At 46.4% G+C, this 70,271-nt stretch overlaps 6 protein-coding genes, 1 long non-coding RNA gene and 1 pseudogene across 12 annotated transcripts; 4 read left to right on the top strand and 4 right to left on the bottom strand.

Moving 5' to 3' along the window:
* The window catches only part of LOC109770693 (uncharacterized), a 10,416-nt pseudogene extending 9,121 nt beyond the window's left edge, over positions 1-1,295 (top strand).
* Positions 1,296-1,677: 382 nt separating this feature from the next.
* LOC120969950 (transposon Ty3-G Gag-Pol polyprotein) lies at positions 1,678-5,950 on the top strand. Its single transcript, XM_073504903.1, has 3 exons — positions 1,678-4,191; positions 4,284-5,452; positions 5,506-5,950. Exons 1-3 carry the CDS (start codon positions 1,678-1,680, stop codon positions 5,948-5,950), a joined length of 4,128 nt encoding a protein of 1,375 aa, XP_073361004.1.
* An 11,289-nt stretch (positions 5,951-17,239) lies between these two features.
* LOC109770692 (BTB/POZ and MATH domain-containing protein 1) lies at positions 17,240-18,838 on the bottom strand. The gene has a single exon (XM_020329408.4). It carries the CDS (start codon positions 18,518-18,520, stop codon positions 17,474-17,476), a length of 1,047 nt encoding a protein of 348 aa, XP_020184997.1. The 5' UTR covers positions 18,521-18,838; the 3' UTR covers positions 17,240-17,473.
* A 10,285-nt stretch (positions 18,839-29,123) lies between these two features.
* On the bottom strand, positions 29,124-38,418 carry LOC109770691 (pentatricopeptide repeat-containing protein CRR2, chloroplastic). 4 transcript variants are annotated; one of them, XM_040399126.3, is made up of 5 exons: positions 36,539-38,418; positions 36,096-36,398; positions 35,301-35,476; positions 35,078-35,196; positions 29,124-29,483 (listed from the first exon to the last, which is right to left on the bottom strand). In XM_040399126.3, the coding sequence occupies exon 1, from the start codon at positions 38,373-38,375 to the stop codon at positions 36,819-36,821; it is 1,557 nt and encodes a 518-aa protein (XP_040255060.1). In that variant the 5' UTR covers positions 38,376-38,418; the 3' UTR covers positions 29,124-29,483; positions 35,078-35,196; positions 35,301-35,476; positions 36,096-36,398; positions 36,539-36,818. The 4 variants fall into 4 exon arrangements, with proteins under 4 accessions (XP_040255060.1, XP_073364934.1, XP_073364937.1 ...); XM_073508833.1 differs by having other exon boundaries at positions 35,078-35,193; XM_073508836.1 differs by having other exon boundaries at positions 36,096-36,392.
* Positions 38,419-39,602: 1,184 nt separating this feature from the next.
* Positions 39,603-41,364, bottom strand: LOC109770690 (uncharacterized). The gene has a single exon (XM_020329403.4). It carries the CDS (start codon positions 41,249-41,251, stop codon positions 40,160-40,162), a length of 1,092 nt encoding a protein of 363 aa, XP_020184992.1. The 5' UTR covers positions 41,252-41,364; the 3' UTR covers positions 39,603-40,159.
* A 2,615-nt stretch (positions 41,365-43,979) lies between these two features.
* Positions 43,980-45,678, top strand: LOC109770689 (uncharacterized). Its single transcript, XM_020329402.4, has 2 exons — positions 43,980-45,221; positions 45,407-45,678. The coding sequence occupies exon 1, from the start codon at positions 44,081-44,083 to the stop codon at positions 45,215-45,217; it is 1,137 nt and encodes a 378-aa protein (XP_020184991.1). The 5' UTR covers positions 43,980-44,080; the 3' UTR covers positions 45,218-45,221; positions 45,407-45,678.
* A 1,245-nt stretch (positions 45,679-46,923) lies between these two features.
* On the bottom strand, positions 46,924-50,624 carry LOC120973468 (uncharacterized). Of its 3 annotated transcripts, none has more exons than XR_012203097.1 (5): positions 49,802-50,624; positions 49,592-49,718; positions 48,538-48,834; positions 47,715-47,815; positions 46,924-47,513 (listed from the first exon to the last, which is right to left on the bottom strand). It is a non-coding gene; the product is annotated as an uncharacterized lncRNA (long non-coding RNA). The 3 variants fall into 3 exon arrangements; XR_012203098.1 differs by having other exon boundaries at positions 49,813-50,624; XR_012203099.1 differs by having other exon boundaries at positions 49,806-50,601.
* A 3,179-nt stretch (positions 50,625-53,803) lies between these two features.
* LOC109770688 (uncharacterized) lies at positions 53,804-55,540 on the top strand. The gene is made up of 2 exons (XM_020329401.3): positions 53,804-55,079; positions 55,264-55,540. The coding sequence occupies exon 1, from the start codon at positions 53,918-53,920 to the stop codon at positions 55,073-55,075; it is 1,158 nt and encodes a 385-aa protein (XP_020184990.1). The 5' UTR covers positions 53,804-53,917; the 3' UTR covers positions 55,076-55,079; positions 55,264-55,540.
* The last annotated feature ends 14,731 nt before the right edge of the window (positions 55,541-70,271 follow it).

Here is a 70,271-nt window from a genome sequence, read left to right as displayed (position 1 = left end):
GAGAAAAAAGGACAAAGGAAAAAATAAAAAATAAAAGGGAAAAAAGAAAAGGAAAGAAAAAAAAAGAAGTTTTTTACCTAAAAAATCCAAACATTCAAAGTTAACACATATTGTTTTGTGGTATCTTTAAAATGGGTAGTTGTGTCACTGTATGACGTTCTTTCAAGAAAAAAAAGGTAGCGGCATTGTTCGATTTCGAGTTCCAAACTTTCTTACTCAGAAATAGGACCTGTTGCCTGATAGTTGTGTTCAAAATTAGGAAACTAACAAGGGAGTATTAGGTTCTTGTAAAAGAAAAGAAAAGAAAGGAAAAGAGGAAACAAGCGAACCAAAAGAAAGAAGAGTAAAACAGGGAAAATAGTAGCAGACTCCTTTGTGCTGGATTAATGAAGTATGCACCCTGCAGCGTGTTAGACTGGACCTGAATTAATAAGGTATGTGTTATTTGCAAATTACGAGGTATGTGTTAGACTGGACATGAGTAAAATCTATTAAAATTACACAATGATTTATTTTGTAGATCAGCCTCCTTGGAAGCAATAGTATATGCAGAAGTTGTGGTTAGTTCAGGTTGTCTTCTGCCACTGCAATGGCCATAAAAGTAATGGTACTGTCCGGTGAATGCAATCTGTTCCAAGCGCTTTTGTATCAAAGCCAGGATTATATGGTTCTTGAACTGCATGCGCACAATGGTGAGTACATTTAGATTTTAGTTTATCTTTGAAATTCTCGCCTTGTGTGACATCCTTTATGACTTGTTCTGTACTCTTGCTTTGTTGCAGTGAACTGAAACATCTTCAGCTTAGACTATCCAATCAATCGTGAAACACTGCCATGAATATCCGACCAGGCCAAAATGCTCCTTCAGATGAAAGTAACGGTATTGTTCAATGAATGCAATCTGTTCCAGGCACTTCTGTAACAAAGCCAGGATTATATAATTCTTGAACTCCATGGTGCACAATGGTGAGTACATTTAGACCTTAGTCTATTTCAGAAATTCCTTGCCTTGTGCATCCTTTATGACTTGTTATGTTCTGTTCCGTTGCTGCAGTGAACCGAATCATCTTCAGCTGTCATGTGGGGCGCTGCGTACAGGCGCGGGCCACGCGCCCAGGAGCAGCAGCCGACGGCCACAGCCGGCGAGGCGTGATCGGGGCAAGGAGTCCTGATCCGTATACATTGGTTCCTAGAGTCCAGGAGTAGTTTGTTACAGTTTGTTAGCAGCCCATGAGGCCTTTATATATCGTGTAATCTGCACCTTTTGACGGCAAGCAATAAATCATTATTTCCTACCTCTTCCTCTACTCCTAATCTCTTCTCCTGGGCCATTGAGCAGTTAGGCAAAAACCCTAGCGCTCCTATCAACCAAGACTACGAACTACGTAGTCGAGGTCCGGCTGTCTTGGGCACCGAGGTCCTTGACAACTTGGTATCGGGTTCCAGGCGTTCCTCTTCCTCGTCCACGCCTCCGCAGCCCGCCTCCACCCCTGCGTCCGCGCCAAGCCCACCTCCATCGCCAACATCCGGCGTCGCCTCGGTTACTTCCGCCATGGTAGAACCAACCACCGCTGATTTGGCCAAGATGATCGAGGCCTTGACTGCAACGGTGGCGTCCCTGCAGACGTCCGTCACCGCACTGCAGAAGGAGAAGTCACCACCGCTGATTTGGCCAAGATGATCGAGGCCTTGACTGCAACGGTGGCGTCCCTGCAGACGTCCGTCACCGCACTGCAGAAGGAGAAGTCCGCCTCCTCGTCGGGCGCTGATGGGGCCCACGATGGGCAGCACCACAACGATCGACCACCCCGGTTTCAGAAGATGGACTTCCCCAAGTTCGACGGCAAGTCCGACCCTCTCGCATTCATCAACAGATGCGAGTCCTTCTTCCATCAACAACGGATCGCCGAGGAGGAGAAAGTGTGGATGGCGTCATACAATCTCGAGGGTACTGCCCAACTGTGGTATATGCAGGTCCAGCGCGACGTGGGCACACCTCAGTGGCGCCGCTTCACCGAGCCGCTCAATCTCCGCTTCGGGCCACCTCTGCGCGCTAACCCACTGGGCGAACTGATGGCATGCAAGCGCACGACGTCCGTCGTCGACTTCCAGGAGCGGTTTGAGGCGCTCCTTCCCCGGGCAGGCTTCTTATCGGAGACACAGATGGTTCAGATCTTCACCGCGGGACTCCAGCCACCCCTCAGCCTCAACGTGGAGATCCACAACCCGCGGTCCCTCGCCGTCGCCATGAGTCTCGCCCGCAAGTTGGAGCTGCGCGACCAGTGCACGCTCGCCTCCGCGCCACCGGTTCGTTTTCAGCAGAAGGGCATCCTGCCGGCGCCCGTACCACGCCTCGCGCCCCCCGCACCGGCACCACCAGCCGCACCCCAGCCTGCCCCCGTTCTGCCGGAAGGGCGCCAAATCAAACGCCTGTCACAGGCGGAGATGGAGGAACGCCGTCGCCTGGGCCTCTGCTTCAATTGTAATGAGAAGTTTGGCAGGGGCCACAACCGCGTGTGTCAGCGCATCTTTCTCCTCGACCTGGCGCCAGACGACGACGACGACGCGGCCTCCGCCACCGCTGATGCCTCGCCGGCCGACCCTCAGATCTCGCTCCACGCAATCTCCGGCGTGCGCACGAGCGAGACCATGCAGATGCATATCACACTCGGGGGTGTCTCCCTCCTCGCCCTGATCGACTCCGGCTCCACCCACAACTTCATCGCCGAGGAGGCGGCCGCCCGTGCTACACTGCCATCCCCCACCCCTAAGAAGATGCGCGTAACGGTGGCCAACGGCGAGCGCGTTCCGTGCCAGGGCGCATACCGCGCCGTGTCCTTCCACATCGACCAAGAGGCGTTCTCGGAGGATTTCCTCGCCTTGCCGCTCGCGGGCTACGACGTCGTCCTGGGCACGCAGTGGCTTGCAACGCTTGGGCCGATCCTGTGGGATTTCCACACCCTCTCCATGACGTTCTGGCGGGAGGGCCATCGGGTGTGCTGGCGCGGCATTGCAGGACCGGCTGGACCAGCCCTGAAATCATACAGCGGCCGCGACTTCCTCGACGCCATCATCACCGAGTTCGACGGCATCTTCGCCGAACCCTCCGGCATGCCACCACCCCGCGGCCGCGACCACGGCATCACCCTGCTGCCCGGTTCCGCTCCGGTGGCCGTCTGTCCGTATCGCTACCCGGCCGCGCACAAGGACGAGTTGGAGCGTCAGTGCACCGCCATGCTCGCCCAGGGCATCATCCGAGCGAGTTGTTCCGCATTCTCCTCGCCGGTACTGCTGGTCCGCAAGCCCGACGGGTCCTGGCGCTTCTGCATCGACTACCGGGCCCTGAACGCCATCACCGTCAACGATGCATTTCCGATCCCGGTGGTGGACGAACTCCTCGACGAGCTCCGGCGCGCTCGTTTCTTCACCAAGCTCGACTTGCGCTCCGGCTACCACCAGGTGCGGATGCGCGCAGAGGACATCCCAAAGACCGCCTTCCGCACCCACGACGGCCTCTACGAGTTCCTGGTGATGCCGTTCGGCCTCTGCAACGCGCCGGCGACGTTCCAGGCACTCATGAATGATCTGTTGCGGCCGTACCTGCGCCGTTTCGTTCTCGTCTTCTTCGACGATATCCTCATTTTCAGTGAGACGTGGGCCGACCATCTCCGACATGTGCGCACCGTCTTCACCGTCCTGCACCAGCACCGGCTCTTCGTCAAGCGATCCAAATGCGCGTTCGCCGTCGAGTCGATCTCCTACCTGGGTCACACCATCTCCGCTGCAGGAGTGGTCATGGACCCGGAAAAGGTGCAGGCAGTGGCCGACTGGCCGCAGCCACGCTCGGCGCGCGCGGTCCGAGGGTTCCTCGGCCTTGCGGGGTACTACCGCAAGTTTGTCAAGGAGTTTGGCGTGGTCGCCGCGCCCCTAACGGCCCTCCTTCGCAAGGACGGCTTCTCCTGGTCGCCGGAGGCGGCAACAGCTTTTACCGCCCTCAAGACGGCGGTCACCACGGCTCCCGTCCTCGCGTTGCCGGACTTCACACGGCCGTTCATTGTCGAGTGTGACGCCTCTACGTACGGCTTCGGGGCCATCCTTCTCCAGGACCAGCACCCGGTGGCTTTCTTTAGCCGGCCGGCCGCGCCTCATCACCGTTCCCTGGCAGCATATGAACGGGAACTCATCGGCCTGGTGCTCGCTATTCGTCATTGGAGACCATACCTCTGGGCCGACAATTTGTGGTAAAAACTGATCACTACAGTCTCAAATTCCTCCTTGACCAGCGTTTGGCAACCATTCCGCAGCACCATTGGGTCGGCAAACTACTGGGGTTCGACTTCACCGTGGAGTACAAGGCAGGTAGTACAAACACGGTGGCGGACGCCCTTTCCCGCCGCGACACGGAGGAGACGACGGTCATGGCGATATCGGGTCCTCGCTTTGACTTCATCGATCGCCTACGGCAAGCTACGTCAACCGACCCGGCGCTCGTCGCGCTGCGCGAGGATATCACGGCGGGCACGCGGCAGCTGCCGTGGTCGCTCTCCGACGGCCTCGTCACTTTCAACGGCCGCCTCTACATTCCGCCGTCGTCCCCACTACTCCAGGAGCTCCTCACTGCAGTGCACGACGACGGGCACGAAGGCGTCCTGCGCATGTTGCATCGTCTCCGCCGTGACTTCCACGCGCCTAACCTTCGCAAGACGGTGCAAGAGTACGTCCGCGCCTGCGGTACTTGCCAGAGGTACAAGTCCGAGCACTTGCACCCCGCCAGTCTGCTGCTTCCGCTGCCGGTGCCCACGGGCGTGTGGACTGACGTCGGCATCGACTTCGTGGAAGCGCTCCCTCGCGTGGGCGGGAAGTCCGTCATCCTCACCGTGGTGGATCGCTTCAGCAAGTACTGCCACTTCGTGGCGTTGGCCCACCCGTACACGACGGAGTCGGTGGCACAGGTGTTCTTCGCCGAGATCGTGCGCCTCCATGGCGTTCCGCAGTCCATGGTCTCTGACCGCGACCCCGTCTTCACCTCGGTTTTTTGGCGAGAGCTCATGCGTCTCACCGGGACGAAGCTGCACATGACGTCGGTGTTTCATCCTCAAGCGGATGGCCAAACGGAGGCTGCTAACAAGATCATTGTTATGTACCTGCGTTGCCTCACAGGGGATCGTCCGCGGCAGTGGCTACGGTGGCTTCCCTGGGCCGAGTACATCTACAACACCGCCTACCAGACAGCGACCCAAGAAACTCCGTTCAAGCTCGTGTATGGCCGCGACCCTCCCACTATTCGCTCTTACGAGCCAGGCGACACGAGGGTGGCGACCGTGGCCAAGAGCATGGCGGAGCGCGACGAGCTACTCGCTGACGTCCGCTATCGTCTACAGCAGGCGCAGGCGGTCACAAGTCCTACTACGACAGACGCCATCGCGACGTTCGGCATGTCGTCGGCGATTGGGTGTGGCTTCGTCTTCGCTAGCGCGCCGCGTCTTCTCTCAACTTGCCAACCAGGGGCAAGCTCAAGCCACGCTTCTACGGACCGTACCGCATCTCGGAGGTCGTCAACGACGTCGCCTACCGCCTTGAGCTTCCGGTGCGCTCGCGCCTCCATGACGTGTTCCACGTGGGCCTCCTCAAGAAGTTCTTCGGTACGCCTCCAACTGCACCGCCGGGTTTGCCTCCGATCCACAACGGTGCGGCTGTCCCGGAACCAGAACGCGTGACTCGTTCACGCCTAGCACGTGGCGTTCGCCAGCTCCTTGTCCACTGGACGGGCGAGGCTGCATTATCGGCAACATGGGAGGATCTTGACAGTTTCATCGAGCGCTACCCCGCTTTTCAGCTCGAGGACGAGCTGCTCGTCGAGGGGGGGAGAGATGCCATGTGGGGCGCTGCGTACAGGCGCGGGCCACGCGCCCAGGAGCAGCAGCCGACGGCCACAGCTGGCGAGGCGTGATCGGGGCAAGGAGTCCTGATCCGTATACATTGGTTCCTAGAGTCCAGGAGTAGTTTGTTAGGCATAGTTTCCAGTTTGTTATCAGCCCATGAGGCCTTTATATATCGTGTAATCTGCACCCTTTGACGGCAAGCAATAAATCATTATTTCCTACCTCTTCCTCTACTCCTAATCTCATCTCCTGCGCCATTGAGCAGTTAGGCAAAAACCCTAGCGCTCCTATCAACCGAGACTACGAACTACGTAGTCGAGGTCCGGCTGTCTTGGGCACCGAGGTCCTTGACATCAGCTTGGACTAGTTTAATCATCAATCGGGAAATGCGGCCATGAATATGCGATCAAGCCAAAACCTTCCTTCATATGGTGTGTGATGTACTCCGATCTAGTGTTGTTCTCAGTTTGGTATCATAATGCAAAGTATTTACCCTAGCAAAATGGTGAGAAGTGCTTACAGTGTTTGTTGACCCCTTTATTAGCAGATAAAACATGCATGGAAGGTACTGGCGAAATGGTTGGCATTTTCTTCACAAAAGGAAAATGCTGCTCATGTGGTTTGCATGGCGTCTTCAGTGTCATGCTCTGGAAATCCTACTCTGATGGGCTCTCGTGAGAGAGGGAAATGAAGGGAAAATATGAAAAAACCTAAAAAGGGAAGAAAGAAAAGGGGGAAATATAACATATAAAAGCAACTCTCCATCTACTCGCACTCTGCACAAGTGGCTGAGATGTGCAAAATGCGGAGAGCCGAAGACCCCAACTGAAACCCCCATGGCTCCATGCTGTGGTGGTGTTGAGAAGGTCAGAAGTTTGCCATGGTGGCGAAGGGTGGTGCTAGGAGCGTGATGGAATTCTCCGGCGGGCGCAGCGTCTGCGAGTCATCTTCGTTTTCGTTGATCCGCCGTTGTCGGCATTTTCTTCCTTTTGTATTTTCTCTTTCTTTTCTTTTGGGCGTGCCTGTGCTGCTTCCGCCCCAGCACCTATCGTTGGTTGTATTGATGTTGTTGCTTTGTAATACAAAGCGGGGGGAAACCCTTTTCGGTAAGTAGCGGCGACGCCAATGATTCTTGGTGGTGAGCGATCCAGGGCGGCGGCGAAGGAAGAGAATAGGTGTCATCCCTGTTTGGTCTGAGTTCGAGCCTGCTTGTGCTCCGCTTGAAGTTGAAGCTGCATCCGGTGACATGGACTTGAGATATCCTTGCTGGTCAGGTGTGCTCTACAGAAGACACATTCAACAGAGTGCTTCTTGATGAAGAACACGTTCATCCAGGGTATTCGGTGGCCAGTTCATTGCAGGTAGAAGCAAAAGGCGTGTTCTGGTACGCGGACGCATGGGCATGCAGAGATGGGTGGTGTTGGACTTGCAGGCTCAAACCGACTGCCAAGTGCTGCTTTTTGTACTCACCATGGGAGATGCATTGAGACCACAGGTCTGAGATCATGTGAATCCTTCAGCTCGCAGTTTCATTTCCTTGAATTTAGTCTTATTAATATGTTTTTATTTCACCAGGAAGGTCAGCTAGGCAGACTAGCTGCGAGGAAGTCAATTACTTGAATTTAGTCTTGTCCAGACACTATATATGCTTTCTTTGCTTGCAAGTTGTACAAAACACGACTGTAACAATGTAACTTGATGAGTAAAGTGAGCATTTGACTGATTCTCAAGTAGTAAATGTGAAAGTGGCGCTGCTAAGGAATTCTTCAAGCATTCTTGTGTGTGCCATGTTTTCTCTCAAAGTGTTCCTTTTCTGTTAGAGCATCTAAAACCGGAATGTAATAATTTGAGCCCCTGTATGTCTGTGGATGCGTCTGGCAGTCACCTCTCAAATATCAACGTCCACAACCGCCCCCCTTATATGGAAACCCTCAAATTCATGCAATTCATGCAATGTGAAATTAGCACAACTAAACTGGACATAAATTGTTCCATAGCGAAGTACGATAAATAGATACTATATCGATCAGTAGAAATCACCACTCTCTCGCTGGGCCTTCCCCTTGAATTTCCACACTAGTAGAAAAAGGTCCATTTGTCCCGGTTCATAAGGCCCATCTGTCCCGGTTCCCCAACCGGGACTAAACCAACCGGGACTAAAGGGTCGTTACTAATGTCCTAGGCCTTTAGTCCTGGTTCTTATACAAACCGGGACAGATGGGCCTCCACGTGGCCACTCCGGCGAGCCCAGGCAGGAGGGCCTTTGGTCCCGGTTGGTAGCACCAACCGGGACCAATAAGCTTCCACGCGTCAGCATTTCAGCGGCTGGTTTTCTTTTTTGAAAGGAGGTGGTTTAGGGGTTTTGGGGGTTAATTTAGGTTGGTATAGGTAGCTAATAGAGAGATGTGTCCTCTCTTATCTCCGTGCTACTGCTACTGCTATGCCTAAACATGACTTAGATTGAAGTGAGGCAACATGTGGTGCATGTCGAAAGTAATACTAATCCTAACTTGATCAAGTTTGGATTGTACACTTTCGACATGCACCACATGCATGTTGCTTTCACTTCAATCCAATCCATGTTCATTTCATCCACAGATATATAATAACTCTTCATGCTCGCATCATGCATCATCATAATAACAAGTCCTACTAATCATCATCATACAACTTCTACTCGTTATTAATAACAAGTCATACGATCATCATCCTGATAGTCATCGAACCAACCCTACTTTGTTCTTAGCACATGATCATCAGTATTAGGTAGGACCTAAATACCCTCTTTAAGGTAAAATAGCATAAAACAATATAGACCCTGACTCTCCATTATGGAGAATGGAGATCATCCTGTCTTCAATTCTTGCGCTTCGCTTCCTTTTGCTTCCAAGAACCTCCTTAATTACGGCTGTCCATACATTTTTTCCATTCTCTGATTAGCATGTCTCCACTTCTTTTAGAAATCCGGTATGGACAGTTGAGATTCGTAGGATGACCTGGATATATGTTCAAAACACGAAGGCTGCCATTCTGATACATCAAATGAGACACACAATCCTCTAGGATTCTCTGTTGAAAAACATAGTAATAACTTCATAGTTAGCAATGATGTACTAGTTTTAGAAGTATGCAAAAGATGCATGGATGTCGTAATAGTAAAATATCTTACCAGGGTATCTCCATGGTAGTTACCGTAGTTCAACACGTGCACTGGTGGCACGTATTGACCATAATATTGAGGAGTTTGATTGTAGATATTGTAATTCTCAATATCAGTACAAAATCCGACCAGATGATTTTTCTCGTGATAAGTTAATTCAGAGTCACCGGTGTAGTGGGTTTTGTCTACCATGTTCCGCACATTGTTTGAACAATCAAAATAAGCTGTTAATGGAAATAAGCTGTCAACTATTTTGAAATAAACAATATAAATTAGCTAATAACTATGTTTGAGAAACTCACATAGCGGTAGAACTGGAGGCGTATCAACAAGGACCCAAATGTCCATATTGTCTTGCTCGATTTTAGGATCACCAAGATCCATGGTGACAAGCATACCCTCATCAAACCATACATCTTGCAAAATGCTTCCCAATTTTTGCAACCAAAAAGGGTTACGCTCTCAGCATTATACAGATTTACTTCAAAATCCACATCATGATGGGTCCTTAGGTGAATTTTCTTCGTTTAAAATTTTCATGGTCTTCAAAATCCATCTTCTCCAAGACATAGCGTCTTGCATGGCATGGGATAAGCTATACTTGAATTGTAAAAGATGAAAATTACACGTTGAAATAGTTGAAGTCATGCTTAATTACGAAAAAAACACTTGTCGCCGTTGCGTACCGTTTCAACATCGAAGGTCTCCTCGAGCTTAGTGCTGAAGCGCCGATCATCGTCCAGGTGAGGCCTGTCGCACAAACCTCGATCGTCGTGGCACCACCCGCACTCCCCGGGAGACTTTCGTCGTCTGATGATGACATTTCCTACGTTCATAATTCAAAGATTAAACTTGTACAATTAAATATATGTACTACAAAAACTAAATTAGATCATTATTATTCATCACGAGTTGACTATCGGTTTGTCGAGTCTTTTCTTGAAAACTCTCAGCTCACGTGGTGTATACATTCGACCGTTGGTGATGGTCGCTCCTCCATTTGTCCCCGAGTGCATTACACCAAAATGTCTAGCACATGGGAACGAAGGAGAAGCGACCCCCACGACAACAGTCGGGATTCTTCGTCCTCTCATATATATATAGTGGAACTCTCCCTCACTGATTCCTCTCTGACATTTGCGACCGTCGGTGATGGTAGCTCCTCCTTTCGTTCCCGAGTGCATCACACCAAATTGTCTAGCACACGGGAACGAAGGAGAAGCTACCCCCACGACAACAGTCGGGATTCTTCGTCCTCTCATATATGGTGGAGACTCGACAGACTTAAAGTCAACCCGAAATATCGTTTAATTATCTTTCTAAAAGAGGATTTGGCTGGTCTCACCTCGATGTCGGAGGGGTCGGTGACGGGGACGACGGCGGGGATGATGGAGGGGCCGGGGGCTCCTAGATTTCTGCAAAAACAAAAACCCTATAAGCTATCAACTAATCATATGCATATGCCTTGCATAGTGCTCTCCAATTTTAGCATTCAAAGTAGGAGTAGTTTTCCAATTTGAGCATTCAATAAGCAAAATCAAATAGCAAAATAAAGTAGTATTCAAATTAGGATGCATTCAATTATAAGCAAAACTACATCATCTCCATGTGTCCGTACATCGTCGAATATTATCACTAATACACCTCGAATACTATCATACATATCGCCAATACAGCTAGAACCGTAGCGCCCGACAGGTATCGGCGCGGGCGGTGGACACCCAAAGGAAAGGAACCATCACAAGATCATAGCTCCAGTGAGATCCCTAAAGAACCTGCCAGGTATTGTCGAACCTGCCCTCCAACGCAACCATGTAGCGACGGACGTGCTGGTCCTCCTCGCTGACACAGTGACGTACCACCTCCGCGGTGTCCGGAAGCCTCGGCACCGTCACTGGCCCACGCGACCGCCGCCAAACAAGGATCGGGTCAACGACGGGCTGGCTCCTCACCAACCTACGCCCCCCCCGGAAGGTAGCACCTCCCAAAACCATCCCGGCGGAGCCCAGTCCCGGACATGGCCCCTCTGATCAAGCCGGCCTCCTCCGCCGAGTCGACGACGAGGATGCGGGATAGGCATCGTCGATGTCGATGCGGGAATAATTGCTTTAACTAAAAAAACAAACTAGTTCTATTAATTTCCTTACTATAAAATAGAATAAAGTAGTACTTACTAAAAATAAACTAGCTAGTTTAACTAGTTCTATTATTTTTCTAACTAATTCTATTAAACACTTTCTAAGTAGTACTTACTAAAAGTTATCGGGGAGGGGGGTACGTATATCGACAACGACATACCCGATAAAAAAATAAGAAGAGGAAGAAGAAGAAAAAAAAAGAGGAGAAGAAGAAAGGAATAAAGGAGGAGATCGAAGAAAAAAAAAGAAAAAAAAATAGGAGAAGAAGAAGGAATAAAGGAGGAGATCGAAGAAAAAAAAAGAATAATATATTATTCTATTTCTTCTTCTTCTCCTCTATTTCTTCTTCTTCTACTCTTCTTTTTCTTCTTTGTGAGGAGAAGAAAAAGAAGAAAAAAATGTGAAAAAGAACAAAAGATGTGAGAAAAAAAGAAGAAAAGGGAGGGAATGTGAAGTAAAAAAGAAGAGGAAAACCTTCATTCATTCACCATTCGAACATGTGGTGTATCAAAGGTGGTTGTGCAGTTGTTTCAGGTTATTTCAGAAAAATGTAGAAATATTAATAGCGTAGGATTGTTCGCCCAGTAGGTGTGATACAAATTTGGAAATCAAGATGGCACTAGTAGCTCCCATCAAAATAAAGGAGGCAAAAAGAAAAAATGATTAAGGAAAAATCTTCATCCATTATGTGGGTTTTGTGTGGTATCTATACAAAAGGTGGTTGCATAATTGTTGTATGTTCTTTCAAGAAAATCTAGAGAGTATTGATGAACTAGGATTGGTTGCATGAGATAGTCGTGTCACAAATTTAGAGAGGGAGGGAATACAGGAGCAAGTCTCAAGGTCTAGCTCCCATTTGTGTTGGATCAGTGAAGTGTGCGCTTTGCGGCATGTTAAATTGGAGTTGGAGTTAAGAAAGGTATGTGCTAGTTACAAATTGGAAAAATCCATTCAGATGCATGACTGAAAATTTATTAGTGATTCACACTACCTTATTTTGTAGATCAATCTCCTTGGATTGTCTGGTGGATGGGGTTCCATTTGTTCTAGGATTACTCTTGAACTGCAAGGTGCACACCCGTGATTATACTGAGATGTTAGTTTATCTTGCAAATCCTTTTTGACATTCTTAATGACCTGATTTCTATTTGTCCTCGACTGCAGTGAGCAAAACCTATATTCAGCTTAGACTAGTTAAGTCATTGACCAGGAATTGCTGCGATGAATATGCAATCAGGCCAATCCCTTTCACACTCATATGGTGGGTGATGTACTCTAGTCTGATAGTATAATATTTTGTTTATTTTGGCATCATACTGCAACAAGAATTTACCCTGGAGAAATGGTGAGAAGTACTTACAATTTCTCTTCTTATGTCGGCAGATGTAACATGGACGGTACAAGGGAAATGGTGGGCTTTTTTTTCGCAAAAGGAAAATGCTACTCACCTGGTTTGCCTGACGTCTTCAGTGTTCGTAGTTACTCCGGAAATCCTATTATGCTGCACTCTCGCAGCAGAGATAAAGATGGGGACAAAAAAAGATAAAAGGAAACAAAAAGGAACACAAGTTATATCTGAAATACCCTTCATCCGGTCACATTTATTTAAGTGGGCGGAGGAGTGCAGGACGAAGAGGATAGTCACTGTCCTCCCTCCACCAAATCCCCAAGAGGTTCATCATGTCATAGCGGCATCTTGGGAGGTCAGGAGGTGGCAGTGGTGTGCGATATGGGTGGCGGCGAAGTGCATGGGAGGGGTAGCGACAATGCTGGCCGCTCGTGGTGGAGGACGGGACAGAGGTGGTGGTGAAAGAGCATAATGGCATCTCGATATGATCAACGTCCTATTGTGCTCACTGTGGCCTGTCATCCTTTGAAGAACCTGCATCCAGTGACATGGGCTTTCAGATACCCTTGCCCCTCTGGTGTGCTCAATGGAAACGCAATCAACAGCGCGCTCCTCAAGCCGCTGCTCAGTCAAATGGGCTTTGGTCAGTTCATCCGGGTGGTGGCAATTCGTGATGCTTCTGGTTCTCGAATGGATGGTGGTGTTACGCCTGCTAGCTTTTTGCGGTTTCAAGTTTAACCTGGCTACCAAGCCCTCCCAACCCTTCATAAACTCCAGGTGCTAAGCTCACAGTTTCTAGATTTTAGACTTGTTTTCGTTGCAGTGGAGGTGAGCTACGCAGACGAGCTGTGAAAGCGTTACATGTTTATGGTCAGGTGCTATATATGCTTTCTCTCTTTTCAATATGTACTCAACATGATTGTAAATTGATTGATGATGATTGAATAATAAAGTAAGCATCTGACTGACTCAAAAGAATAAAAATCCAGTTGCCACCGCTAACTCTTCAAGCACTGCTGTAGTGTGTGTTTATTGCTCAAAGTCTGTTTTTGTCACTGGTTTATGTTGACAGTTTCTGCACTGAAGAATGCAATAGCAGAACTGCATACCATGATGACCCCGTGAGCGAACATTATAGTGAGCATGCTCAGACTTGAGAACTTCTATTGTTTGTCACTACTCAGTGTTTGCTAGATTCTTCGCAAAACTCCTGCCAAATTAGCGGGAGTGGTGGTGAATCTCTCATGTGAAATGTGAACTCGATCGGGCTCTTTTTCTAAAAACCAGTGATCACATCATTCTTGAGGTTATCATGTCAGCATTGCGCCTTGGATGCATCCGATCTTCAAGAATCAGGTCATGCCTGCATAGGGTCAAACAATATCTAGGCCAATGTTCACTATGAAGTAGAAATTCTCATGTAAACTGGTCATAGAGATCTTCAGTTATTTATTTTGGTTGAGCTGAGTGCGGAATGCCCAAGTAATAATTCAGGTATTATCTATTACCCCTTTTGAGACATTTTATCAAGAATAAAACAGCAGAGCGACATAATTTATTTTCTCTGGTTTGTTTCGTGGATGCTTCTCCTGCCTTGCAGAGTTTCTTCTACCGTGTAATGCAAGTCAATATCTCAATGTTACTGGTAACGAAACCATTAAATCCAAAGAGCAAATCTGAACCCTTTCCGTTACACAAAAGAGCCAGGCACATACAAGAAACTATGTACAGGAATAGACTGCAAGGGAGAATACAGCAGGGCGCGAAGGCACGGTTGCTCGGGTAGAGGCTCGTGGCAGCGATGACCTGCTTTGGTACCTGTTCATCCAAAGAGGTAAAATATCAAGATACTTGAAGTGGAAAAACTTGCTGGGCATCATTGCCGTTAAAAAAAGAGTCATGAGTTAGCCGTGTTCCAGAAGACACATAATACATGCACCAAAGCACCAATGTAAGTCAAAATACCAGTAAAATACACCTTCGACCGTGCTGAAGAGCATCGTCTAACAAGTGTACATCGTGCAAGATTTAAAGGGTGTCACGTTGAGGAATCAAAGTGATATACTTGGAGAATCTATGATTTATATGAGAAGATCATCTATAAAAAAAATTGAGAAGCAAAATGAATAAAGCAAATTATCAGGACATACCGATTGCTTTGCCATTTGTTTTCATTTAATATCATTACCATCTTGTATTGCCAGTTTTAACTGTTGAAATATATTGCCCTTTCAACATTAACTTGATCAGACTTTTCTTACACACCTTATGACAACTCACGAGCAAAAAAAGGCTGCAAACAGAATCGTGCGTGTACCGATTTTGTAAGGCTGTCATTCAACGAAAATAACTTTGATGATTGTTGATTGTTAACTCCTTGGGGTCAATTAAACATTCTGAAAAACCTAGTTCTCCAGCAGATCTGCCAAAATATGACAAGATCCTACAATTACGAATACAGGTATGCACAAGTGAAAGTTAGCTATAAGCATTATTACTTACACTGTCTAGGCTACACCTTGGATGTTCCAGAAGCTCAGATTCTGTCAAAACTGAATAATCAGAAACAAAAGCTTTCTCTGGGGAAACGCTTGTGATATCAGACCGCCAAGTATAAATTGGGAAGAAAAAACAAGAAGCCATACTATGTTGAAAAAATTAATCTTATCCTGGCATAAAGGAACTTAAACTCAAAACTTAATGCTAGCTGCTATATGTTACCTTTGTTGTACTACCGATTGTCATAATGTTGTTATTTACAAACGTAGTACTGGTAATGGATGCACTTTGACTGATGTAGAACTGGCTAATTACCAAGTGTTATGAGAGGAAATGCACATTGAATGAATTTCACAACAGTAAATATTGTATTCAGAGTGAACAGACAGTTGCAGCAGTATAAAAAGAAAAATCTTTATGGGGATGACTATGGTATAAAGTGAAGCACATCATCTTCCAACATTTTCCTGCTTGACCCAAGTAAGAGGCCAATTCCCACTTGTAGGATGGATAGAGAAGTTTATGCAATGTGACAAGTGACCACATAACTAATAACATATGTAGTTATGTATCATTAATCACTTGTACAATTTATCTAATGTTTGACTTTGAGGTTAAGGTTTCGAAGGAGAATGAGGAGCATTGCCACATAAAAAGAAATTAAAAGTAGTACAGCCTGCCTCAGTTCTTGCAAACCTTTGGAGTTGGAATAAATTTATCAGAGATCTCTACACCATGCCATAAGATAAATCACTAGGTCTCCATGATCTGACTGCACAGATTCAGATTCACAAAACACTAGGAATAATTTTGTTTACCATCATATGTTAGTATTTTGCACAACAGCTCATCTTACTCGTAACCATAAAGTGGTCAATGACATTCATGATTACCAATCCCACCATACCAGCATCCCTTGGTCAATTAAGGAAAGTAAAATAATCATTTCAGCTTTGCTTATCACCAAGTAAAATTTAATGTGTAGTTACGAAGTCAATACTTTATCAATTGATATTTGGAGCTAAACTGTATAGTTGGTTTAAAAAATTGGGTTTTTCTCTGCAGACTATAGTGAATCCAAATGCCTCTGCCTCCAAAAATAACTCATAGTGTAAACGATGTGGTGTGCCAATCCAAAACTGAACATAGTGTTGAAAATACTGCACTAATTGTGCTGCTCAATAACTTGCTTACATAATGTTGTTGTTTGCTAATGTTTCTTCATAGCTCGCCATGGACTTGGCCCATTGATTACGAGTAGAGGGACTAGTCGAGACTAGTCGCTAGACTAGTCTATGAGTCACATTCTGGGTGTCGACTAGAAATCTAGTGTAGACTAGTTCGCCGAGTCGAGGAGTCGAAGGACTAGTCGTAGACTAGTCTAGACTAGTCGTGCACCTTGAGTCGTTCGACTCAAAATTTTTTTAGGGATTGGGAGGGGATAAGTGAGCCAGCCACCCTGCCCCTTTCCCTCCATTGCTTCTGCTCTCCATGGATCTGCACTCCTCTGCTCTGGCCCTCTCCCTCCACTGCTTCTGCTCTCCCTAGATCTGCCCCTACGGTCTCCCTCCCTCTGCTGCCTTCTGGCTACTGGATCCGCTCGTCCCTCAGGTTGCAGTAAGCAAGCAAGCATACTAGCAAAGTAATTTCTCCCTTCTCTTCTTCCCTTCTTTGATTCGATTTTTACCCCCTGCCCTCTTCCTTATTTCGTTTTGTTTGCTTCAGTTTCAAGATCCTTAGGTCTGAAGTGCAATGTCTACGCCAGAAATATCTCAAGTATTGTTTCAGCAGCTGCAGCTCAGGCCAATGAGCAATATGATCCATCGAAGGATCCTGCAAGAAGCCAACTAGGAGCAAGGACCCAACATGGAAATATGCTTACTGGTCTAATCTGCAGGACATATTGACGCTCCAATGCACTTCCTATAGTATATATTACATATTAATACTAGGTTTTGGTAATTGACTACTGCAGTTGTGAACTACAGTACCATGTCGACTAGTCCAGCAGTAGTCTAGACTAGTCATGATTAGTCTATGAGTCTCAACCTTCGAACGACTCATCGACTCGTCGACTCGTAAACGTTGACTTGGCCATACCATCTCTTTCCAATAATGAGAATGGTAAAACAAACAGCATTGAGAAATTAAGGAAGCAGATAAAAGGGAAGTTTTAACAGTAACCTAATTGTTTAGCCAGACTGTCAGGGCATTTTCGAGAACACTAGCAAGCTGGCATAAATTCATAAATAAGATTCATCGTCAATCGTCATCATATACAAGATATAGCAAGAGGAGCCTCCATCACATGCATTTTACAAAAGCCTACCCTTCTCCAAAAGATCACCGGAAACTAATAACTGAGAAGCCAACTTTCATCTTACGAGGTTATGCGTCAACTAAACAAACTATTCAACTATTCATAAGCTAAACATGGATGAACGTACTAAATTTTGCGGGACTTTTTTGCCTTTTCGAGGACATCTATGACAATAGAAGGGCAGGATCTTTTGAGGTGAGCATACCCTTGGCTTGCCATGACATCATCCATTCTATCTGTAGAAGTGATAAACTCAAGGCAAGCGTCTCTGAGGTTGCTGCAGTGATGCTGGTCAGCTAGAGCCAATGTAGCAGTGACATTCTCAACATCAAGACTTTTGCAAAGGATGCTCTCACACATAACCTTCATCCTTTCCATCGCATACCTATCCGCAGCCACAAGCAAGTGCTTAACCATTTCTTTGCCCTCATCTCCATCAAGTTTTTCCATCGAAGGCAACGAATCTGTGTAGATGAAGTGAAGCAACGCCTTGAAAACAGCAGGCTGCATATCTTCAACTGTTATGCGTTGCTTTGCCCTGTCGCTCATCGGTCCAAAGAGCTGCGCTTTGAAGACCGGCGAGCGCCCTGCAACCACAATCTTATGCGCGGGAAAAACCTCCCCTTCAACCTCAAAAACGACATCTGCTTCCTCCTCCTTCTCTAGCAATTCCCTGAAATGCTCCCCCAAGTCTGAGGGAGGCACTTGGATGTCGAAGGTGGTCGCAGTCAGGGTCACCTTGGATTCCCTCAGAACTGTGACATCGCACTCAAGCACAAGGCTGTCGTCCAGCAGGTACGCCGATGGTTGCAAGAAGTCGTCGCCCACAGAGCTCCTACGTCCATTGCTGTTGAACACATACGGCGTCTTCTGGGAGAGCACCACCGAAGGCGGCAGCTTGTTAGTCTTGTCGACCAACCTGACCTCGAAGAACGCCCTCGCCTCGGTGTCCTCGCTAACAAGGTCGAGGAAAACGGAGGCGTGATCCCCATTCTCCATCTCCATCTCCCCATCGGGGTAGTACAGTACGCGCCAGAGGTAGCCGCCGATGTCGAAGGTGGCAGACGGGATGAAGTTGCCGACGCCGAGGCCCTTGTGAAGGCTGTAGCCGGCGATCTTGAACGTGTGCGTGCCCCGCACAGTAGATGCGGTGCACATCGACGCCGTCCTCATTCTGGGCCTCCTGAAATTGGAGCTTGCGCGTAGAAATTAATGGCGGCGGCGGCGGCGGCGAGGGTTTCCGGTGGGGAAAAGTGATCTCAAGGCATCGAGCAGGCCAGTAGGGGATTGGGGCGCGGCTAAGCTGGGGAGAGGGAGCAATGGGGAGGAGGATGAATCTCGCGGGCGCGTGGCTGGGGAACGGAGGCGCTGGCCGCTGCTTGGTCGGGGAGGGAGGCACGGCGGCGAAGGATGTGGAGGTCGCCGACAGGAGCGAGGTCAAATGCTTAGATTTGGGGTTAAGGTCAGAGCTAGCGGCAGTGGCGGCCTCCATTTTCTCCGCCAAAAATTCGTTGGATTCTCAGAACACATGAATAGAAAAAAGTATAGGATTGAAGTGACATATCCATTTAAATTTATAAAATTAGTAAATGTGTTTGATGTGTCAAAAAAATAATTCAAATGATAAGTGTCACACGTGTCATTTTCAACAAATGATGTGACACAAACACTCACGTATTTTCAACAAAAATTGCCATTCGAATAAAAATTGCCATCCGAAAAAAAAGTTGTCATCGTCGCGTTACTAAACTTGCCATAAAAAATATTCGGAGTTGCTATATATTCGTGCCACACGTGTGGCATTTATCAGGGTCTAAAAGCAAAAGAATTGTAAAAAGGAAAAAGTTTGAGTGGTGACAGATTTCCTACGAAATGCAATCCTACATATCAAAGGATCAACGTAGAAAAAAATCCTAAGAATTTTAATCCTCCAAAAACCCTATAAAATTCCTTTAAATCAAAGGAGCCCTAAACGGGATGGGGAATTTGAGGATTTGCCACAAGTTTGATGGTACTTTGAGGATTTGCCCCTCTTTTTCTTGTCATCGATTATTTGCTACACCTTTTTTAGATTTTTGATGATTTGCCCCTGACGACATGAGCCCATAGGGATATGCCCACAATGCCCGTGTGAGACCCAACCTTGTTCTTGTTCCCCGAATCCTCATCTCGCCCAAAAGTGGTACGGTGGCAGACGGTAGCTGCACGACGGCAAGGTCGTCTCCTCTTACTTGCCATTGTCTGCGGCCAACTTCATTGTGTTTCCCGGTGACTCACAGGCCTCCACTTTCGTACGCGGCCACTACACATCCTCATGATGGCGGGGCCATCTCTCATACCTCCCAATCCAAATTGAGGTGCTCTGCCTCGTCGCAGGTCTCCTCCACGCCATCCATGTTCGTCACCATCGCATTCGGTTTTGGCAAACCAAAGACCATCAGCCAAATTCTTTCACCTGTAGCAGCACACAATGACGATAGGGCCGGAGGAGCCACGCCAGCGAGCAGCTGCAACACATCAAGGTAGCAAGTTCACGATGTGAGACACGGTTGTGAATCATGGTAAGCAGCCTCGATATTGATCAATAAATGGGAACAGTCAAATGGGAGTTGCCTACTTTGGGGCTTGGGGCTAGTTTGGACATAAATTTTGCAGTGTAATTTTAAATAGTGCATAAGGGGAAAATCATCAAGAAACTGGAAAAATATATAGAAAATAATCATTGACAAGTAAAACAGGGGCAAATCCTCAAAGTACAATCAAACATGTGGCAAATGCTCAAATTCCCCAAATAGGATTATCTTTAAAATTTTCATATTAGTCGCCTTTGAAAGGGCCATGACCACAGTTGATAGGCGCAAACCCGTTGAAGGGCCAGAGAGTGGCTTGATCTTCACGTTGTAGGATCGAATCGAGGGCTGCAAGTAGTCGGGATAACTAGCTTTAATCTGTCAAGGTTGGATGTGACTCGTACGTTGGAGAAGGCTGACGTAACTTCAGGAACTTCGGCCCGCTGTCCGAATCGCAGAACCACAAACTAAGACTAACCCAAACAAACAGTCGAAACCGTAGAGCACCAATAAGGGAGAACCATAGGATCCTTCTCGCGAATCCAAATGAACTCACAAGAGCAAAAGTAGTAAGGATCTCTCGTATCTATAGCAGCCTTGCTGCATAAGCTTGTAGCTGAATGATTTAACAAAAGATTTCTTAGAGGATGGGGTGGATTTTTATAACCAGTGACAACCCCCATGGTTAGGTGGGAATACAAGCTGGCTTTGAGAACCAGCGTATGTGTGAAACCGAACCAGCTTTTAGAAATAATAAGGTATCTTCTGAAAATCTCTCGTGAGTTGTGGACAGTTGATCCCAACCAAACAGAGTCTCATCAAAGTTGGAACATAGTTTCTTCAGCAGCAAACTGGTGTCTAGAAATCTTTCACAAGTTGTGGATAATTGATCCCAACCAAACAATGTTTTCACTAGAGTCGGAACATCGTTTTCTTCAACAACAAACTTGTTTCTTCATGAGCTCCTAAATTTGTTTCATCATCATAAAAACATTGTTTCTGCACGGACTTGAAGTCATTGGCCTTCTTTGACATTGCACCAAATCATGTATTTGTTTGGTGTGACTTCTCGTGATTGCACCTATCATTGTTGGAGTCTTGTCAAGGGTCGTGGTGTCCTCATCGCCCACCCCCCCTTCCCCCCTCTTGAAACGGAGTCGTCCTCGACTATGATGGTCCAAAAGTATGGAGAGAGATCAGAGACACTAAAAGTTGGACTAACTCCGTACTCTGTTGCGAGGTCAATTTGTAGGTATTGTCATTTATCTTCTCAAGCACTTCGAATGGGCCATCTCCACGTGGTTGTAACTTGCAATTCCAATGCTCTGGAAATAGATCCTTGCGCGAATTTACCCACACAAGGTCTCCTTCTTCAAACAACATCTTCTTTCTTCCCTTATTTTCTCGTTTTGCATATTGCTTTGTCATCTTCTCAATGTTCTCCTTGGTCTTCCCATGAATTTTCTCCACAAAGTTAGCACATCTACTTGCATAATTGGTTCGTTCCTGCAATGGCAAAGGCAAAAAAATCTATGAGAGCAACAGGTTTGAAACCATAAACAATTTTAAAAGGGAAAATTTAGTGGTTGAATGTACCGCCCTGTTGTATGCAAACTCCACTTGGGGGAGACACTCTTCCCATATCTTCAAATTCTTCTTTAAAACTGCACTTAGCATCATGGATAGCATGCGGTTGACAACTTCGTTTTGCCCATCCGTTTGTGGGTAGCATGAGGTTGAAAAGAGAAGCTTCGTTCCTAGATTTTCCCACAACATTTTTCAAAAATAACTCAAAAACTTGGTGTCATGGTATGAAATAATAGTGTGTGGTACTCCATGTAGTCGCATGACTTCCCTGAAAAACAAATCAGCAATGTGTGAAGTATCATTGCTCCTATAACACAAGAATAAAATGAGCCATCTTTCCAAACCTATCAACCACCGGGCAAAAACTGAATCACTCCCTCCCTTAGTGCATGGTAAACCAAGAAAAAAAATCCCATAGAAATATCTTCCCATGATGTACTAGGAATTGATAAAGGCATATAAAGTCCATTGGAGTATAAACATGACTTAGCTTTGCAGCAAATCTCACAACGGAACACATAGCGCTTGACGTCCCGCCTCATCCTCGGCCAAAAGAAATGGTCAATCAACACACTCTCAGTTTTCTTAGCTCCAAAATGTCTCATGGGACCACCAGCATTAGCCTTTTGCAAAAGCAACAAACGAACATAACAATCTGGGATGCACAATTTTTTAGCTCGAAACAAAATCCTTCATGCAAGTGAAACTTTTTTTAACCTTTTGCCTCACTGCACTTGGATTATGGTTAAACAAATATGGGTCTTTGACATACAATTCTTTGATACTTAGTAACCCAAGATTTTTAGTAGCAAGTTGTGAGAGTAAAATATGGCGCCTAGACAAAGCATTGGCAACAACATTATCCTTTTATTTCTTGGACTTGACAATATAGGAAAAGAATTATATGAAATCACTTTATTTGGCACGTCTACGATTCAATTTTAGTTAACCCCTAAGGTGCTTGAAAGACTCATGGTCGGAGTGTATCACACATTCTGTAGCCAAAAATAATATTGCCATGCTTCCAAACATCTCACAAGTGCATATAATTCTTTGTCATAAACAAAATAATTTTGAGTTGGACAAGTTAGCTTCTCGCTGAATTATGCAATAGGCCTACCTTCTTGCATGAGTACTCCTCTGATACCAATATCACTTGCATCACATTCAATATCAAAAGCCTTACCAAAGTTGGGCAGTGCAAGCAATGGTGCGGATGTTAACTTATCTTTCAGCCCTTGCAAGACATTTCTTGTGTGTTTTCTGTTGGGAAACATAGTAGAAAAATAATCGTGCCTACGATCACCCAAGATCAATAAGAAGATGTATTACGGGTTGGTATCACAGTCGTTACCATCACCGAGTTGCAACGGAAGAAGAACGTGTCGGTGTAGATCGTACTTGGAGTCCCTCGAACCGTAGATGAATGATCCCTCATACCGCTCATGAACAGTCACTCGAACTGAAGACTGAAAGCATAGTCTCTCTACTTGGTTGCAAGCATGCAGCCTTGACGATCCAGCAACGCTTCGCCGCCCAGAGCTAATCGTCGCCGGAGAATTAGAGGGATGAGATTAGAACCACACTGGGCTTCTAATTATGAGGACAAGACGATTAATCACGCTCTAATTAGTCAATTAGGACCAACTAAAACATGAACTAGAAGAATTAGAGGAGGCTCCAAAATTTGTGTATTAATTATGGCCAAAACCTCTAGTATATATAGGTTGGAGGGGAGAAGGAGGGGCGCCACAAGGAGGAAAGGAGTCCTCCCTCCTTGGCTGGCCAAGAGGAGTGGGATTCCCCATCCAATTCAGCCTCCCCTCCCCCCTTTCCATGCAGTGAAAACAATAATAATCCAATACATGAAAAGTAAAAAATAAATAAATAATGGTACAAGGATTAATTTTACACATGCTACTACAAAACCAAGAACACATGAATATGTCTCACACATGTGGGGTCAGGTGTCTAGTGCGAGATAAAACTTCAAGGATCTTTCGTGGCTGATTCGAGGTATTTCAACAGCACACGGATACAGAAGATCCAACTAGAGAAAAAGTTGATTCTTAATAGGGACGTATCAGGAGTAGCCCCGTAGATCATAGCCAGGAACTCATGCATGCACTAGCTTGTAAGACTAGTCACAATGGGTAATAACTTAGACTAGTAATATGCATATGTTACTAGTCTATGTTACTACCTCTATAGTGGGAGTAACATATGTGTGGTGTCATGCAACACTTCATTTATTAGGTTGTAGACTCATCTTTATGTTACCACATGTCTCTCTTTTCTCATTAATTACTCGTCATCACCTATGTTACTCCCACTGTGAATAGTCTAATGGTACTGCTTAATCTGCTAGCCCATCACACATTCCGAGATTTAGAGCTACGAACCAACACACCAGATAACGCGACCCCTATGCATATGCTTGAGTGGCCATTAACAGCGCCTAGACGCTGCACACCAACTTAGCAATTTTTAGGCACGCCAAGGTGCGACGTTGGCCAGACGTGTAGCGTCTGAGTCAGGCACTGCACAGTGTAGTGTGGCGTCTAGTTGTCGGACACTATACAAAAGGGTCAGTTATATGAAGAAAAATTCACCAACAAATCAGTTTGTGAATTCTTTTGTCAAATTTATTGTTTTTGCCTCAACTAACCAGAGGTCTTCCCAAACGTTCTCTGTCCATTACCGATTATGTACATTGCTACAAATTCTGCAAGAGAACTTTCAAGGGCCCATGCATAAAGTGGGGCTGGTTAGGTATAAGAGGAATCTGAGATAAAGTCCCTTTTCTTAACACTTCACCCATGTCGGATTTTACCATAAACCATCTTCGTTTCCAAGTTTCTAGCCAAGGTGGTGTTATTTAGCCCCATGGTTTCTTTGCCAAAGTAGCCTTTTACGAGGAAAAAGATCCACCATTTTCCTTTCGGTAGCTCAAACATCGACATTATATAAAAATGAAGTTTTTTTTTCCATGAACACATTAAAGAAGGAAGGGGTAGAAGGCCCTGAGAACACATCCACGCCCTTAGAGCATCTCCAATAGACGGTTCATATGTAAAAATAATCAACTTTTGGAGCTTTGAGAGCAAAAAACGTTGCTCCAACAGATGGTCCATATGTAAAAAAAATTACATCACTGCCTCCCGGAGATGTAAAATTGAAAACTTCATGATGCAAATTTACGTCACGAGATACATCTGATGTAAAACCGCGGCCTTCCGCGAAACGACCAACCGCCAATTCATTTGCCTTCCTGCTCGCGACCGCCCGCCAGCGACACGCCCCCCCCCCCCTCCCCCGGCTTCCGTCGCCGCCATGGCCGAAGCCGACGACCCCGCCGCCTTCTCCGTCGCCGCCGCAGCTGGTGGGCTGACCCACGTCGCCGCCTCCGCTACCGCCGCAGTGAACTCGCCCTCCGCCTCCGCGTCCATGCCGCCGCCCCGGATTCGCGCCGGCGGTTCTTACGAAGGCGACGAAGGCACGAGGCGGAGGCAAACGGTCGGCGAATCACGACCGGAACCCGACCGAAAGTGCGGCTTGGCCGGCCAAAATCTCGAAGGCAGCCGCGCGGCTCGGGCCGCCGACTCGCAGCCACGGCCGGCGGCGTCCTCCAGCAGCCAAGGAGCCGTTCCTCCACCTCCACCGCCGGCCGAGGAGGAAGATGTGGCCACGCCAACGGCCACCGCTGGCCGAGGAAGATACTTCACCGCTTCACAACGTCGATAAAGAAGCCGGTGATGATGATGATCGTACCATGGTTCACAACGCCGGTGGTGTTGATGACCCGCATGAATGATATTCATGTGCATTTTAATTTATAGGCCGAAAAACTTTGATTGGGACGTTGCACTTTTGATAGAAGGATTTGAAACTATGATGATGATGATGCACTTTTGTTAGGATTTGAACTATGATGATGATGCACTTTATTTCAATTTTAAGTGATATTTGAATGCAAAACCGTGGTTGTACAGTGGCTGAACAGCAGCCGCCGGCCGGTTTTACATCTTTGTTTTGAACCATCTGTTGGAGTTGCTCTTTTACATCTTCATTTTGGACCATCCATTGGAGTTGAGCCTTTTTCAGAGATGTAAAAAGCACTTTTTGGTGCTTCAAGTTTTTACATCACCGGTTTGAAGCACCAAAATATACGTCATCTATTGGAGATGCTCTTAGTTGTTAGCCTAAATGCTCGACCATGATACACATTATAAACGACCAAAACCAAATACCTAACCACTCGATACAAGGGCTGTCAAGATGGAAAACCCTCGAGCCCCAGCCACAGGAGAGGTGAGAAAGTTGAGGCCTTGTTGCATCATGCCGTTAGTTGGTCACCTGATCTGCTCTACCAATCATCAAACGACATGTCTTCAAGTCGGGGCAACAGAGCTTGAAGAACAAAACGCCTCAAGAGGCTGAACCAAAATTGTCTTGCAAATACACAACCGGTGAGGATGTGATCAATTGTCCCATCAATCTGGTCACGATGGGGGCAACCATCTGGATGTGGCAAACCCCTACACGCATGACGGTATGCGGTCCAACATCTTTTGTGCATCACCAACCAAAGAAGAAGCGGCATTGATCTGGCTCCCAACTTCTCCAAACGTGCTCCCAATTGCCTGAAACGAACAGAGCCTTTGAAGAAGCTGAAGAAGCTTCATAGGCTGATTTTGCTACTGCCGTGAAACAGAAATGCTCAGTGACAAATATTTGGGTCTGCCTTCAAATATGGGTATGGACAAAAGTGATTGTTTTCAGTTCTTAATAGATCGAATCGTTATGAAAATCAGTGGTTGGAAGGAAAAGCTGCTATCAGCAGGAGGAAAGAAAATCCTTCTCAAATCGGTTGTACAAGCTATCCCAACTTATGCAATGTCCGTCTTTAAAATTCCTAAAAAAATATGCAAAGGAATCATTGACGCGATGTCGCATTTTTGGTGGGGTGACGAAGACAATCAGAAGAGAATGCATTGGATGGCATGGTGGAAGATGTGTGTATCAAAAGACCAAGGAGGAATGGGTTTTCAAGACATACATTGTTTTAATTTGGCCTTATTAGCCAAACAAGCGTGGCGCCTGCTTGATAATCTCGATTCTCTATATGCCACCATTTTGAGAGCTAAATATTTTCCGGACGGAGATTTAATGAATGCGAGTCTTAAAAATGGATCTTCGTTCACTTGGCAAAGCATTATGGCGGGAGTGGATTCTCTAAAAAATAGTTATATTTGGAGAGTTGGAAATGGACAAAATATAGATATTTGAAGAGATGCATGGATCGCGAATGGGGCCAATAGGAAAATTATCACTCCTAGAAGAGGGCAGCTTCTAACAAAAGTTGTTGATCTTGTAGATCCAATCAACAATTGTTGGGATGAAGATTTGGTAAGACAAACGCTGTGGCCAATTGATGTCCAGAGGGTGCTTGCGATCCCCCTCCCCACGTATAACATGTCGGATTTCATAGTTTGGAGTTTTACAAAGAATGGACTGTTCACGGTTCGTTCTGCTTATCTGGAGGAATGGAAAAAGCAACATGGGAGGAAATTGCAACATTCTAATGGCATGGGAGGAATAAATGTCAATACTATTTGGAGAAACATTTAGAAATTATCTTGTCCAGCAAAAGTGAAGATTTTTATTTGGCGTACCTTACACGGAACCCTCCCGTGTCGTGTTACACTTGCTAATAGACATATGAAAGTTTCGTCCACCTGCCCATCATGTTCGAACGGGCCTGAAGATACTAAACACTTGTTATTTATGTGTCAAAAGGCAAAAGAGGTGTGGGAGAAGCTGGGATTGCACGAAGCCATTAAAAAAGCTTGTGTGGTCGATCGTGCGGGAGAGGCAGTACTCGAATTTTTACTTCTTATGCCAGGACACGAGCTATCTACAGTGGGCATACAGAATGTTCGCGAACTGGTCGCTATAACAACCTGGTATTTACGGTGGGAAAGCCGTTCGCTAGTCCATCAGGGGAAGACCCAAGATGCATACCAAATTTCGATGGGAGCACGTGCTATAACGATAAACTATGTTATTGCCCAATCCTCCGGGGCAACGAAGAGAACAAAGGGATGGACGAGACCCCCTCTAGGTTTTATGAAATTAAATGTCGATGCTTCGTTCAATCAAGACATGCTTAGAGGCACAGCGGGAGCTGTACTTAGAGATGATAAAGAAAGACTTATTGTTGGAGGGAATTGGAAGATGGATTGGTGCGCAAATATTTTAACAGCGGAAGCGATGGCACTACGTTTTGGCATATTACTTGCACAAAAGGCGGGAAGCAACCGACTTGTTGTTAACTCCGACAATTTGAAAGTAATTGACACAATGAAGAATGGAGGACATACAGCGGGAGCGGCGGCGGCTGTGTTTGATGATTGTTATTTTATGGCTTGTGATTTTTCGTTAGTTAGATTTGAACATTGTAACAGGGAGGCAAATAAAGTAGCTCATGGAATTGCTAGAGTAGCTAAATTTTCTGAGACAAGGGATTGGTTTGAGGAACCTATAAGTGATTGTAAATTTTCTTATAGATGATGTAACCATTATTACTAATAAATAAAAGGATGTTTCATTTCAAAAAAAAAAAGTAATGCGGCAGCAATGATTAACTTCCACTCCGGACTGCTGCAGCAGAACCTCTGATAAAAGGTCCCAGAGGTCCAAGAATTCAGCAAAAATTCTGGCCGAGAACGTTTCTTAGGCATGATGTAAGAAGAAACAATTTCCCCCTGGATGTCATAACATTTTCTGGCCAAGTGTCTAATTTTACTTGAACCTTCTCTTCAGTAGGTTTCCAGCCGTTATTGCAAGTCTGCTCCGATGTATAAGAATGCCTACTTCAAAAATAGCTAAGTGATGTTCAATATTATTTTGAGCTTCACCAAAACAGCATACTTCGCTTTTGTGGAAATTTATTTATACTAGACAGATGTTCAAAAATGCAAGGCAAGATTTCATGATTCCTAACACTCTCAACATTAGCTTCAAACGAGATAATAGTGTCATCAGTGTATTGCAATATTGTCAACCCCCTGAGCCAAATTTGTCGCTACCCTGTCAAACTAGACTGCTACAATACCGTTTGCAAATAGGGTTCTACTATTATAGAAAAAAGCACATGTAAATTCCAATCGATGTGGCAATGTCATAAATTGTCTAGATGTAGATGAATTCATCCATGTCGGTCATCTCTAAGGTAAGCAATATAGAATGTAAGTGATCATGACAAAACCTCAACCGTCTCTGGTAAATTCAAATCCAGCCTGAGAATGGATTGAAGCAACAAAGGAAACAGGGATTTCTTCTCAACATTATCTGTTTCAAGGCGTTCATCTAAGAATCTCAGAAATCTACACAAGACAGAGAGACATTGCTCAGCCCTAAGGATATTTCCAGTTATAGCCTCCTTTAGAGATTAATCAGGCAAGGTTGGAATTGCAAGCCAATCATCTGATACTATAAAACAAAAAAAAAAGGAGAAAATACCTCTTCCCATCGAAACCAGGATGATGATTTGAGACTAGCTAATTCATCGAAACGAGTACAACATCATGTTCTCTATATGAATGTTGCGGTTAAAATTTGATAAAAGTAAACTAGAATTGTAATAACAATGTGTACTACATTATAGCGAAAGCACTACTATATAATGATTCATACAATAATGATGGATGTATTTTGATTGATGTCAGACAGGGCTAACTGCCCATTCTTTTGGGAAAGATGCACACAGAAAGAAATTTCACAGGTAGTACATGTTTTCTTTGAATGAATAGAAAATTGTAGATGTAAGCATATTATTCATGGGGATGGAGATGCGGAGCACCCCTTGGACATTAACATCAACCCACCAACCACCCCTCGAGCTCCAAGTGGTCCAGCGACAAGGGCTCGTGCACGCGCCATCGAAACCGAGGTGACTTCATTCCTACTTGAGCTTCCTACACATGTGAGACATTGATGAGGAACACTAGATGAGAAGAAAGAAAACACATGCCGGATCTGTTTGGCTACTTCTAGATGCTTCCACTCTAGTGTAGTATTTCTTTCCTTTTCTTTTCTATCCTACCTACTGTTTTCTAGAGTCTTCTAGTTGTGAGTAGCTATGAGTAGAATGGTGAAACTTACATAATGTTTTCTAGAGTATTCCAGCTATAAGTAGAAGTATGTGAAGGCTTCCCAAAGCCCTATAAATAGAGGTCCTCGCCTCTACTTTGGAGGCAGACTATGTACCCCTACCTAAAATAGAACTTGTTGTTCTTATCTAAGATCTTGGAGTAGATCTTGTGCCCTAGGAGTTCTGGATTGAACTCTTGCTGCCCTATCAACCTACATTCGCCTCTAGAGCGATATCTAGCGCAGCACGTTGAAGCTGTTCCTTCAACACTTGTGCTATACACATTGTAGCAGCAAGGTGGAGTTGCTCCTCCACAAACTTTGTGCTGCTTCAGGTGGTATCAGAGCCTCGTTGACCCATACTAGTTCTTGTTGTCCTCTTCGAGAGTAAGTTGCAGCAAGCAATGGAGCAATTGGAGAAGAGGATGGATGCTGCGGAACAACAAATCAAAGAGCTGCATGAAGATCTTAATCGGAGATTTGGTCAGCTGGTTGAGATGATAAGAAAGGGTGTCCCCCCTACTACCAATGAAGGAGATTCATCTAAAGAAGAGGAAGATGTTCATCAAGGAAGAAGGAGAGGTAATCTTGGAGCAAGACCGCCACGACAACATGTTGTTCAACGTGCTTCAAGAAGGCCAATTTATGTTGAAGCTTCTGAAGGTGAAGAATATGATGATGCCCTTGAAGAAGCAGATCTCTACGCATATCGGAGAGTACCCAACCCTACATATGCAAGAGATACATACAAGGTGAAAGCTGAGATCCCAACTTTTAATGGAAATGTTGATATTGAAGGGTGCCTAAATTGGTTATATGAAGTGGAGACTTTCTTTGAGGTCATGGAGGTTCCGGAAGATCGTAGAGTTCCTTTGGTCGCATACAAGCTGAAAGGAGGAGCCGGTGCATGGTGGCATCGCGTTCAAGAGGAGCGCAGGCTCAGAGGAGAACCTCGTGTTAGAACTTGGCGACAAATGAAAGGCCTCTTGAAAGGGAGATTTTTGCCCGCTGATTATGACCAGATCCTATTTATCCAATTTCAAAATTGTGCTCAAGAAAATAGGACTGTTTCAGATTACACGGAGGAGTTTCTAAGGCTACAAGTGAGGTGCAACCTTGCTGAAACTGAAGAGCAACAAGTTGCAAGGTACATCAATGGTCTCAATGATGCTATTCAAGATCGATTGATGATGCAACAAATCTGGTCCGTTGATCAAGCACAAGCTCTAGCCTTAAAGGCAGAGAGGTTTGTGAGGATGAGAAAGACAACTAAGGCTCCATATCCTCCATATCCTCATACCGAAGGCTCATCTAGGAGCCAACCTAATAGAGTGGAAGAAAATACCACTCCACCAAAGACAAAACAGCCCATCCCGAAGCAAACTAGAGGCAAGGGTAAGGCAAATGAAGGCCCAAAGTGCTATAAATGTGGTAAAGAGGGACACATATCCAGCGGCTGCCCACTAAGGAAATTTGTTAACACGACTATCCATGATGGTGAAAGCGATGAGGAAGAATACGAATCTGAAGATGTAGACGGACAAGAGGTTTGTCAAGAAGAAGGTGAAGAGGTGGTATGTGTGATCCCGGGTGTCCTATGTTCCACACCACAACTCGATGACACACAACGGAAGAAAATATTTGAGAGCAAATGCACGGTGAATGGCAAGGTATGCAAACTAGTGATTGATAGTTGCAGCTGCGAGAATCTTATCTCCCAGAAGTTGGTGGACCATTTAAAGCTTGAAACCCATGATCATCCAAATCCCTACACTATTGGATGGATTAAGAAAGGAGTGAATATGAGGATCACCAAACAATGCAACCTGCCACTTTCTTTGGGTAAGCATTATCGCTCAAATGTGTTGTGTGATGTGGTTGACATGGATGCCAGCCATGTTCTTCTTGGGAGGCCTTGGCAATTTGATGTGGATACTACACACAAGGGCAAGGAAAATTCTTACTCTTTCATTTGGAACAAGAGAAGGATCATTATCTTACCAAACAAACCCGAAGGTAATACCTCTAAGGAGGAGGGGAAAACTATGTTAACTATCTCCCATACCTCTCATGAGTTTATGGAAGACTTGAAGGAGGCAGATTTGTGTGCTGCACTTGTTGTAAAGGGAGAAGAGCACCTGACTGTTGAAATTCCAGCAAAAGTTCGTGGTTTATTGGCAGAATTTCAGAACATATTTGGGGAGCCACATGGCTTGCCACCGATGAGAGGAATTCAACATAGAATTGACTTAATTCCGGGAGCAAGTCTTCCTAATCTTCCACACTATCGAATGAGCCCAAAGGAGCATGATATATTGAAGGAGAAAGTGGAGGAATTGTTGCAAAAGGGGCACATTCGAGAAAGTATTAGCCCATGTGCTGTACCAGCCCTACTCGCGCCAAAGAAAGATGGATCTTGGCGCATGTGTACGGACAGTAGAGCCGTTAACAAGATCACCGTAAGGTATAGGTTCCCTATTCCCCGTCTGGATGATATGTTGGATCAGCTTAGTGGAGCAAGAGTGTTCACAAAGCTAGATTTAAGAAGTGGATATCATCAAATCCGTATAAGACCCAGGGATGAATGGAAGACCGCCTTCAAGACAAAGGAAGGGTTGTTTGAATGGCTAGTCATGCCATTTGGACTCTCAAATGCACCAAGTACCTTTATGCACTTAATGAATCAAGTCCTTAGACCCTTCTTATCCCACTTTGTTGTGGTCTATTTCGATGACATCTTGATCTATAGCAAGGATGAGGATGAACACTTTGATCACATTCGGAAGGTGCTAGAAGTACTAAGGGAAAATGAGCTCTACGTCAACTTGAAGAAATGTGTTTTCCTGCAAACACAACTTCTTTTCCTAGGATTCGTCATAACATGTGACGGCATTCGTGTTGATGATTCTAAGGTTGAAGCAATCCGAGAATGGCCAACTCCTAAGACCATTTCTGAGGTAAGAAGCTTTCATGGCCTTGCAACTTTCTATAGGCGATTTGGTAAGAATTTCAGCACTATCATGGCACCAATTACCGAGTGTTTGAAGAAAGAAAAGTTCCAATGGGCAGAAGCAGCTGAAGCTAGCTTCAATGAGATTAAACAAAAGCTATCACAAGCTCCTGTCTTGGTACTACCTGATTTCAACAAGACTTTTGAGTTGGAGTGTGATGCAAGTGGAGTAGGCATTGGAGCTGTCCTATCTCAAGAAAGGAAGCCCATTGCTTTCTTTAGTGAGAAGTTAAGTGAAGCTAGACAGAAATGGAGTACCTATCAGCAAGAATTATACGCCGTTTTCAGAGCGTTGAAAACTTGGGAAGTCTATTTGCTGCCTAAAGAGTTCATTGTTTATAGCGACCATCAATCCTTGAAGCATTTTAGAAATCAAAAGCATGTTGACCGCATGCTAGCAAGATGGGCAGCATATCTTGAGAGGTTTAACTATCTCATCGTGCATAAATCTGGAATAACTAACAGAGTGGCCGATGCTTTGAGTCGTCGTGCATGCCTCTTGACTTCTTTTGAAGCTGAACTTCCGGGCATGGGTCAAATAAAGGAGTTGTATGAGGGTGACGAAGACTTTGGCCATGTTTGGGTAAAGCACGCAAGGGGCACCCCATTAGGTGATGACTATTTGATGCAAGATGGATATCTCTTCAAAAATGATCGTTTGTGCATTCCAAGAAGTTCTCTACGTGACAAGCTGGTTAGAGAGCTCCATTCAAGTGATCTTAGTGGCCATGTTGGACGGGACAAGACTATCGCTAACCTGGAAGCTCGCTACTTTTGGCCACAACTAAAGAGAGATGCTGGAAAGTTCGTTCAACGGTGCCCCGTATGTCAGACCTGCAAAGGCCAAGTCCAGAACACAGGGTTATACATGCCTTTGCCTGTTCCTGTTGCTCCATGGGAGGACATTTCTATGGACTTCGTCTTGGGCTTGCCAAGAACAAGACGAGGAAGTGATGCTGTATTTGTGGTCGTGGATAGATTCTCTAAGATGGCTCATTTCATCCCATGCCGCAAGACAACGGATGCTCATCATGTGGCAAACCTATTCTTTCGAGAAGTGGTCAGACTTCATGGAGTTCCAAGGTCCATTGTCTCAGACCGTGATAGCAAGTTTCTTGCTGCATTTTGGCTCACTTTGTGGAAGCAATTCAACACTGAATTGAAATTTTCTAGCACTGCTCATCCACAAACAGATGGACAAACGGAAGTGGTGAACAAGTTTTTGGGTAATCTGATCCGTTGCATTTGTGGAGAAAGAAAGGGGCAATTGGATTTGGCTTTATCTCTTGCAGAGTTCTCCTACAATAACTCCAAGCATAGATCCACAGGAAGGAGCCCTTTTTCCATTGTCTACACTAAAGTTCCAACACATGTGGTGGACCTGGTGAAGCTGCCATCAAGGGGAAACTCAAAATCAGCATTGTCCTTTGCTGATAATTACACCGAGTTATTTGAAGAGATTCGCGGCGCTTTGGAAGCACAAAATCAGAAATATAAACAACTTGTTGATTGCAAAAAGAGGCCAAAATCATTCCAAGTCGGTGATAAGGTGATGGTCTACCTCCGAAAAGAGAGGCTGCCTTTAGGTGTTAACGGGGAACTTAGGCAGCGAAGGTATGGGCCCTTCTCTATCATGAGGAAGATAAATGATAATGCTTATGTGATAGATCTTCCAAGTGACATGGGTATCTCCAACACTTTCAATGTTGCGGACTTGACTCTCTACCATCCAGAAGAAGCGCTCTATGAAGATAACTCGAGGGCGAGTTCCAAACAACCAGGGGAGAATGATGAGGAACACTAGATGAGAAGAAAGAAAACACATGCCAGATCTGTTTGGCTACTTCTAGATGCTTCCACTCTAGTGTAGTATTTCTTTCCTTTTCTTTTCTATCCTACCTACTGTTTTCTAGAGTCTTCTAGTTGTGAGTAGCTATGAGTAGAATGGTGAAACTTACATAATGTTTTCTAGAGTATTCCAGCTATAAGTAGAAGTATGTGAAGGCTTCCCAAAGCCCTATAAATAGAGGTCCTCGCCTCTACTTTGGAGGCAGACTATGTACCCCTACCTATAATAGAACTTGTTGTTCTTATCTAAGATCTTGGAGTAGATCTTGTGCCCTAGGAGTTCTGGATTGAACTCTTGCTGCCCTATCAACCTACATTCGCCTCTAGAGCGATATCTAGCGCAGCACGTTGAAGCTGTTCCTTCAACACTTGTGCTGTACACATTGTAGCAGCAAGGTGGAGTTGCTCCTCCACAAACTTTGTGCTGCTTCAGACATGGCCACTACCTCAAGCCGAAATGCCATGTATGCTTAGGTACGACAGGGTCGAGCACGAACATATGAAGAACGAGGCCCAAGACATAAATGAGAAGAACGGATGTGGAGAAGAAGAAAATAATACCTGCAAGGGAAGCACTTCAGTCAACAGCAGCCAAGTCGGACAATCCGACTTACTGTCCAACTTGGCATCCGACTTAACGAGGCTCTCTGGATAGAAGTCAGAGATCCTCATCCGGCCTTCTGGTGGTTTTTGAGGAACACGGTGGGTATCCCACGAAGATTACATAAAAATCTTGAGAAGAGTTACAAAAAGTGTATGCTCTGCTTTGTGTCAGAGAACTAACCTTTCAAAGACTTGGAGTCCCCAGTGGATAGAAGTATCTCAAATGATGGCAGTGTAGCAGCAAAAGTAGAGCTGTCTTTCCCCAAAGGCAAAATTACCGCTTGGGTTAAGTTTGCGAGCTACAGAGGCCCCAGTGGAACTTGCAACAAGGAAGCTACCACCATACAGACTCTTTATCTGTATAAGAATAAATCTGGCTTAGGAGTGTTGACACGTGGATTTGGATCAGTGCCACAGGAAATTAGTCTTGGAACTCCATGTCTGCCATTTCTGACTTTGCAGACTACAGTAAATGGTAGTACAACGGGAATTATATCAGACATCTAGGGGGTTTTAACATTCCATTTCTAAGCTACCATATGAGTCGTCTAAGAGCTATTTCGAGATTACTATTATATATAGATCTAGATTTAGTTGACCAAACCAAAGTTTGTATAATTTCCTAAGCTGTCCTTTTATTCTCTGCAGGCCTGCCTGAACATCCAGAGTTGTACAGTTTCACTGTCAGATGAGGGATTCTGAAAAGGTTTATGCCCTGGCGGCACCAAAACACTTGTCATTGAAGCAGACTGCTCTCAATGAGTTCGACTCGGCTAAGAGTTCCAGCACTATAAATCTACTCCTCAAAAATTAAACCCAAGCTATGATGTTTTAAGGTAACAGTTACAATTGTGTAGCCGGTCCCAAGACAGGAGGGAGGAGGGACCAACCATGTGTACATAGAGACTAATGTCTTGTGTTGTCGTCCATTTTCTAGTCAAAATGAATAAATGTGCAAGAGAAACTGGGAAATTACATGTTCTGTTGACAAACAAAGACCTGCAAACTCAAGTCTTCAGCCCCAGCTGCATATAAAGTGAGTACTGGTGCAAGCTCATTTCAGTCGATGGTCATACACACCATTTGAGCATTCTTTAATGGTCTCTTTCTAAAGCTATATGTTCTCCAAAATTTTCTGGATCTTTTCTGGTCAGTGGCTCTTGGTCTAGTGCTCTTGGGAAGTTAGGTTCTTGGAGTTTCTTATGCTTAGAATGTTCTTTTGGACCATCCTTGGTTCTGCTGTCAACTCATCATTCATCTAGCAACTCAGTTACTGATCCTAGAAAAAGGAACTCAATCATTTCATGTGATGACAAAATAAAGGAACACCCATTTCTGGTGAAAAATAAGGAAGCACCAATTTCTGAGCAATCAAATAATTTTAGACCATACAATGAACCTATAAGAAGTTATATTTACCTGGTGTAAGAGTACATGGGTAGAGTGAACATTGCAAACAACCACACCGTTGTTGCAGAGGCACTTTGTTTGCTGTAATAACCACCTCCTGAATGTACATGTATGAGAGTAGAGGAAGTACAGCAGCTCTGCTCTTTTAACTGCCAGTGGTACAATTTGTGCTGATGTGGTGCTGTACAATGCCAATGATTCCAGAGCATAGCCAGTTTGTGTGCGCTGGTAGAGCTCTGAACCACTGAAAGAGTCATGAACAATTCATTCCAATGCATAGTGATAGTCACTATGTTGCTGCATTTACCCAACTGCGACCAGGTGTTTTCTTCAATGTTCCGTGTTTAATCTTTGCCCTCACTTGTTCAACAATATTCCACCTACCAGAAGAGGCGTGTAGGTTAGATACCGAGACAAGATTTGATGAGCTCTCTTCTTCCAATCTAAGAAGAGACCTGCAAGCCAAATCTTGAGTTTCTTTGTTACTGTGAATAACAGAGGCATCCAGAAGTGCTCCCCATACACTAGGGCCTGGCTCTATGCTCATTGACTTTATGAAGTCCAAGGCATGGTCAATCAACCCAGAACGCCCCAGTAAATCAACTACGCAAGCAGACATCTCCACGGTTGGATGGACTTTGTGATCCTTCACCAGGGAGTTGTATATCTCGAGTCCCTTCAACACCATTCCTGCCCTGCAGCACGCGGAAAGCACGCCCAGACCAACTATGCTGTCTGGCTTAACCCCAGAAGCATGCATCTGATCAAACAAGGCAACTGCTTCCGTACCCATACCATGAAGGCCATAACCAAGCACCATTGAACCCCATGAGATGACATCTTTGTGCCAAGTACCATCATCGAAAATGCGCCTTGCATGACGCAAGGCTCCGCCCTTTGCATACATATCAACCAAAGCATTGTTGAGGGACACCTCCCCGTATAGCCCCATCCTCACGGCGAAACCATGCACTTGCTTACCCTCTGCTAAGCCCATGAGGCCCTCGACAGCCGAGAGCACACTGATCAACGCGACCCTATTCGGCAGAATACCATCAACCACCCACATTGCCCGGAAAGCCTTCACGGCATCCTCAAACATGCCATTCTCCGCATACCCTCCCACCATGGCGGTCCACGAGACGACATTCCTCTGCTGCATCCTGTCGAAAACCCAGCGCGCAAGGCCTGGCCGGGAGACCCTGCAGTACATGGAGACAAACCCGCTGCTGACGTGGAAATCGCCGTCACCGCACATCCTGCGCTTGACGGCGAAGCAGTGCAGCTCCCTACCGTCGCGCTCGGACGCGCACGCGGACAGGAGCGCCGAGACCGTGAACCTGTCCGGGCAGAGCCCGTCCGCGATCATGCGGCGCGCCAGGGACCGGAGGTCGGTGCCCGCGGGGGCGTGGGAGATGAGCGTGTTGTAGGTGGAGGCGGTGCGGGCGGGCATTTCGTCGAACAGGCGGAGCGCCGTGCCGGAGGCGGGGGTGCGGTGGGGCGAGCGGAGGTAGAGGAGCAGGATGGAGTTGGTGAGGACGGGGTCGGCGTGCAGGTGGCCCAGCCGGAGCGAGAAGGCGTGGAGGGAGGCGGCGGCGTGGGAGCGGGGGCGGGAGGGGTGGAGGGGGAGGAAGGAGGAGGCGAGGGAGGAGAGCGTGAAGGCGTCCGGGCGGCGGGCGCGGAGGAGGAGGAGGCGGCGGAAGAGGTGGAGCGGGAGGTGCGCGTGGGAGGGGTCGGAGGTGGCGAGGCTGGAGAGGAGAGAGTTGAAGACGGGGAGCGGGACGCCGCAGGGGTCCGCGCGGACGGCGGCGAGGCGGGAGATCGTGAACGCCGGGAGTGGCCGCATGGAGCCGCAGCGAGTTTGACTGACGGGCAAACAAATGTGCTAGGCTGCAAAGGGGGGTCTCTAAATTTGTTTGACTCTCTACATCTAAATTTTTTATTTAGATTTAGATCTAAATAAATTCTCATTTGGCTTGCAACTAAATTAATGCAAGTCACTAGGAGAGCATACACTAGATTAATTCTTCCAAAACTTTTTCCATCAAAATGTCTGAATTTCGAACGACCTCCCCAAAGAGCAGATTAGCAAGGCGAAAAGAGGCGACCGCGGCTCCCTTTGTGTTGTGCCGGCAGCGCCGCTGGTTCCCTCTCCCTCCGCCAGCCGCTCCGCCGGCGGGAGGGAGGGGGAACCTCGGATCTGTGTGTAGGTTGCGTTCACAGTAGGGTTAGGGTTGAGGAAAACGTCGCCAAGGCCGTTGTAGCAGCGTCGCGTCTGAATAAATTTCCTCGGGCTTCGTACACGGTCAGACGGGGCTCTTGCCTCTGTCTAGGAGCCAGCGGGGTTGGGGATCCTCGGGTCACGTTGAGGTCGCGGACTATGGTATCTGGAGGTTGACCGACACTGGCTGGGCTAGTCTTTGAGTGGTTGGTGATTTTGCAGAGATCTTCTTCCTCTTTGCCGGTATGATCTACGGTTGTTGCTCCTCATTTTTCTTTGTGCTGCTACTGAAGGGATGTACTGCTTTGCCCAGGTGATTGGCCTGACCACGGAGTCGAAACCGGGTCCTAGTTCTCTTCCATCCAAAGGGGCACATATGACGATACTCAAAGCCACAGATGGCGAAGCCTGGGAGCAAAGAAAAGATGGAGCAGTGTGGCGGTGATGATGTTGTGGTTGAAGATGATGTCTTGCTTGGGTCTGGTCACAGATTTTTTTGTGGCACGGGTCTTTCACAAGGTTCAAGGGTGATGGCACAGGGCTCTGCGTGTCTTAGTGGGTGCTTGTACGGGTTCAGGACTTTGTACTGTTTGGTTTGGTGATCTAAATACGAGCATACATTCTGAAAAAAATGTTAGAATTTCTTCTCTGCCCCGCACTATCTCGTGATTATTATGGACTCCGTTTGCATTCACTTGATTAAATCTTCCAAAGTTAGTCCCTAGGAGAGCATGCAGTAAACAGCCTCTATCCAGCACCCCCAACAACAGAAACTTCAACAAACCGCACATTACATGGGATGACATGGCATCACACCATCATCTAGGGAGTAGGAGTTTGTGCACCGGCCCATGATTTGTAAGATGATATTATCCCAGAAATTTTGGATAGAATCAACTTACACGTGTAAAATTTCATTTGTTCGCTATTATGCCTAATGATTTACAAGCATAGCCTACAAAATGAACCAGATGCCAAGATTTCACTATTCTTCAGTGCAGTGAAGAGCAATGGAAAATGCTGAAATTTGACACCCACAAGTTCAGAGCACAACGGCGCTCTTTCCAGTAACGGGCACCTTCCAAGCGACAATCCAGCGATGCACCAAACATTTCTTAACTGGGAATTGCTGCAGTTGCTACTGACTCGTGTGCCTGAACCTCTTGAATCATGGATCAGTAATGGCCTGCGGTCATGATATGCCGTTCAGGTCATTGCGGTATCTTTGTAATCATCAAGCTACTGTCATCTGAACTTTGTAGTTCTCTGTTTCTTCATAGGATACATCTTCTGAAGATGTCAACCAACATGACCAGTATCCACTGGAAGTCTGGAACAACTTGGTACCAGCAGCTGTTGCATCGCATGTGAAGGAATCATGCAGACCTGGAAGATAACTTTTCTGCTTCTTACCTGCTGCTATTCCTGACCCTTCTTCCCTTGGACTTCTCCTTGAAATCTTCAGGGCCTAACAAATCAGAAGCACTTGAATTCATCTCATCGGTGAGCTTTTGTGCTAACTCAAACCGCCCAGCTTTTTTCATGTCACTGATCAGTGCACGATAGACATAAATCGAAGGTTGGTGCGACTTCTTCATCTGCTCAAACGCCTCGAGGGCATCAGCAATATGCCCTGCCCTTCCAAAACAATCAATTAGCGCGGTATACGTTCTCAAATCAGGACTGATGCCTCTCTCAAACATCTCTCTTGCAAAGCTTTTGCACAGACCAAATCTTCCAAGCCTACGCAGGCAGTTTATCACCGTATTATACGTCACGGTGTCAGGAGAAATGCCAAGTTCCTCCATCAGCTTCACCTCACAAAGCATTTCGTCCACCCGACCGACCTTTCCTAGCATGTCCAAGACAGTGTTGAACGTGACAACATCCAAGCATCTCTTATCCTTCTTCAGCTCCTCGAAAATGATCAAGCATTTATCGAGGTGCCCGTATCTACCCGTGGCGAAAACAATGCGATTCGCCACCGTGGGGTCTCTGCCATTTGTGATCTCCAATACCTCTCTCACAAACTTGAGTAACAGTTCATTGTCATCTAAACCCCCAATGGCCCTGGCGACACACATGTAGGAAGTCAAGTCGGGAGCAGCTTTGGAGAGCAGCAAGTGTCTGAATACCTTGGCGAAGAGAAGGAAGTCGTCTGCTTCGCACGCTCGCTTCAGCAGCAGATTCAAGGTGCCCAGGCCCAGACTGATCTGCTCGTCGCGCAACCGCCGGAGGATCCCGGCAACCTCTGTAAGGTCCGCCCGGGACAGCGTTGAGCCCCAGTCCCGGTCGAGGGGTTCGGGTCGGGGCTCCAACTCGCTCCCCTGATCCGCCGCTGGATTCTCTGCAGGCGGCGAGCCCGCGAGACGGGAGGAGGACACCGCGGGTGTCGTTGTCGTCGGCCACGCCGCCGCCGCAGCTCGACGGTGTGGTCGGCGGAGTGCGAGGGCGGCTAGGCGGGAAGGAGCGGCGGGGAGGCGGCGTATTAGGGGGAGCATGGGGGCGGCGGGAGCGGACGGAGCAGGTGACGCCGGCGAGTTAGGGCGAAGAGGGGACGAGGCGAGCTACTGCATCCATGGGCCTGTGGACGAGCTGGCTTGGGTTGCTCCGTGTATCAAAGAGACCGAGCTACGCACGGCCCATCATTGTCTACCGCTTGCCAGTGCAGCACTGAGCCACTGGCCAGGGCCAGGTCCATACATTTTTTTTACATTATAAGGAGCAAAAATCCAGAAGAAAAAAATAGGTGTCCAACACAAAACCTTTTACCACTAAAAAAAACACAAAACCTTTTTGTTTTAACAATAACAGAAAATTTCTTTTTTGTAACAAGAGAGGCTTCTCTCCATTCAAAAGAACCATATCTATAATAGAATCAAAATACATCATACATTCTTGTAATGGACTCAAAGAAAAATGAAAACACAAACTTGTCGGCATGTGGAGACCTAAGAGCAGCTCTAGCAAAGTCGCCATATTTGCAGCCTCCATAACGCATATGAAGCGCTTTAGCAACTCTAGCAGAGTACGCATTTGGAGGCTACACAGGTTGTGCACAAACACGGAGTAGCTATAATGCGGCTTTCATATATATTTACAACAATTTGGATCAAAAAAATTCAATAATGAAACAAATTATTGCAAAATTCATTAATACAAACATGATAAATAATTTAAAATAATAAATAATCCAAATACAATGAATAATCTGATAAAATAAATTGTTCAAGTAAAAAAAATTAATTTTATACATATTTAAACATTACTATCTCCAGCTAGCTGCTGATTATGCTTGGTGATGTTTTCCTTTGGCTGATGATGGGAGGCTCGGTCTTCAATCTTTCGGTACACATCAAGAAATGCTTGAATGCATCATGTGTGTCCACGAGGTCTAATGATTATGTCAATATCTTCTTAATCAAAGGGGCTTGGCTCATCCCTCTCATTCTTTATGATCATATTATGTAGGATCACACAACACGTCATGATATTTGTCAAGACATCATTGTTCTAGAAACGAGCAGACCATCGAACAATGGAAAACCTTGCTTGCAACACTTCAATGGCCTCTCAGTGTCTTTTCTTTGAGATTTGTGTGCCTTGACAGAATGCTTATGCTTCCCGCTTTTAGGATTAGAAAATTTATTTTAAAATATTGACCAAGATGGATTGGCTAGATAGTAGCCTTGATCATACTGATGGCCATTCATCCTGAGGTTGCAAGGTGGAGAAGTATCACCTGCTAGTCTTGCAAACATATAAGATCTTTGCAGGACATTAATATCATTGTGAGATTCGGGCAACCCAAAGTAGCAATTGGAGATCCACAAATCTTCGAATGCAATAACTTCCAAAATTATTGTTGGATCCTTGCAAAATCCGATGAATTGGATGCGGCAAGTTGCAAGGTAATTCTTCCACCTCAAGTGCATACAGTCTCCCTAGCATCCCAGACCAACCCTTTGCTTTATGAATAGCGATTAGCCTAGTTGTGTCCTCCACATTGGGTGCTCCCAGATACTGCTCTCCATAAATACTCACAACAGTTTCAGCGGACATTTCCATGCATTTTATGATTGTATCTTCGACTGTCCGAAGATTGTCAGCCCATGAATCTGCATGACATATGTAAATTTGAAGTGTCATGATCACCTTACTAAAACGGAAAAAACCAAGAGATGCCCGACATGTCTGCGTTGCTGGAAGAAAGGTTCATCGGCTTCCATGTCGTCGGCAATTCAAGAGAATAGCCGTTTGGTCATGCGGAAGCATCGTCGACACACGTACAACAAGAAGGTGCAACCTGACACAATCGCAAATGAGATGGTCATGGCCTTGGATTCTGCTTCGGGAAAATGTCGCACTATCAACCTACGATCCCGGAGACCCAGACGTTTCCTCTTTGTTCCAGCTAAGGTTATTCATGCAGTAACCATCAATATTACCCCATCTTCTTCGGTATCCATGATTTCACTCTTAGACTCAGAGCTCGAATCCGATGACGAATCATCAACAAAATATTAGCTCCGCCTTTGGATTCATCTAAACATCCTATGTCATCTACACGAGTCTACGAGCCACTAAACTAAATCTACAAGAAAGGGCTGGAAAGTTTCTGTGAGATGAAAAAGTATCTTGGGTCGTGGATGGCCTATCTTCTTCGGTGTCCATGATTTCACTCTCAGACTCGGACCTTAATCCGACAACAAATCATCAAAAAAATATTAGCTCTGCCTTTGGATCCATGTAAACATCCTATATCATCTACACACATCTATGAGCCACTAGACTAGATCTACAAGGGTTGGGAAATTTTTGTGAGATGAAAAAGTATCTTGGGCTGTGGATGGCCTACATCTAAAAGGCAACAATTTTGTGATATGAAAATTTTGCAAGAGGATGGGGATTGGTTACCACTGATTGGTCACCGCCAGCTCCCAAGTCAAAGTTTGGTGAAACACTTTAGGTGCTGATCGCTTTGCTGCCAAAAAAGAACACAATAATATGCCTTACTAATGTTTGTTAGCAATAAAGCAATCCCGGCCGAATTGTTTGGGTTGCCAACTTTTCCATACCGGGACATCAAACCAACCAAACCCTTCACCTCTTTGCCTTGCAGTGCTTCTGAGTAAATAAATAATTAAGCAATATTACTGGGCGTAAATGAAACCTGAGCGGTTATGGTGCCAAAGTACCAATCTCTCTCTCTGAAAAAACAGGTGCCAAAGTGCCAATTGGCAAGCAACCTGGTCCAAGGCCGAAACTAGCGCGTAGTGGGGAAGGAAGAAACATCCCTTTCCCCCGTCCGTCCAGGCGCGTCACGCCACATGGCCCTGGCCGCCGCCTCCCCCGTCGACGTCCTCGGCGACGACCTGCTGCAGGAGGTCTTCGTCCTGCTCCCGGGCCCCGCCGACCTCCTCCGCACCGCGCTCGCCTGCCGGCCCTTCCTCCGCGCCGCCCGCAGCGCCGCCTTCCTCCGCCGCTTCCGCCGCCGCCACCCCTTCACCTGCCCGCTCCTCCTCGGCTGCCACCTCGGCCCCCCTCTCCTGCTCCCCGCTCCTCCCATCGCCGCCACGCGCCGCGTCGCCGAGCGCGGCGACTTCGCCCTCTCCTTCATCCCCCGCCGCGGCCGGCCGGGCGCCGCCGGCGCCAGCACCCCGTGGCAGCTCCTCGACTGCCGCAACGGCCGCCTCCTGCTGCGCAGCAGGTCGTCCCAGGAGCTCGTCGTCGCCGACCCGCTGGCCCGGCGCTGGGTCTCGCTCCCCGCGCTCCCCGGCGACCACCCCGTGGGCTACGGCCTCGTCGCCGACGACGGCGACTACTCGGTGTTCCAGGCCGCCTGCATTTCCCGAGTCGGCGACACCACCGAGTTGCGCGCCTTCCTCCTCTCCTCCGCCGAGCTCCGGTGGGCGGACGTGGGCGGCCTCGCGCAGCAGCCCAATCTCGCGGCCTCCCGGGCGATGCAAGCCAACCAGTCGCTGTACTGGACGCTAGTGGGTGGACAGCACATGCTGGCGCTCAACACGGCGACGACGGAGCTCGTCGTGCTGCCGCTCCCGCCTTTCCTGCGGGAGCTCGGTTTCGACGTCATCGAGAAGGGGGAGGACGTCGCCGGCGGGCTCCATGTGCTCACCATGCGTGGCTTCTGCATCGAGGTTTGGGTCGGCGAGGACGACGGCGCCGGTGGCCTGGCGTGGACGCTGCTGGACAAGTCGGTGAGGTTCCACAGGGCGATTGCAGAGATGATTGGCTCGGAACACTTTTACCATCTCACACTGGATGTCATCGGGGTGGCTGCCGGTGTTGTGTTCTTGCGCAATGGCAGTTGTCTGTTCTGCATTCATCTTGAGACTATGAAGATGACGAAGCTCTCTGAGAACGAGAGTTGCCCGTCTGCGCTGATATATCCTTACACGATAGCGTGGCCGCCAGTGTTCTTGAACCCTACTGAAGAAGGTGCTTGATAAGGTGATACACAGTTACAATATGCTAAATGTCTCCTGTAAGTTTTGATCAACGATGATGTGCTTAACTGCTTATAAACAAATGTTTAAACCAAACAGTTTAATTAACCTTCTGCCATCCAAAACTTTCTTTGTTTGCTTCGTGGGTGAATTCTTCTGATATGTCTCAATGCCCTGAATTTTCTGCAGGAATGTGAAGCTACATTCAGCTTATGGTGATTAGATTCTGTGGCAGAGCTGATGTTGGAAAAAGGATGTCATTTGATCATCCATATGAATTCTTGAGACATGATAGCCGCAAACTTGCTCTAGTTGTGCTTACAGTTTTAGCTTCATATCATGTAATTAGTTGTGCTTGCAGTCTTAGTTGGTGTGTTATGTTCTGCCACCATTATGTGTATGGTCACTCTATTGCCTGAGATTATAATTTCGGAATATAGTATTTAGCATGCTTTTGTGAATGTTATGCCGGAGCTTTTATGTTGCTTGTATGATCATTATATATCGTGTCAATTTCTGGCTGGGGTTTGGAGTCTGGCTCCTCTGATACTGATGCGCGAATGCTGGATAGTCTTACTTTTCTTCCGATCCATGCTCAATGAAGAAACTGAAGACTGAAGAACTTGGCCTAATGTCATCAAATGTTGTTATTATGGTGAAGTTTGATAATTGTTCTGTCGTTTGGTGTTGGTGCGTTTTTATTTATTTTTCGCTTCTCTGAGTTGCGCCATGGATGGAGACAGCAGTACCATGTTCCAGGTTTATTTATTCACTTAATCTGGGTTGAAGGTTTTGTAGGTAAAAATGCAATGAGATTTCTGAGTTACGTTATAGAGTACTACTTGTCTTTCTACCATGTTTGCATATATTGGGCGACTTCAGTTCTGGTTCAGATTTTGAGTGTGGTTGATCTGATGCAAATGCCTGTTTGGCAGCCTTACTATGCATCCAAACTACAGGGTCATTCACAGGGAAAAAGCTGAAGAGCTAACTTGGCCTATGCCAGTGAGTGCCTTTATAAGGTGAAGCCGGATCATTTGTTCTATCAATTGGTGTTAGTGCCTTTTCTCTTCTCTTGTGAAATTTTGAGACATGTTGTGTATGGAGATTGGCGGATGCTTGATTGGAGGGTACAATCATAGGTAGGCATTTGTTGAAGTAAGAACCTTACCTCCGGTCCACCCACACAACACTTGTCAAATCAATAAATGATAGCTTAATGAATCATGGTGAAAGTAACTTACGAAATTTCTGTGTGCCCTCAAGAGCGTTTTAACTATTATAAAAACACAACCGTCTTGTCCTGCATACATAAGGATTGAGTCACTTGTTGCACTCTATTGCTTTGTTAATACTAGTAAAAATGCCCGTGTGTTGCTACGGGCTAAAGCCGAATACCCATACGTTGCCACAGAATAATAAAAATATGAACACAACAATCAAATTATTCTCCTAATTTAAAAATACGGGTTAAGCATGGTTACATCTGATTTTCATCATGCAACGACGAATATAAATTCTCTTCCACTTTTCTCGGCAATCTTCCTATCTCCTTAACCAGTCAAATCACTCGCCACCCAAGAACTTATGACTGGATATAGATCGTCCATTTTTAAATAGTATTAGTACTCCCTAAACACTCTTTACGGAGGGAGTATCACTCAACTTCACGCAACAACGTGTCACTATTACAAGGTACACAAAGATTGACAAATTCATAAGCCTCTTATTTCAGCAATAATAGCACAATCGATGCAACCTTCAATAATAAGGTCACTGTATATAGGAAAGGTTCCATTTATCTTGAATCAAGAGTTTTCAATAATAAGTTGGATATTTATCTAATGTTTCCGAAGCTCATTGTATATAGGAAAGGTTCCATTTATTTTGAATCAAGCTTTTTCAATAATAAGTTGGATATTTATCTAATGTTTCCTAAGCTGGGGGATATGTATACAATTAGTATATTTGTTACCAACACAATGGTCATGATCATGGTCATGGCCGCGGCAGCAAACGTTGAGGTCTTCACGGCGCCACCGCTCTCCTTCCGCGTCTCCACCAAGTTCAGAGACTGCGATGGCGGTGAACCTGTCACCAGCCTTTAGGTCCGTCAGCTTTCACATCGGCCACGGTGGCCAACCTCGCCCCAGGCTTCGACTTCTTCAGCTGCGCAATGGCCATGGTCAACCCTTCCCTGCTCGCCGGCATGTTCGCCATCGCAGGCATCACCTTCCCATCCAGCCCGCTCTCGCCGACGGTCTCTCCCACGACCCACTCCACAACTACCCGACTCCTGCTTCCATGAAAACGCCATATATTTCATATTCACCAAGAAGCAACAGAAGTAAGATCACTAATTAAATAGGTTAAAAGTTGAATCATTTATGCTGAAATAGATACAGAGCAACTCATAGGTTAAAGTTGAATCTAGCAATATAGTACACTTGGCACCGTAGTAAACCCCAGATTAAACAATATGGTAGATAGTGTATACCTGAACGCTGACAGGGGAATACCAAGTAACAAAGGTACCAAAGTTTAAGTCCTAACATGAAATGTCTCCAAATCAAGCTAGCTACAGTCAAACTTTGGAACCTGAAATAAATGGAGGGGAAAACGAAATCAGGAAAGGCAAGTGAAAGAAAGTCATATACGATAAAATTGTCTCACTGCTCCAAACATATACAATACTGCTAAGAAATCTCCTTATTAGTCATTCTATATAATTAACCCACTGATGAGGTAAGATACTAAATATAGTTATTTCTTACAACAATCTCTGGAAGATTAGTATTACAACAAATTTTGCCAAGAAACATATACATCGAGAGAAGTGGTTTTGTTTCAGAGAACTAACTGAACAAAGAAACTACAATTAATAAAGTAGCACATAGTTCATGATGTAACTCGTAGCAGTACAGGTCCATTGATGTTATTGCATCAACAAAGTGGTACAATCGATTCTTACCACACGAACATGAATTACCTGAAGCCTGCCAATCAAATCGAGTACGGTACGTATTAAGAGAACTACTGTGTGAGCCAAGGAAGCAACATCGAGGACGACACACAAGAAACTATGCTCGTCACTTGTCAGTACATTCCCCTAATCTCACCAATTATACATTGCATGCTCATACACTTTGTTTTTGCGTCCAAAGTGGTGAACATGCCTGATTGGTACTTTAATTTAACACATCGAATCTTGGAGTTAGCAAGGTCTAGTTACGCATACAGAGTTTAACATCAAGTGGCTGAGTTAGCAATGTGTAGCACGAAGTTAGGCATGTGACCTTCATGGGAAGAACTGGACATACCAATTCATTTGCGAGGCCGGGCCAGACCAACCTGCTTCTTTCCCCCTCTGCGCTAGCTCCAAGATGCATGTCTCGTCCTGGTCGATTAACCGCGACCTCGACCACTTCGATCCACCGATGCTCGGCACCGCTACCAAGACCCACGAATCAGTCCTTGCTTGTGTCCATGGTGAATACGAAGTCGCAGAAGTTTCATAGGCCAATCGATCAGCATGACCAAAATAAGTAGTCTCCTATATGCTGTGATGTTGGATTTTCAATATCTTCTTCAGGAAGTTTCCTTTTGCATCAAGGTTTCTGCATGTCGTAGTAGTAAAATCAGGTCAAGAAACAGCAGAATATCCAGTACTACTGCACTATTGACAAAACCATCAAATTTTCATAAGCCAGTTCATTAAAAGTTTACGAATTTAGGCTGCTTGAGACTTTGGTTGCTCACAAAATATGAACTGGTTCCACTGCCTTGTAAATTTCTAATTTAGTTTCTATGACTATAGTTTCTACTATATTACTCTTCATAGTTCCTGTTTCAGTCAGAGAGGTAGAACTCTGTGTCAGCAGTTGTCTTGTCACTGAACTTATAAATGACCGGCAATAAAGGTTGCTGCTTAATTTTAGAATGCCAAGTGTACGTTTTCCACGTGTAGGTGTAGCAGCTAACAACTTTGAACCAAACTGAAAAAAATAGTCAAAATGGAATCCTTTCTAACCTCATAATGCCTATGAATTTCAAGTAGCCATCATTTAAACACCAGACACATTGTCCATGCAAAAAGAGGTGAAAAAATATCAAATCTGAACTGAACTTGACAGAATTCAAAAGTTGTATAGCTGACAATGGACCATCATATACAACAAGATCTAGTAAGCAATGCAAGAGCACACACGTACAAAGTGGTGAACATGCCTGATTGGTACTTTAATTTAACACATCGAATCTTGGAGTTAGCTAGGTCTAGTTACGCATACAGAGTTTAACATCAAGTGGCTGAGTTAGCAATGTCTAGCACGAAGTTATGCATGTGACCTTCATGGGAAGAACTAGACTACATACCAATTCATTTGCGAGGCCAGGCCAGACCAACCTGCTTCTTTCCCCCTCTGCGCTAGCTCCAAGATGCATGTCTCGTCCTGGTCGATTAACCGCGACCTCGACCTCTTCGATCCGCCGATGCTCGGCACTGCTACCAAGACCCACGAATCAGTCCTTGCTTGTGTCCATGGTGAAGACGAAGTCGCAGAATGCAGATCTTGGCCAACCCACCGACCACGCACACATGCGTTGGCACGGCGCTCCGGGCGTGGCCCGACTTCTGCAGCCCGCTGAACCTTCCTCGCGTGTGCCCGCACTTCCTCGGCCTCTGCTTGTTCCTGCGCCTCGCCGTAAACATCATCAGGTGTGTAACCTGCATACAGAAGAAAGATTGATAGGTGCATGTAAAACTGAGAACCAACAAATCTGATTCAAACACAAAAGAACAAGGGCAAGCCTATGCTATCCTGCTGAGCCACGACCGGCACTACCCCTCGTCGTTTCGGGAGGACCAGGAGAGCACGAGCATACCACCTCTGGACGAAGACCACCTCGTCAGCCGCGCATGGAGTCGAGGAAGGCTGAGCCTAGAATTGCGGGAGGTCGCGGCGACGTCAGCAACGTCGCCACACCGAAGATGGGGGTTGCTAGACGAGAGACGAGAGGTGGATAACTGGATAAAAAACCAGGGGATCGGACCGTGGGCAGCTTCCTGATCAGATCATGGGCGGGATCAAGACGGGAAGGAGGATATGGATTCAGTGGATGAGAGGGGTGGGGTGGGGATCACGAGAGCTTATCCATGTCTTGGGGCGGCCATCCATGCTGAGTGGCAGCAGCGAGGTGCCATCGTGGTGGTGATGGGCAACGTATTCGAGGCGCGGTGTTCTCGTGATCCATGACGGCCGCGTCTGCCTGGATAGGCAGATCGGCGGCGGCTGCGCTGCCCGGATCAGCAGATCGACGACGGCGAATCCGGCGAAGGCGGCGGCTGCGTATCCTCGGGAGAGGGGGAGGAGCGGATCAGGACCTCGTTCGGGAGAGAGTGAAGTCTAAAATAAACCCTGAGATTGTAGGGGTCGATGTAGATGAACCCTCACCTCCAAATCCCTAAAATCGGTACCCAACCTCTTCGATCCCGGTCTATCCTAACCCCACATATGTTTAGCAGACTGGGAAAAGCACAATCCTACCCGAAACTCGCTTGTCTCATGTCACGCGGGTCAAAACATCATAGCCATCTTCCTCGCTGCACAATCCTGATTGAAGATGCATCCCGGGAGTGCCTGCTGCCATCCGGTGAGCACACAGGCCATGATGGCCATGGCAGCCGTGGCCGGTGAGGAGCTAGGAGCCCAGCACGCCAACGGCGCAGAGCTGTTCGTCATCAAGAGGATGAAGGACGCCATTAGGGATCACCGGACCAAGCTCAACATCTCCATTGGCTTCGTCGACGCTGTGTCTCGGAGGCTCGCCGCCGTCCGCGACGACAAATCTCCAGGCGTGGGCACGCACGGCAAAGGCGAAGACGACCAGAGCCACCTGAACTTCTTCTGTATCAACGAGCATCAATTTAGCATTGAAGTGTTGCCGGAAGGCACATGCGTACAGGGCTAGTTTGATATAGTCCTGTACAAGCACGAACTAGTACGTGAGTCAGTGAGTCTGGCTTGATGGATTAGATTATCTCTTTTGGGTACACACACGCGAGACGCGGGATACCGATGGATTCCAACAGAACCTTGTGATATTTTTCTTGCCTTGTCTCATAGTAATCTAGGTGTACTTCGCTGTTAATCTCGACAGAGCTAACACTCCGTTGATGGACACGGCGGCGGTGCTTGCCGCGGAGGCCAAGCCGCCAGTCTTCCCGTTAATATACTTCTTCATGTTCATGCGCTGTTGGTGGCATCCGTGGCGGCATCCTCGCCCCGTTGACACCACCTTTCCTACAGCCTAGCCCCGACGAGCAACAATCGCTTGCCGGCGGGGGCTCCTCTGGTCGGGATAGCGCGCCATCATCCACGGACGCCGTTTATGCTTGGACGCGCCCAAGAGCTCGTCTAGGATGGCGTCGATGGCCGACCTGGCCCCGTCCGATACACTCATCTGGAGGCGAGTTCAAATTGATTGGGGAGGGTGATGCATATAACAGGTGGTCCCATGTTGTAAGTGAGAGTAGAATCAATCCCGGCTGGAATCACGCCTTTTTATTACAACAAACAGGATTTTACTCATCCAGGGTTTGGATTGACTGGGATATGTAAATACAGGGTACCAATTTCAGGGATTTAGAAGTGAGGGTTCGTTTACGTCGAGCTCTACAACCTCAAGGTTTATCTTAGACTTCACTCTTCGGGAGAGGAGCCCTGTGTCTCGAGGGGATCGAGGGGCACGAGGAATCGCTGGTAGATGCGAACGTCCGGTTAATTTTCGTAGATTTTTTCACACCGTTTTTTCTCGATCGGCCGGAGGTTTGCCGCTGGAAATCGTGGGTACGTAACTATTTTTTTTGTTGGTTCGCGGGTCCAGGCGGGATCGCTGGAACGTGGGAGGTGGGAGGGAGGACGAAAAAAACCCAGCATTGGTGGGACAAAATTTAATCGGGAACGAAGACTACCAACTGAGACATTAGGAATAGAGATTTATGTTGTTACGAATTATCTTGCTATCAATAACCTATCAAATTATCTTCACAACATTTACAATGAAACTTTACTGAAAACTAATTGTCAATTCCTTCTACTCCTCGTTGGGTTTGATACTCTTACTTATCGAAAAGGCTATGATTGATCACTTATATTTTTGGGTCATCAAGGGGGCCATTAGTGTGGCGCATCCCACATGCCTTGGGGGCCAAGGCAAAGGGGGCGATGGCTAGGGTTTCGGGCACATCCCTCCCTGGTGCTGCCGACCCTAGGGAGGGAGTCCTTCCGCCCATGCGCCTATATATATAGCGGAGGGGGCAAACCCTCAATTCTATCTGAATTCCTGGCGGCGCCCTCTCCATCTCTATCTCTGCAAGTTTCCACCATCGCCGCAAGGCTGCTCCATCCCCTAGTCTCTAGCATGTCTTCATCCTGGACAACGAGCCATGCTAGATCGGTGATTCCTTGGCATGGATATCGGAAGAGGGGTCGTAGCTTCGATCCTTGAATGGGAGAAATTCCCATGGCTAGGATATTTGAACCTAGCTGCGGGAATCTACAAGTCTACACCAACATCCCTTCTCCGCCACGTTTGTTGATAACGATATGATCTACCTCTAGCATCTTCATAGTGTTCCTGGGCGTGTAAGTACATGCGGTAGATTTTTTTTATTTTGTACTACGTTCCCCAACTGTGGCAACATCCATGAGAACTAGGACGTACCGGGGTGGCGTCTGGTGCCGCGACTGTGCTCGGGGGTGGTGCTCCAAGTAGGGTTAGGGTCCAGGATGGCGAACAACTTCAGGGGCGCGGCAGGGCTCCAGGTGGCGCATGATGGGGAGGGCGCAGGCTGGACAATAGAAATGAGGAGAAGAACAAGTTGCAGGTCGATTTGGTGGGAGTGGAGTGATGTCGGTTTGCCGGGTCCTATGTGGTGGACATGTCTAGACGGCATCGTATCCGCCTGACATATGGGCTGGGTTGGGACGGTCCAGACAATCCAAACAAATGGGAGAGGTTTGGGAAGGTCCCTTGGGTTGGGTTTTTAGGCTGGGCATATGTCGAGGGTTCGAGCGACCTCCTATTTGACACTCTTTTCCGTCAGATAGGAGAGGTGTGCACAGGGGTGCCGTGAGGGGCCCGACCCATTACCGCACTAGGTACTGTAACAACTCAGGTGAAGCAAGTGAATTTTTTGCCCAATTATGTTTCTAGCATTTTTTTGTTTTCATTGATTTTCCAGAGAACACAATAAATTATTTCATGAATTGAACCCTTTTAAAATGTGAAAATTGTTGAATTTTTTGAAAGAAAATAAAACGTTTGTGAGAATACTTTAAATAACTTGAACATTTAAAAAAAAACGTGAACATATTTTAAACTTTTGTGAACATTTTTCTAACATCCTGGTTTTTTTTGGTAAATTTAGAACTTTTAGAAAATATGGATTTTTTAACGTAATGTGAATTTTTCGCAAATGATTTTTATTTAAAGACAAAAATGAAACCCCCCGAGAAAAACGAAACTATAACCCTTCCAGAACCTCCTACAACCAGAAAAAACTGGGGTAGCAGCTTCCCAAAAATGAATGCCGAATTGGGCCGGGCCATCTGCTCTCTCACTCTCCTCTGTGCGATTGCTCGACACATTAGGTCACAATGAAACGCCGCCCAGGTGCGTCACTCCGTCCTGCGCCACATGGCTCCGGCGGCCGCCACCATCGCCGTCCTCGGCGACGACATCCTACAGGAGGTCTTCATCCTCCTCCCGACCCCCGCCGACCTCCTCCGCGCGGCGCTCGCCTGTCAGCCTTTCCTCCGGGTCGCCCGCAGCGCAGCCTTCCTCCGCCGCTTCCGCCGCCGCCACCCCTCGACCTGCCCGGTCATCCTCGGATGCCTCCTCTACCGCCCCAGCAAGCGCCGCGGGGCCAGCGCCCCTTACCTTCTGCCCGCCGACCTCCTCCGCGCCACGCACCGCACCATCGAGGGAGGAGACTTCGCCCTCTCCTTCCTCCCCCGCCGCGGCCGGCCGGATGGCGCCGGCACCCCGTGGCGGCTCCTGGACTGCCGCAACGGCAGCCTCCTGTTGCGTGACGGGGCTTCCGGAGAACTCGCCGTCGCCGACCCGTTAACCCGGCGCTGGGTTTCACTCCCCGCTCTCCCCGGTGGGCGCCGCGTAGGGTACGCCCTCGTCCCCGACGACGGCGACTCTTCGGCCTTCAAGGCGGTATGCATTTCCCGACGTGCTGGAACCACAGAGCTGCGCGCCTTTCTCCTCTCCTCCGCTGAGCTCCGGTGGGACGACTTGGGTGGCCTCGCGCAGCAGCCCAATCTCGCTGGATCCCGCGCGATGCAAGCCAAACGGTCGCTGTACTGGAAGCTAATGGGTGGGCGGCACATGGTGGCGCTCAACACCGCGACGATGGAGCTCACCGTGCTGGCGCTCCCGCCTTTCTTGCGGGAGCAGAGCTTCGACGTCATTGAGAAGGGGGAGGATGGCGCCGGTAAGCTCTGGGTGCTCACTATGCGTGGATTTTGCATCGAGGTTTGGGTCGGCGAGGACGACGGCGCCGGTGGGCTGACATGGACGCTGTTGGAAAAGTCGGTGAGATTCCGCACGGCGATGCAAGCGATGATTGGTTCGGATCCTTTTCACCATACTCCACAGGGCGATGTCATCGGGGTAGCTGCTGGTGTTGTGTTCTTGCGCAGCTGCAGTTGTTTGTTCTCCATTCATCTTGAGACCATGAAGATGACGAGGCTGTCTATGGTCGAGGATTGCCCGTCTCCGCTGATATATCCTTACACGATAGCATGGCCGCTGGCGTTCTTGAACCCTACTGAACAAGGTGCTTGATAAGGTGATACACAGTTACAATATGCTGAATGTGTCCTGCAAGTTTTGATCAACAATGTGCTTAACTGCTTATACAGACATGTTTAAACCAAACAGTTCAGTTAACCTACAGCCATTCAAAAATTTCTTTTTGTTCGCTTCTTGGGTGAATTCTTCTGATATGTCTGAATGCCCTGAATTTTCTGCAGGAATGTGAAGCTACATTTCAGCTTATGATGATTAGATTGTGTGGCAGAGCTGTTATCGGAAAGGATGTCATTTGATCATCCATATGAATTCTTGAGACATGATAGCCGCGAACCTGCTCTAGTTGTGGTTATATGTTCTAGCCCCGTATCATGTAATTAGTTGTGCTTGCAGTCTTAGTTGGTGTGTTATGTTCTGCCACCATTATGTGTATGGTCACTCTATTGCCTGAGATTATAATTTCGGAATATAGTATTTAGCATGCTTTTGTGACTGTTACGCCGGAGCTTTTATATTGCTTGTATGATTATCATATATAGTGTTAATTTCTGTATCAGTTCATCCGGCTGCTCAATTTTGGTGCTTAACTTAAGGTTGTCAGGATACAATTCTGGCTGGGGTTAGGAGTCTGGCTCCTCTGGTACTGATGTGCGAATGCTGGATAGTCTACTTTTCTTCCGATGGCATGCTCAATGAAGATACTTAAGACTGAAGAATTTGGCCTAATGTCACCAAATGTTGTTATTACAGTGAAGTTTGATAATTGTTTTATCTTTTGGTGTTAGTGTGTTTTTATTTATTTTTCACTTCTCTGAGGTCCGCCATGGATGGAGATAGCAGCATCATGGTCCAGGTTTATTTCTTCAGTTAATCTTGGTTGAAGGTTTTGTAGGCAAAAACACAATGAGATTTCTGAGATAGGTTATGCTTGGTCTTTCTATCATGTTCGAATATATTGGGCGAACAGTTCTGGTTCAGGTTTTGAGTGTGGTTTATCTGATGCAAATGCCAGTCTTACTGTGCATCCAAATTCCAAGGTCATGCACAGGGAAGAAGCTGAAGCTCTTGCTGAAGAACTAACTTGGCCTATGCCAGTGAGTGCCGTTATGAGGTGAAGCTGAATCATTTGTTCTGTCAATTGGTCTTAGTGCCTTTTTCTCTTCTCTTATGAAATTTTGGGACATGCCGGGGGTGGCAGCCTCAACCCTCAAGTTACTCTGGGGTTGTTTCTTGAGTTTATCTGGGTTGGTGGTTTTGTTGACAAATACACTGATTTCGCAGAGGCACGTTATCCTTATTTATGTATGCATCCACTAAAATGATGAGTGTGCACATTTGATGCTATTTTTGTTAAAACTGCTGCCGATCTTCCAATGATAGGTGCCATTTCTCCCTTTGTCATCGGTGTTTCCCCCTCTATCCTCTCGAACCTAATATGCACTCACCACTATGTTCATTGCACATAATTCTACATGTCTACTGAAGTATGAAAACAAGGAGAATTTAAATCCACAAAAGATAGTGCAACCAGAAAATGAATGCATTTGTAAACAGCCTTCGAAAATCCTGAAATGTGTAGCCTCTTCTATATGTGATCATGCTCCCTGTAAATTTTGAAGAAGCTTTGGTCGGACAGAAAGTTATATATACGAGTTCTTACCAAAAAATACAATAAAATGACCAACCGAAGACCTATTGAAATGATGGATTATTTTTTCGGGCATACTGAAATGATGGATTTATATCAGTGTAAATATCTCGAAAACTGGTAAATAATCTTACAATAATACGATGAAGCTGCTATAATTATCTCATAATTCTAAGATGAATAAACAATACTCAGGATTTTCTCTAAGATTAGGGTTCCAAGAGGGAGGAACTCTCTCATTTCTCATCCACTCCTTCATTTCATTGGTACAGAGTATTAACAGAGTTACCTTTTTACACATAAGACCTCTAGCTATCCTGTTATACAGCACAAGGGCCACATACAGATACACTTGTAGTAGTTCAATTCAAACCTCGATATATGAATCAAAACGGCTTTGTATTATCAGGGCGGAAATGTGAACAGACGAACCTTTGAATTGTTCAGAGGGAAAATATGAACAAACCAATCCCCATCGCACCCTTGTCATGTACTACTAGTACTTTTAGTTATTTTTTCAATTTGCAAATCCATATGAAGTCATAAAACAGGAGAATGTAAGCTAGCCACTCTCGCTTCCGACACCCCTCTCAGTTCCCCTACGGTAAGTTTATCAATAAAATCCTCCACATCTCGAGGACGTGGTTCACTGACGCTGCCCTCATAAGGCAATTTGCAGATCTCGCAAAAATCATAAAGCGTCATCTCCTTATGCTCATCATATAAATAAAACTCTATCGTGTGTGGTGATCTCCTAGCATGAAAGTGAAAATTTTGTACGAAGGTATTAGTGAGTAGGAGGTATTGGTCACACTTATCGTGGAGGAAGTCGACGATGCCTGCATTCTCCGCCAAATAATAGAAATTCTCATAAATTCTGGCCGCCCACAAGAATGCATCACTTAGCCATTCACACGGCCGAACCTCCACGGTGCGAGGTAGGTTCACTAGTAGGAAAAGGGGCTTAGGTCACAGGACAGTTTTCACATTAGCCCCGGTTCAGTCACGAACCGGGACTAATGTGAGCATTGGTCCCGGTTCGTGCGGCCAGGGACCTGCCGGGCCTCGTGGGGGCATTGGTCCCGATTCGTCCGGACCCTTTGGTCCCGGTTCGTGGGACAAACCGGGACCAATGGGCCACGCTCCTGGCCCACCACCCTTTAGTCCCGGTTCCTACCACAAACCGGGACTAAAGGGCTGGTCCTAGTTGCGGCCAGTGTTTAGTCCCACCTCGCCAACCGAAGGGCGCTCACACCAGTTTATAAGCCCGTCCCTCTCTGCCTTGTTGAGCTCCTCTCAAAGTGAAAATAGATGCCGTTATACAGGAAATTTGACCTAAATTCATAGTAAATTTCATAGAAATTATGAATTTAGGTTGAATTTTCTCTATAAGCGCATCTATGTTCATTTTTTTATATTTATAAAATAAATAAACCTTAATAAAATAAATAAAACTAAATAAACCTTAATAAAATAAAATAAAATAAACTATAGTAACTACAATAAATAAACCTTAATAAATTAAGTAAAAATAGCAGCAGTAAAATAAATAAAAATAGCAGCAATAAAATAAATAAAAATAAAATAATTAAAGTAAAATACATAAGTAATTAGAAATAAAATAAATAAGTTTTTTGTTGTAAGTAGAAACAAAACAAAACAAATAAAGCAAAAGAGAAAAAAAAACACGAGCCATCAACTCCATAACCGCCATATCTGGGATAGAGAAGGGCGATCCCTTGGAGTGGGATTCACATACAGTTGCCCGTAACATCTACCATTCGAGCCTAGCAGGTGGAACTCGGATCTATCAACAGTGTCAAAGCGGCAAATAGCAGGCGGAGGAGAAGCCACCGATGTCATGTGTAGATCCCTTCTAGGTCTTGCGGATCGTGCTATTACAGCAATTTGGTTGGTTGATCCAAAAAAAGGAATTTGGTTGGTTTTCTTGAAGCCCTAGCTTGTTGTGCCGTCCTATTCTCTCAATGCAATTTAGCAAATGCTACTACAGTACAGTAAAGGGCACAAAGAAAAAGCACGCAGTGAAGGAAAATACCTCCATATCAAAGCTGATACTTATCTTGTTGGTTATCAGGATGTGGATATGTAGAATTTTCTCTAGCCACAGCAACAGACATGCATTCATCGAGGGGGTTCACTACAGAACAAAATAAATGCTGACGTTAGTTGTTGAGGGTACGTTTGACATCCCTGAGAGACTAGATAATGAAAAGATGAATCATCAAACCTGGATGAACAAAGACGCTACCAAGTGGATGAATCTGATGGCCTGTCCTCCCTTGAAGATCATGTGTCCTCCCTTGAAGGCGCCACCAGGGCCATGGACGCCTCATACACCGCCGCTGACGTGTTGTAGTGATGATGTATCATGCAGGATCTGACACAGGATCACCTTCAGGCAAGATGAATAGGTCTTCAGGGGCACGACGGCCGACCACAGCAGGCCCCTGCCATGGACGGCGCCGCCCGAGCCACAGCCGCTCGCCAGCTCGCCTCTGGAGCAGTCCAAGCTTATCCGCGAGCTCGTCCACTAGTGCCCGTCGCCGCCACGACGTCCTGCAGGCTAGAGAACGGCGATTCGCCGTTCTTATCCACGGCCGCCGTTGGAACCGACTCCGGCCGCCTATATAAGGAGCCCCCGAGTCCGTCCAGTCCCTCAGGCGACCTCAAGCCACCCCACCTAGCACCCCCATAGCAGGCAATCGACCAGGGAGGGTCTTCTTCCCCATCTCCGGCCAGTACAGCCGCCGCCGCCCTCCGGTCCATTCAGTCGCAACCAGAGCCCCCCCCGTCCGTATAGCACCACCATCCTCCTCCCCTCAACCGTGCGGAGCCGCCCAAACCCTCAGCTGCGTCGGGGAACCACCGTAGGCCAAAGCCCCAAACCTCCCGAAGCTGCCGTCCGCCGCGGAGCTCGCCGCCGGCGACTCCCTCCATCCCCGCCACCTCCTCGACCACCGGGAGGACCGCCCCGGCCTGGCGGATCCATCCCCGCCCTCAGGACCCCGCGAGGAGCCGCCGTTCGCCGGCGTTGATCGCCGGAGCCCCGCCTCTGTTCGGCCAGAGGAGGAAGGAGGCGGGGGCGACTGGTCAAACCTGACCAGTGGGCCCAAGGGACCCACTGTCAGTGACCCACGAGCCGGTCCACGCGGGTTAAGTGGAGGATCTGACACAGGATCACCTTCAGGCAAGATGAATAGGTCTTCAGGGGCACGACGGCAGTGGCAGCGCCATGGCCGGGACTGGTGACGACGGCGACGGCGAGCGAGCGGGAGGGTGGCGGCGGCTGCGTGCGAGTGGGAGGCCGGAGGATCACCACTCATTGTGCTCGACATATCACTACAAGAAACCTGTTAATCCATGACGGATTTCTAATGACATTTTTTGAAACTCTCATCGATGACCTGGTAAAACCCCACAAGCCCGGTGAAAGCCCGTTAAAGCCCGTCTAACCGTTCCCGTATAAAAACTTAACCCTAAATTCCCTCCTCGGCCCCTGCATCGTGTCCCACAGCACGTCGCCACCCCTCGTCCCTCCCACAGCTCGTAAACCTTAATAAAATAAAATAAAATAAACTATAGTAACTACAATAAATAAACCTTAATAAATTAAGTAAAAATAGCAGCAGTAAAATAAATAAAAATAGCAGCAGTAAAATAAATAAAAATAAAATAATTAAAGTAAAATACATAAGTAATTAGAAATAAAATAAATAAGTTTTTTGTTGTAAGTAGAAACAAAACAAAACAAATAAAGCAAAAGAGAAAAAAAAACAGAGGAAAAAAATTATGCCACATACTGGGCCACCACGGCCTGAATACGACTAGAAACCCATCCATGGGCCAGGATTCAGGCCGCAGAAGGCCCAGTAGGCCCACAGGCAAATAGTGACAGAATAGGCCCGTAAGCCTGCATTTGAGAGGAGCTTGAAGTGGTCAGCGCAGCTGCGCTTATAAACCACTGTCGAAGCCTCTCGGCTAGCGAGGTGGGACTAAACATCCCACCGCACCGCGCCAGTTCCAGCACAAGGCCTTTGGTCCCGGTTGGTGCCACCAACCGGGACTAAAGGGGGCATTGGTCCCAGTTCGTGGCACCAACCGGGACCAAAGGCCTTTAGTCCCGGTTGGTGCCACCAACCGGGACCAATGAGTTCCCTATATATACCCCATCGCCACAGCAGAGCACTCCAGAGTGCTCTGTTTTTTCTGGCCGGCGAGGGGAGGGCATTTGGGTGCTCTAGCTCACCTCCTATGCACATGAAGTGTTCGATGAAATGTCCGAGCCACACTAGTTAATCTTTGTCCTCTCGAAACTCGACCTCCGAGCTCCATTTTCCCCGAGATTTGTCTAGGTTTAGCGGTCCGTCACGTCCCGTCCCCGTCTTCACCGCCGTCGATCGCCCGCGCCGATCTCGTCGCCAGCACCACCGTGGTGAGCCTCTTGTTCTTATCTTCTTTCTGAAAGGAAAAAATTCTTACTTTAGATAGTTACTTGTCTAATTTTGTTACTTTTATTATTCCTTCTTATTACATAGTGCGATGGTTTTGGTATCCGCCCCCGTCGGCCCTCGTCCTGTCTATGATTCGGATGTGGTATATATATTATCTTTTTATAACTATTTGATTCATTTATTGTTTATGACAAATATACCGACCAACGTGACATAGATTTTATTTATCTAGGAGGTGGTTGAACCGGAAATTCTAACCGACCCTATTGTCGAGAGGTTAAATTTAGTTGAAGAAGAAAACAATTACTTGAAGGAAAAAATAAAAAAAATTGAGGAGGAGAAGATGATATTGGAGTTGCATGTTGCGGATGTCGTCGATGATCACAAGATCAAGATGGATGCAATGCGCTTGAAGATTAGAAAGATTAGAAAATATGCCATTCATACCGAGGCTTGGTATCATTATGCCGTTGGATCAATTGTTACCTTGGTTGCGATTATGATCGCATTTGTTTTCGCATTGAAATGTTTTACATAGTTTCAATGTATGGTTTAATTAATTAGATGCTCTCGAGAGCTATATATATGTTGTTAGATGAGAACTATGTATGTACTTTGGTTCTAATGTGATGATGAACTTCTATTAATTTGGTCACTTAATTATCTATTCATGATGTTCTGTAATGGTTTTTGACACACTTAATTATATATAATGCACGCAGATGAACCGACAATGGATGTACGGTGACAGACACACCTCCGAGTACATTAAGGGTGTGCATGATTTTCTCGAAGTGGCTGAGGCAAACAAGCAGAATGGTTTTATGTGTTGTCCATGCCCTATATGTGGGAATACGAAGTCTTACTCTGACCAGAAAATCCTTCACACCCACCTGCTTTACAAGGGTTTCATGCCACACTATAATGTTTGGACGAGGCACGGAGAAATAGGGGTTATGATGGAAGACGACGAAGAAGAAGAGGACGATGACAACTATGTGCCCCCTGAATACGGTGATGATGCAACGGGGGAAGCTGCTGAAGATCAAGAGGAACCAGACGATGTGCCCAATGATGCTGCAAGGGGGGAAGCTGCTGAAGATCAAGAGGAACCAGTGCCCGATGATGATGATCTCCGCCGGGTCATAGTCGATGCAAGGACGCAATGCGAAAGTCAAAAGGAGAAGCTGAAGTTCGATCACATGTTAGAGGATCACAAAAAAGGGTTGTACCCCAATTGCGAAGATGGCAACACAAAGCTCGCTACTGTACTGGAATTGCTGCAGTGGAAGGCAGAGAATGCTGTGCGTGACAAAGGATTTGAGAAGCTATTGAAAATATTGAAGAAGAAGCTTCCAAAGGATAACGAATTGCCCGGCAGTACATACGCAGCAAAGAAGGTCGTATGCCCTCTAGGATTGGAGGTGCAGAAGATACATGCATGCCCTAATGACTGCATCCTCTACCGCGGTGCGTACAAGGATCTGAACGCATGCCCGGTATGCGGTGCATTGCGGTATAAGATCAGACGAGATGACCCTGGTGATGTTGACGGCGAGCCCCCCAGGAAGAGGGTTCCTGCGAAGGTGATGTGGTATGCTCCTATAATACCACGGTTGAAACGTCTGTTCAGAAACGAAGAGCATGCCAAGTTGATGCGATGGCACAGTGAGGACCGTAAGAAAGACGGGAAGTTGAGAGCACCCGCTGACGGGTCGCAGTGGAGAAAAATCAAGAGAAAGTACTGGGCTGAGTTTGCAGCTGACCCAAGGAACGTATGGTTTGGTTTAAGCGCGGATGGCATTAATCCTTTCGGGGAGCAGAGCAGCAATCACAGCACCTGGCCTGTGACTCTATGTATGTATAACCTTCCTCCTTGGATGTGCATGAAGCGTAAGTTCATTATGATGCCAGTTCTCATCCAAGGCCCTAAGAAACCCGGCAACGACATTGATGTGTACCTAAGGCCATTACTTGAAGAACTTTTACAGCCGTGGAATGGAAACGGTGTACGTACGTGGGATGAGCACAAACAGGAGGAATTTAACCTGCACGCGTTGCTGTTTGTAACCATCAACGATTGGCCCGCTCTCAGTAACCTTACAGGACAGACAAACAAGGGATACCACGCATGCACGCACTGTTTAGATGACACTGAAAGTATATACCTGGACAAATGCAAGAAGAATGTGTACCTGGGCCATCGTCGATTTCTTCCGTCCAACCATCAATGTCAAAAGAAAGGCAAGCATTTCAAAGGCGAGGCAGATCACCGGAAGAAGCCCGCCATGCGTACCGGTGATCACGTACTTGCTATGCTCAATGATTTACACGTAATCTTTGGAAAGGGTCCCGGCTGACTAGCTGTTCCGAATGACGCTGAGGGACACGCACCCATGTGGAAGAAGAAATCTATATTTTGGGACCTACCCTACTGGAAAGACCTAGAGGTCCGCTCTTCAATCGACGTGATGCACGTGACGAAGAACCTTTGCGTGAACCTGCTAGGCTTCTTGGGCGTGTATGGGAAGACAAAAGATACATCTGAGGCACGGGAGGACCTGCAACGTTTGCACGAAAAAGATGGCATGCCTCCGAAGCAGTATGAAGGTCCTGCCAGCTACGCTCTTACGAAAGAAGAGAAAGAAATCTTCTTTGAATGCCTGCTCAGTATGAAGGTCCCGACTGGCTTCTTGTCGAATATAAAGGGAATAATAAATATGCCAGAGAAAAAGTTTCAGAACCTAAAGTCTCATGACTGCCACGTGATTATGACGCAACTGCTTCCGGTTGCATTGAGGGGGCTTCTATCGTAAAACGTCCGATTAGCCATTGTGAAGCTATGTGCATTCCTCAATGCAATCTCTCAGAAGGTGATCGATCCAGAAATCATACCAAGGCTAAGGAGTGATGTGGCGCAATGTCTTGTCAGTTTCGAGCTGGTGTTCCCACCATCCTTCTTCAATATCATGACGCACGTCCTAGTTCATCTAGTCGACGAGATTGTCATTCTGGGGCCTGTATTCCTACACAATATGTTCCCCTTTGAGAGGTTCATGGGAGTCCTAAAGAAATATGTCCGTAACCGCGCTAGGCCAGAAGGAAGCATCTCCATGGGCCATCAAACAGAGGATGTCATTGGGTTTTGTGTTGACTTCATTCCTGGCCTTAAGAAGATAGGTCTCCCTAAATCGCGGTATGAGGGGAGACTGACTGGAAAAGGCACGCTTGGAGGGGGGACTCAATAATATGCAGGGACGGATATTCTTGGTCTCAAGCACACTACACAGTTCTACAGAACTCTACCTTGGTGACCCCGTATGTCGATGAACACAAGAACAGTCTGCGCTCCAAACACCCGGAGCAGTGTGACGACTGGATTACATGTGAACACATCAGGACTTTCAGCAGTTGGTTGGAAACACGTCTCAGAGGTGACACCACTGTTTGTGATGAGTTGTACTCATTGTCCAGGGGACCATCTTCGACTGTATTGACTTACAAAGGATACGAGATAAATGGGAATACATTTTACACGATCGCCCAAGATCAAAAGAGCACCAACCAAAACAGCGGTGTCCGCTTTGATGCAGCAACCGAGAGGGGAAAGGACACATATTATCGTTACATAATGGACATATGGGAACTTGACTACGGACATGATTTTAAGGTCCCTTTGTTTAAGTGCAAATGGGTCAATCTGTCAGGAGGCACTGAAGGAAATATGCCCTAGAGGCAATAATAAAGTTATTATTTATTTCCTTATATCATGATAAATGTTTATTATTCATGCTAGAATTGTATTAACCGGAAACATAATACATGTGTGAATACATAGACAAACAGAGTGTCACTAGTATGCCTCTACTTGACTAGCTCGTTAATCAAAGATGGTTATGTTTCCTAGCCATAGACATAAGTTGTCATTTGATTAACGAGATCACCTCATTAGGAGAATGACGTGATTGACTTGACCCATTCCGTTAGCTTAGCACCCGATCGTTTAGTATGTTGCTATTGCTTTCTTCATGACTTATACATGTTCCTCTGACTATGAGATTATGCAACTCCCGTTTACTGGAGGAACACTTTGTGTGCTACCAAACGTCACAACGTAAATGGTGTTGGAAATATGCCCTAGAGGCAATAATAAATAGGTTATTATTATATTTCCTTGTTCATGATAATCGTTTATTATCCATGCTAGAATTGTATTGATAGGAAACTCAGATACATGTGTGGATACATAGACAACACCATGTCCCTAGTAAGCCTCTAGTTGACTAGCTCGTTGATCAATAGATGGTTACGGTTTCCTGACCATGGACATTGGATGTCGTTGATAACGGGATCACATCATTAGAAGAATGATGTGATGGACAATACCCAATCCTAAGCCTAGCACAAGATCGTGTAGTTCGTTTGCTAAGTGCTTTTCTAATGTCAAGTATCATTTCCTTAGACCATGAGATTGTGCAACTCCCGGATACCGTAGGAATTCTTTGGGTGTACCAAACGTCACAACGTAACTGGGTGGCTATAAAGGTGCACTACAGGTATCTCCGAAAGTGTCTGTTGGGTTGGCACGAATCGAGACTGGGATTTGTCACTCCGTGTAAACGGAGAGGTATCTCTGGGCCCACTCGGTAGGACATCATCATAATGTGCACAATGTGACCAAGGAGTTGATCACAGGATGATGTGTTGCGGAACGAGTAAAGAGACTTGCCGGTAACGAGATTGAACAAGGTATCGGGATACCGACGATCGAATCTCGGGCAAGTAACATACCGATAGACAAAGGGAATTGTATACGGGATTGATTGAATCCTCGACATCGTGGTTCATCCGATGAGATCATCGAGGAGCATGTGGGAGCCAACATGGGTATCCAGATCCCGCTGTTGGTTATTGACCGGAGAGTCATCTCGGTCATGTCTGCATGTCTCCCGAACCCGTAGGGTCTACACACTTAAGGTTCGGTGACGCTAGGGTTATAGAGATATTAGTATGCGGTAACCCGAAAGTTGTTCGGAGTCCCGGATGAGATCCCGGACGTCACGAGAAGTTCCGGAATGGTCCGGAGGTAAAGATATATATATGGGAAGTCTTATTTTGGTCGCCGGAAAAGTTTCGCACTTTATCGGTATTGTACCGGGAGTGCCGAAAGGGGTCCGGGGGTCCACCAGCCCCGGGGGGCCACATGGGCTGTAGGGGGTGCGCCTTTGCCTATATGGGCCAAGGGCACCAGCCCCAAGAGGCCCATGCGCCAAGAGATAAGGAAAAGGGAGAGTCCTAAAGGGGGAAGGCACCTCCGAGGTGCCTTGGGGGGGAAGGACTCCTCCCTGGCCGCACCCTTCCTTGTAGGAAGGGACAAGGCTGCCCCCTCCTCTCCCTTGGCCCTATATATAGTGGGGGGAGGGAGGGCAGCAATACCTAAGCCCTGGCGCCTCCCTCTCCCTCCCGTGACACATCTCCCTCCTCCCGCAGCGCTTGGCGAAGCCCTGTTGGAATCCCGCTACTTCCACCACCACGCCGTCGTGCTGCTGGATCTCCATCAACCTCTCCTCCCCCCTTGCTGGATCAAGAAGGAGGAGACGTCGCTGCTCCGTACGTGTGTTGAACGCGGAGGTGCCGTCCGTTCGGCGCTAGGATCATCGGTGATTTGGATCACGACGAGTACGACTCCATCAATCCCGTTCTCTTGAACGCTTCCGCTCATGATCTACAAGGGTATGTAGATGCACTCTCCTTCCCTCTCGTTGCTAGTAAACTCCATAGATTGATCTTGGTGATGCGTAGAAAATTTTGAATTTCTGCTACATTCCCCAATAGTGGCATCATGAGCTAGGTCTATGCGTAGTTTCTATGCACGAGTAGAACACAAAGCAGTTGTGGGCGTAGATGTTGCCAATTCTTCTTGCCGCTACTAGTCTTATCTTGTTTCGGCGGCATTGTGGGATGAAGCGGCCCGGACCGACCTTACACGTACGCTTACGTGAGACAGGTTCAGCCGACTGGCATGCACTAGTTGCATAAGGTGGCTAGCGGGTGTCTGTCTCTCCCACTTTAGTCGGAACGGATTCGATGAAAAGGGTCCTTATGAAGGGTAAATAGAAATTGGCATATCCGTTGTGGTTTTACGTAGGTAAGAAACGTTCTTGCTAGAAACCTATACAAGCCACGTAAAAACTTGCAACAACAATTAGAGGACGTCTAACTTGTTTTTGCAGCATGTGCTATGTGATGTGATATGGCCAGAAGATATGATGAATGATATATGTGATGTATGAGATTGATCATATTCTTGTAATAGGGATCACGACTTGCATGTCGATGAGTATGACAACCGGCAGGAGCCATAGGAGTTGTCTTTATTTTTGTATGACCTGCGTGTCATTGAATAACGCCATGTAAATTACTTTACTTTATTGCTAAGCGCGTTAGACATAGAAGTAGAAGTAATCGTTGGCAAGACAACTTCATGAAGACACAATAATGGAGATCATCATGATGGAGATCATGGTGTCAAGCCGGTGACGAAGGTGATCATGCCGCGCCTCGAAGATGGAGATCAAAGGCGCAGGATGATATTGGCCATATCACGTCACTTTATGATTTGCATGTGATGTTTGTCATGTTTACATCTTATTTGCTTAGAACGACGGTAGCATAAATAAGATGATCCCTCACTAAAATTTCAAGAGACGTGTTCCCCCTAACTGTGCACCGTTGCGAAGGTTCGTTGTTTCGAAGCACCACGTGATGATCGGGTGTGATAGATTCTAACATTCGAATACAACGGGTGTTGACGAGCCTAGCATGTACAGACATGGCCTCGGACACATGCGAAACACTTAGGTTGACTTGACGAGCCTAGCATGTACAGACATGGCCTCGGAGCACAAGAGACCGAAAGGTCGAACATGAGTCGTATAGTAGATGCGATCAACATGGAGATGTTCATCGATGATGACTAGTCCGTCTCACGTGATGATCGGACACGGCCTAGTTTGACTCGGATCATGTATCACTTAGATGACTAGAGGGATGTCTATCTGAGTGGGAGTTCATTAAATAATCAGATGAACTTAATTATCATGAACATAGTCAAAAGGTCTTTGCAAATTATGTCATAGCTTACGCTTTAGTTATACTGGTTAAGATATGTTCCTAGAGAAAATTTAGTTGAAAGTTGATAGTAGCAATTATGCGGACTGGGTCCGTAAACTGAGGATTGTCCTCATTGCTGCACAGAAGGCTTATGTCCTTAATGCACCGCTCGGTGTGTTGAACCTCGAGCGTCGTCTGTGGATGTTGCGAACATCTGACATACACGTTTTGATGACTACGTGATAGTTCAGTGCGTAATGCAAACGGTTTCGAATTGAGGCGCCAAAGACGGTTTTGAAACGTCGCAGAACATATGAGATGTTCCAAAGACTGAAATTGGGATTTCAGACTAGTGCCCACGTCAAGAGGTATGAGACCTCTGACAAGTTTCTTAAGCCTGCAAACTAAGGGAGAAAAGCTCAATCGTTGAGCATGTGCTCAGATTGTCTGAGTACTGCAATCGCTTGAATCGAGTGGGAGTTAATCTTCCAGATGAGATAGTGATGGTTCTCCATAGTCACTGCCACCAAGCTATTAGAGCTTCGTGATGAACTATAACATATCAGGGATAGATGATGATCCTTGAGCAACTCGCGATGTTTGACGCCGCGAAAGTAGAAATCAAGAAGGAGCATCAATTGTTGATGGTTAGTAAAACCACTAGTTTCTAGAAGGGCAAGGGCAAAAGGGATACTTCATGAAACAGCAAATCATTTGCTGCTCTAGTAAAGAATCCCAAGGTTGAACCCAAACCCGAGACTAAGTGCTTCTGTAATGAGGGGAACGGTCACTGAAGCAGAACTACCCTAGATACTTCGTAGATGAGAAGGCTGGCAAGGTCGACAGAAGTATATTGGATATACATTATATGAATGTGTACTTTACTAGTACTCCTAGCAGCACCAGGATATTAGATACCGGTTCGGTTGCTAAGTGTTAGTAACTCGAAATAAAAGCTGCGGAATAAACGGAGACTAGCTAAAGGTGAGATGACGATATGTGTTGGAAGTGTTTTCCAAGGTTGATGTGATCAAGCATCGCATGCTCCCTCTACCATCGAGATTTGGTGTTGAGCATAAACATGATTGGATTATGTTTATCGCAATACGGTTATTCATTTAAGGAGAATAATGGTTACTCTGTTTATTTGAATAATACCTTCAATGGTCTTGCACCTAAAATGAATCTCGATCGCAGTGATACACATGTTCGTGCCAAAAGATATAAAATAGTAATGATAGTACCACATACTTGTGGCACTGCCATTTGAGTCATATTGGTATAGAACGCATGAAGAAGCTCCATGTAGATGGATCTTTGGACTCACTCGTTTTTGAAAATATTGAGACATGCGAACCATGTCTATTGGTATATATATGCATGAAGAAACTCCATGCAGATGGATCGTTTGGACTCACTTGATTTTGAATCACTTGAGACATGCAAATCATACCACATGGGCAAGATGACTGAAAGGCCTCGTTTTCAGTAAGATGGAACAAGAGAGCAACTTGTTGGAAGTAATACATTTTGATGTATGCAGTCCAATGAGTGCTGAGGCATGCAGTGGATATCGTTATGTTCTTACTTCATAGATGATTTGAGTAGATGCTGAGTGTATTTACTTGATGAAACACAAGTATGAATTATTGAAAGGTTCAAGTAATTTCAGAGTGAAGTTGAAGATCGTCATGACAAGAGGATAAAATGTCTATGATATGATCATAGAGATATCTGAGTTACGAGTTTGGCACACAATTAAGACATTGTGGAAAGTGTTTCACAATTAATACCGCCTGGAACACCACAGTGTGATGGTGTGTCCGAACATCATAACTGCACCCTATTGGATATGGTGCATACCATGATGTCTCTTATCGAATTACCACTATCGTTTATGGGTTAGGCATTAGAGACAACCGCATTCACTTTAAAAAGGGCACCACACAATTCTGTTGAGACGACACCGTTTAGAGAAACCTAAGTTGTCGTTTCT

Source organism: Aegilops tauschii, chromosome 1 (assembly GCF_002575655.3).
Source record: "Aegilops tauschii subsp. strangulata cultivar AL8/78 chromosome 1, Aet v6.0, whole genome shotgun sequence".
Classification (NCBI taxonomy): Eukaryota; Viridiplantae; Streptophyta; class Magnoliopsida; order Poales; family Poaceae; genus Aegilops; species Aegilops tauschii.
The sequence above is the reverse complement of the archived record's forward strand: the minus strand, read 5'-3'. Positions and strand labels throughout refer to the sequence as shown.

What these genes read in the sequence shown, in the direction of transcription:
- LOC109770691 (XM_040399126.3), bottom strand. Translation starts at nt 38,375, where the DNA reads ATGCGGCCACTCCCGGCGTTCACGATCTCCCGCCTCGCCGCCGTCCGC.
- LOC109770692 (XM_020329408.4), bottom strand. Translation starts at nt 18,520, where the DNA reads ATGAGGACGGCGTCGATGTGCACCGCATCTACTGTGCGGGGCACGCAC.
- LOC109770690 (XM_020329403.4), bottom strand. Translation starts at nt 41,251, where the DNA reads ATGCTCCCCCTAATACGCCGCCTCCCCGCCGCTCCTTCCCGCCTAGCC.
- LOC109770689 (XM_020329402.4), top strand. Translation starts at nt 44,081, where the DNA reads ATGGCCCTGGCCGCCGCCTCCCCCGTCGACGTCCTCGGCGACGACCTG.
- LOC120969950 (XM_073504903.1), top strand. Translation starts at nt 1,678, where the DNA reads ATGATCGAGGCCTTGACTGCAACGGTGGCGTCCCTGCAGACGTCCGTC. An exon ending in AACGGGAACTCATCGGCCTG is followed by an intron (nt 4,192 to 4,283) that starts GTGCTCGCTATT and finishes CTCCTTGACCAG; the next exon opens with CGTTTGGCAACCATTCCGCA. An exon ending in GGCATGTCGTCGGCGATTGG is followed by an intron (nt 5,453 to 5,505) that starts GTGTGGCTTCGT and finishes CTTGCCAACCAG; the next exon opens with GGGCAAGCTCAAGCCACGCT.
- LOC109770688 (XM_020329401.3), top strand. Translation starts at nt 53,918, where the DNA reads ATGGCTCCGGCGGCCGCCACCATCGCCGTCCTCGGCGACGACATCCTA.